This window comes from Somniosus microcephalus, unplaced genomic scaffold (genome assembly GCF_052327205.1).
Source record: "Somniosus microcephalus isolate GS21.2 unplaced genomic scaffold, FLI_Smic_1.0 unresolved_chr1, whole genome shotgun sequence".
NCBI classification, from domain to species: domain Eukaryota; kingdom Metazoa; phylum Chordata; class Chondrichthyes; order Squaliformes; family Somniosidae; genus Somniosus; species Somniosus microcephalus.
Window position 1 is genome coordinate 25,256,298 of NW_028225179.1, and position 72,089 is coordinate 25,328,386.

At 46.8% G+C, this 72,089-nt stretch overlaps 5 non-coding genes across 5 annotated transcripts; 1 reads left to right on the forward strand and 4 right to left on the reverse strand.

Annotated features, from left to right (window-relative positions):
* Nucleotides 1-1,328: 1,328 nt before the first annotated feature.
* On the reverse strand, nucleotides 1,329-1,402 carry trnat-agu (transfer RNA threonine (anticodon AGU)). Its single transcript has one exon. It is a non-coding gene; the product is annotated as a tRNA-Thr (tRNA).
* Nucleotides 1,403-20,989: 19,587 nt separating this feature from the next.
* trnas-acu (transfer RNA serine (anticodon ACU)) lies at nucleotides 20,990-21,071 on the reverse strand. Its single transcript has one exon. It is a non-coding gene; the product is annotated as a tRNA-Ser (tRNA).
* Nucleotides 21,072-21,580: 509 nt separating this feature from the next.
* Nucleotides 21,581-21,668, forward strand: trnap-ugg (transfer RNA proline (anticodon UGG)). Its single transcript is given in 2 exon segments — nucleotides 21,581-21,616; nucleotides 21,633-21,668. It is a non-coding gene; the product is annotated as a tRNA-Pro (tRNA).
* A 918-nt stretch (nucleotides 21,669-22,586) lies between these two features.
* trnas-gcu (transfer RNA serine (anticodon GCU)) lies at nucleotides 22,587-22,668 on the reverse strand. The gene has a single exon. It is a non-coding gene; the product is annotated as a tRNA-Ser (tRNA).
* Nucleotides 22,669-24,183: 1,515 nt separating this feature from the next.
* Nucleotides 24,184-24,265, reverse strand: trnas-gcu (transfer RNA serine (anticodon GCU)). The gene has a single exon. It is a non-coding gene; the product is annotated as a tRNA-Ser (tRNA).
* Between the last annotated feature and the right edge of the window lie 47,824 nt (nucleotides 24,266-72,089).

Consider the following 72,089-nt stretch of genomic DNA (forward strand, 5'->3'; position numbering starts at 1 on the left):
AATATCTTGGAGCAGACTTTGTCGCGGCTGCAATGGCCGAGTGGTTAAGGCGTTGGCCTTGAAATCCAATGGCGTTTTCCCGATAAGGTTCGAGCCCTGCTCGCAGCGGGTTCTTTCATTATTGTAATTAATTACTTCTAATAATTTATTTTCTTCAATCTGCTCCCTCTGGGAGGATTTTGGAATTTTCAGTGCCGGTTTTACGGAAACTAAAGGATTGCCGAGAGACCTGGATCACTTACTTCAAGAAGGTTTGCTGACCGAATTCCAAAAGTGTTCTGCAGACTGTCTGGAAGCTCCAGGTAAGGAGGCTTCGATAGTCACTGAGGAACCTTCACATACACTCGGTGCTGACCGGGAGCATCAGTCTGTGTAACCATGGGAGAGAGAGAATGGAGAGTCACTGGAAGGCTTGCTTCTGTCAGCAGCAATGGTACAAGAGCAGCCATTCTAAAGTGAAAAGCACAACACATTCCAGGAGACAGGCCTCGAGACAGACAAACGGAGTGGAGATCTGGAAGACTGACCAGGAAAACAACAAGGAGGAAACCTACACATAATTCATCTCTCCCTCTCCCGAAGCAGAAGAATTGACCATTCTGAGTTTTGAGTTGCACCACTGAGGTTGTACAAGTCTCTCTCTGTAAAACTTGAAATATTATGTTAATAAAACGATTTGTTTGTAAAGTTTAAAGCTTCATTTGCCTAGGAATTTTCTTGTACAATCGGGCTGCTTTGGTTCCAAAGGTCGGCCCTGCTTTCGCAGAGCTTGCCTGTTGAGAGGTCCCACAGGTCTAAATGTATCGACTGGTTTCAAAGCACCAACTCAGATTGGGGCGTATGGGACATGTGGCCCAGGAAGAGCGGTGGTAGCAGAGCACACTTAGCGGTTTAAGTGGCTGAAAGTGAATGTTGGATTAAGGTAATACCGCAGGAAAATTACAATGAAATTGAAGGGGGAAAGTAAAAGAGGGCTATTAATTGTGGAAAGAAGAAAATCTGCGTTATGTTTTGAATTCGAATCGAAGTTGCTGCGGCCAAAACGCAGAGCATTAATCACTATACGAGCATGGCGCCACACATCAACAACTGGAACCCTGCTCTGACCGCAACAAAGTAACGCACTGCACTGCATAAGGAACATGGATTTTTGGTGAAGAATCCAAAATCAGCACCACCAGAAATTCAGAAGCGGTGACATTCGACCCAGGCCTCGCAACGACTTGGACCTTCATGCAGAATGGGAACTAGTGCAGCCACAGTTACATTTAAAAGAATTTGAGCCTTTTCACATTAAAAGAACCTCACCCCTAGAGATTCATCAAGAAAGGCCGCGCTGGGAATCGAACCCAGGATTTTCTGTTTACTAGACAGACGCTTTAACCAGCTAAGCCACGGGGCCAAATGCTAATGCAATTTCTCGCCTCTACTTACTGATGTCTATCAGCTACCAGTCACTGTCTTCTGGACACTCAGGCCGTTTCTTATTTCTCCAGCTCTCTTGTCCATTCCGCCATGTGTCCCATTGCTGTCTGTATCTCCCGGTTAATTTATCTCAGTGTCAATCTGTGAGGTGATTCTGAATGATTATCCTATGTTTGTGCCTTATATGAAATAAATGAGGGCATCAGACAATTCTTCCTCAGACACTGGGGAACTATTAAGCCAACAGTTATAACAAGATATTGTTTATTGTGATGCAGCAAATACAATATTCCATCTTGAAAGATTCAGTTTCAATTCTGTGCAAAAGAAACTGTGACCCCAACGTGTTTCCGATAGGCTGCCTTTTAATCTGATGTCACAAACGCCACCATTCCACCTCAAGGTGATTCATAACTAATAAACAGAGAAGTCAAGCAGTGAAAGGGTATTTGTAGAAAGGGTTGTGAGACTGTGGAATGCACTGGCCCAGCAGAGCAACAGATTTAAAACAAGGTTAAAAAACCGGCAGCAGGGGAGAGGGAGGCAAGAGAGACACAGTTAACATCACCTTGGAATCCACTGGCCCCGAATCTGCTTTAAATCCCCTCACTGTATTGAAACACATTTAATGTCATATTCACACATTGATGCATTTGAGCAATATATGAGATTTAACGCTGTCTCTGATCTAAAATATCTGCCTTAATGTGCGAAATTATCATGGCCGAGATTAAACACGCCGTGCAGGGTTAGCAGCTCTTTGCTCTCGGAGTGTGGTTCACGTTTTGGGAATTCACATCAATTAAAATGCCAGAGGTACCGGATTCAAATCCCAGACGCGCTCTAACATTTTAATAGAATCACTTTCCTCGGCCTGGAGACATTCCACAAGTCTTCAACTAATAACCGCCAGAAAATCAGCCTGTGTTCAGTATATCATATGAAAACGGCAATTATATTCTTTAAAGCAGGAGTTCAGTCCCAGAAGTGCCGAAGCTGTGAGGTCAATATGTAAATCCGTTTGCTTCCAGAAGCCTGCTCCACATTTTCCACATTCTCAATCTGGGAGCACGGGCAGGACGTGTGGTAAAGGGACTTTATTAAAGATTGTTTATACGGTTTGGAAACAGAAATACTGAAATAAAAGGGATTTTTGGATGCCTCCTTTTGGATAATGTTAGATCGAGGTTGGTGAGTCGTTAAAGTCTCAGGACTGTTAATCCAGTTGGAAGATACGTGGCCTGAAGATGTTACTCCCCAACTTAGACAATATTTTCTCTCCCTGTTTGTTAAAATTCTCCCACTTTCTCAAAGTAATATTTCACACAGCTCTAATGGAAAGAAGATGGAATCGAGAGCTCCTTCCTCCTTTCTCACATTCATCCCGCCTTGCTTCATTCCCATCCTCCTTTTTCGCAGTTTCCTGCCTCATTGGACATGGAGCCTGTCTTTGATGTTAACTCTGTGATCAACATCTTATCAGTTCCAGTCCTAACCTCGTCTCCTTGCAGATTTATTGAAATCTATTTGATGGAAACTCTCCAAAATATAATAAAACCGCCCATTTAATGACTGTGAGTTAAGACAGGCGTTTTAATGGCGTGGGGAATCTTTAGAGGAACAGAACAACTCCTGCAGCAATAGAAACAGAGTCAGTGCCCAGCTCTGCTGTTCAAGGCAATCCTCGCCTCCTCCTGTTTCATTTTCACATCGATGGGAAACGCTGAGAGCGAACTCCAATCTACACGGGCTTTAGACTGGTTAACAGACAGAAAACAAAGAGTAGGAATAAACGGGTCTTTTTCAGGATGGCAGGCTGTGACTAGTGGGGCACCACAAGGATCGGTGCTCGGGCCCCAGCTATTCACAATCTATATCAATGATTTGGATGAGGGGACTAAATGTATCATTTCAAAATTTGCTGATGATACAAAGCTAGGTGGCAGTGTCCGCTGTGAAAAGGATGTGAAGAAGCTTCAAGGGGATCTCGACAGGCTCAGTGAGTGGGCGAGAACATGGCAGATGGAATATAATGTGGAGAAATGTGATGTTATCCACTTTGGTAGAAAAAACAGAAAGGCAGAGTATTTCCTAAATGGTGAAAAATTGGGGAATGCAGATGCTTAATAGGGACTTGGGTGTCCTTGTATATGGGTCACTGCATGTGAATGTGCAAGTGCAGCAAACCACTAGCAAGGCAAATGGTATGCTGGCCTTCATTACAAGAGGATTTGTGTAAAGGAGTAAAGAAGTCTTACTCCAATTATATAGGCCCTTGGTGAGGCCACACCTGGAGTACTGTGTACAATTTTGGTCTCCTTTCCTAAGGAAGGATATAATTGTCATAGAGGGAGTGCAACGAAGTTTTATGAGATTAATTCCTGAGATGGCAGGACTGTCGTATAAGAGTAGATTGAGTAAACTAGGCCTGTATTCTCTTGAATTCCGAAGAATGAGAGGGGATCTCATTGAAGCATACAAAATTATTACGGGGCTTGATAGGGTGGATGCTGGGAGGATGTTTCCCAAGGCTGGGGAGTCTAGAACCAGGGGCCACAGTCTCAGGATAAAGGGTAGGCCATTCAGGACTGAGATGAGAAGACATTTCTTCAGACAGTGGAAGGTAAATCTTTGGAATTCTTTACCCCAGAGGGGTGTGGAGGCTCAGTCATTGGGTATATTCAAAGCACAAGTCGATAGATTTCTGCCCAGTCAGGGCATCAAGGGATATGGCGATAGGGAGATTGTCGGGAGTGGTGAGAGCGAAGGTTCAGTGAGTATTTAAACTAACTATAGCGGTCTTTTATTCACAGGCCAGTGTCGAGAACGGTGAGACCGGAGGTTCAGTGAGTATTTAAACTCACTTTCGCGGGCTTTTCTTCACAGGCCATTGTCGGGAGATACGAAAGTGTGAGGGTTAATTACAGCATCCGGCAGCGCTGCCTCTGTTAATAGCAACAGTTCGGAGCCGCATTTCTGACGCGGCAACAAACCCATGAGTTTGTTTGCTGTTCCCCAGCTCCCGGAGTGAGTGAGGCCGCGACAGCAGCGAAGTTCAGGCCACATGTCCGGCCCCGCTCACTCCAAGCGCCCGCTGCCGGCAGACAGCAGCGATTGCAGCCTCAGAGAGCGTAAACTGCCCATCGCTGCGAAACAAGATATCAATGAAGCAGAGGAGCGCAGAGATTTGCATCGGTAGCATGTAGGTGAGAATGGTCGATGTTGATATCGATCGACTCATTGTTGTTGGAACCGCTGAAATTGAATCTTTCTCCTGTAGCAGATGTAGCAGGTTTACATATGAAATATGCCCTCGAGATGCAATCGACAAATTTGGAGATGCCGTGTAGTGGGACAAGTTAAAGGATCAGCACAGTTAATGCCGAGAACAAATTAAACAGTAGCTCAAGCTGATGCATCTTGCACTGGTGAAAATCCTGGACGGAGATTTAGAGGTAGCGACATTGGGAAGGGCTGTCCTGCGATTCTAATACTTCTCCAAGCACATTCCGGGCCCGTCATCGACAGTAAAAAGAGGGCCTGGAACGGGAATGGAACTGCGGGCACACGTGACAGAGCATTGGGAATGTAAAACTGCTGTCTCCAATACTCTGCTTACCTGAATCAGTCAAAATGCAATGGACAATACATGACAAATCCATTTCATTTTTGGGTCTGTATTCTAGACAGAGTGGCTCTTAAGTCTAGAGGTGTGAATCTCGCTTTGGGGATTGTAGATTGAAATTTGCGAACGGTCCCGCGTGAGCCCCTTTTATTGTCTACTTGTAATATTGGACTTGCGCTCAAAACTTGTGCCAATCGGCCTAACAAACAATCGATCAGGGCCCAAATCATTCTCCAACAATCTCCAGCGGCTTTGGAGGAAGGTCAATGCAAACTGCCTTGTAAATATCATGGTTTTAAAGACAATCAATTAAAGTAATTTTTTATGGCAAACAATCACCCCTGATGGTTCTAAGTATATTTGTGTTTGGCAATATTAGATACAAATGTATTTGTGAGTTGCTATTGTGTTACATGTAAATGCTTTTACACCTGTCCGTTACAAATGTATTTAGATGTATCTGTATTATTTATTAATGTATTGGTTAGGGGAATCTGTGTCAGTTTTAAATGTATTTCTGAGCACTTCAAATGTCCAGTCCGGCCCCATTCTACCTTCTCATTGCCCCCACGTGGGACACGGCAGACCATCTGTTACATTCGCATTCAACTTTTGCTTTTATTGATACTTTGAAAATATGATGTTCAGAAAGTAATAACTCTGCATCCGTCAGCCTCTCTGATAACGCCTGAGCGGCACTTACCCTGTCCGATAAGCCCTGAGAGTCCCTTACCCGCTCTAGAATTTCTTGAGCATCCCTTACCGTGTCTGGTACTGTTGGAGCGTCGCTTACCTTACCTGATACATCCCGAGCATCCCTTACACTGTCTGGTACACCGGGAGGGTAACTTACCCTGTCTGGTACATCTGGAGCGTCCCGTACCCTATCTGATACATCCGGAGCATCCCTTACACTGTCTGGTAAATCCGGAGCGTCCCTTAAACTGTCTGCTACATCCAGAGCGTCCCTTACATTGGTGCACCCGCAGCGTCCATTACTCTCCTTGATACCTCCTGAGCGTCCATTATCCTTTTTGATAACAAGTTTGCCAAAATTACATATTTCTCCCTTCATCAGCGGCTATGTAGTGCTTCCCGTCGCTCACGCTACTCAAGTGTTCAGGGAAAAGAGCCAACTACCAGGTAAATAAAACCCAGTTCTTCAGTTAGCCTCCGCAGTTCACTTGATTTCCGATTGAATTTTCTTGTATAATCGGGCTGCTTTGGTTCCAAAGGCAGGCCCTGCTTTCGCAGAGCTTGACTGTCGAGCGGTCCCGCGGATCTAAATGTATCAAGTCGTTTCAAAGCACCAACTCAGATTGGGGTGAATGGGACATGTGCCCCAGGAACAGCAGTTTTAGTGGAGCACACTTCGCGGTTTACGTAGGAGAAAGTGAACATTAGATTAAGGTAATACCGCAGGAAAGTTACAGTGAAATTAAAGGAGGGCTATTGATTGTGGAAGGAAGAAAAATCAGCGCGGTAATTCCGATTCGAACCGAGGTTGCGACTGCCACAACGCAGAGTACTAAGCACTATAGGTTCACAGTGCCACACATCAACGGCTGGAGCTTTACTCTGATCACAACAAAGTAACGCACGGCACTGCTTAGAAAAGATGGATTTCTGGTGAAGGCCAAAATGAGCACCACCAGAAATTAGGAAGCAGTGGAATTCGAGCCAGACCCGCAGCGACTGGAGCCTTCATCCAGAACGGTAACTAAAGCAGCCGCAGTTACATTTAAAAAGACTGTAGCCTTTTCACACGGGAAGAATTTCACCCCTACAGAGTCATTAAGAAAAAAAAGGCCCCGCTAGAGAGTCGAACCCAGAATCTACCTCTATCACTATACAGACGCTTTGACCAGCTATGCCAATGGGCCAAAACCCGACCCATATGCTCGCCTCCACTCACTGATGTCTATCAGCTACCGGTCACTGTCTCCTGGAGTCTCAGGCCGTTTTGTATTTCTCCAGTTCTCTTGTCTATTCCGCCATGAGTCCCATTGCTATCTGTATCTCCCGCTTTGTTTATATCTGTATCAATCTGTGAGGTGATTCTGAATGATTACCCTGTGTTTGTGTCTTACATGAAATAAATGAGGAGATCAGACCAAACTTCCTCCGATACTGGGGAGCTAATGAGCCAGCATTTATAACAAGATATGTTTTATTCTGATGCAGCAAATACAATAGTCCATCTTGAAAGATTCCGGTTCAATTCTGTGCAAAAAGAAATTGAGACGGCAAAGTGTTTCCAAAGTGCCGCCTTTTAAGTTGACGTCACAAGTGCCACCATTGCACCTCAAGGTGCTTCATCTATCATCTATCTACTATATATAATAGCGGTACTTATGTCTGTCTGTCTGTCCAGCTATACACTATCAAGTTATAGAGCGTACCTAACGTGCGTCACATCAAAAGAAAGATTACGATTCCAGAACGGCCATAAGCGTGTTTACGTTTCAGCGAGACAAAAATTGCGCCCGCGATATCCAAAAAACGTTCAAAATTCCGCTCATTATCCGCTCATTATTCAAAATTCCTCTCATTGTCCGCTCATTAGAATCGAGCGACGTGAAGGTCGACCAATCATATGGTCGAGCGACCTGACGGTCGACCAATTGCTGCATTACAGGGGCGGGTTCGTCACGCGGGCGGCCGGGCCATCATAGAGTCGAGTGACAGGGCCCTTGACCAATCCTACACTTCAGTGACCTGACGGCGGGCGGGCCTTATCATTCTGAACCGAGGTGAGTGTCAGTCATCTTGATTCGTAAGTTTATTTTTTTCCCACTTCTGTACGTGTGTAGGGGATTTTATCCACCACAAATTTGGTACTTAGGAGCCCAACTAACTCATTATATAATTTGTGTGTAATAAATGAGCCCATTATCTGTTTCATTTCTCCAGGTCTGCTGTCTGCAGGACTCAGGCCTTCAACCCTGGGCCTGTCCATCCCAACCACGCCCGAGCTGCGCACTGGCCGTCCCGCTGGGCCCAATTCCGAATGAGCGGCCAGCCATCTTGGTGAAGGCTGACCACAGGGCCCACAGAGTGCGGGCAGAGGGAAGCGAGCAGTTTACTGTGGGGCAGGGCTCAAGGGGAGCGGAGCTCAGGAGGGGAGGGGGAGGGGGTGGAGTGGAGGGGGAGTGGGTAGCGGGAAGGGGAGTGTAGAGGGTTAAACTGGCAACCGGGCTCGGCCAGCCGCAATCGGCCATCTCAACCCGCTCAGGCCCAAGCCCGGTCCCGGTCCCGGAGATCGGGAGGGTGGAGAGGGTAGAGGGTTACCCCGGCAATCGGCCATCTCAAGCCGCCTCAGGCCCGGCCTCGGGAGGGGGGGCGGGGCTCGGGGAGCTGGGGGGACGGGGCTCGCGATGGGCAGGGGGGCGGGGTTGGCAGGGGCGGGTCGCGGGAGGGGGAGGAGGGTTACCCCGGCAACCCAGCCTCTCCCACTCTCTCGCTCCCCCTCCCCCTCTCCCTCTCCCCTCCCTCCCCCCCTCATCCCCCTCCCTCCTCCCCCCAGCTCCCCCCTTCCCTCCCCCTTCCCCCCTCCCTCCTCCCCCCGCTCCCCTTTTCCTCCCCTCCCCCTTCCCTCCCCCTTACGCCCTTCCCTCCCCCTTCCCCTCTTCCCTCCCCCCCTCCCCCTCACCTCCCCTCCCCCTCCCCTCCCCTCCCTCCCTTCCCTCCCCCCCTTCCCTCCCCTCCCACCTTCCCCCCTCCCTGCCCCTCCCTCCCACACTCCCCCTTCTGCCCCTCTTTCTCCCCCTTCCTCCCCTCTTCCCCCCACTCCCCTCTTCCTCCCACTCGCTCTCCCTCTTCCCCCCAGTCGCTCCCCTCTTCCCCCCAGTCGCTCTCTCTCTTCCCCCCAGTCGCTCACTCTCATCTGCCAGTCGCTCTCTCTCTTCCCCCCAGTCGCTCTCTCTCTTCCCCCCAGTCACTCTCTCTCTTCCCCCAGTCGCTCTCTCTCTTCCCCCCAGTCGCTCTCTCTCTTCCCACCAGTCGCAGTCTCTCATCCCCCCATCGTGCTCTCTCTTCCCCCCATCACTCTCTCTCTTCCCCCAGTCGCTCTCTCTCTTCCCCCCAGCCGCTCTCTCTCTTCCCACCAGTCGCTCTCTCTCATCCCCCCATCATGCTCTCTCTTTCCCCCAGTCGCTCTCTCTCTTCCCCCAGTCGCTCTCTCTCTTCCCCCCGTCACTCGGTCTCTTCCCCCATCGCTCTCTCTCTTCCCCCCAGTCGTTCTCTCTTCCCCCCAGTTGCTCTCTCTCTTCCCCCCAGTCGCTCTCTCTCTTCCCCCCAGTCGCTCTCTCTCTTGCCCCCAGTCACGCTTTCCCTCTTCCCCCCAGTCGCGCTCTCTCTCTTCCCGCCGCCCCCCCCCCGTCGCTCTCTCTCTCTCTCTCTCTTCCAAGAACAATATGTCCTCAAAAAAGCCTCGTCACCACCGGGCACGCCAGCTGGTATATATAAAACAGTATGTCTCTGTCTGTCTGTCTCTCTGTCTGTCTGTCTTTCCGTCTATACAATCAAAAGTTATAGAGCGTACCTACACATATGTTATATGAAAAGAAAGCTCATCATTAGGGGTATCTTGTAGGAGTATTTACATTTTGGTCGGACAAAAATTGTGCCGACGGTATCCAAAAAACTTTCAAAATTCCGCTCATTATCAGCTCATTTGCATCGAGTGGGGGTGGGTTCATTTTGTGTGCAGGCGGGCCAGCCCACAGTTGAGTAATGTGATGATTGACCAATCCTACAGTTCAGCGACCTGACAGTTGACCAATCGGTGCGTGTGTGGGTGGGCCTTATCTTTCCGAACCGAGGTGAGTGGCCGCCATCTTGATTCCAAACTGTTCATTTCTCTTTCCCACTTTCTGCGTGTTTCTTTTCAAATCTAAATTTCCAGTAAAAAAAAATTGCCTTTATTATATAGTTTTTAATAAAAAGTGAATTCATTTGTAAATATTTTCTATTACCTGATTCTTTTTCCTACATTTCCCCGTTTTTGTAAGGCCTCAAAGCCTGGCCCTCTGCTGCCCAGCCACGCCCGAGCTAAGTAATTGTCCCACGGCTTGTGGCAAGCTCCTCCCCCCCTCACCCAGTAACGCCATCACATTACCCGGGGCAACGGCGTCGGCCGCGATGGACACAGGACAGGCACAGGGTGCACGCACAGCAGGCGACACACAGACGCCCGAGGCATAAAGCACGGGAAGCCAGCAGGTGAGATGCGGCGTCTCTCTCTCTCTCTTCCACGCTCGGCGGTCTTGAAGCCGGTTTACGTGGGAGAGCGGGTCTCATGAGAGCGGGCGGGACTCGGGAGAGCGGGGGGCGGGACTCAGGATAGCGGGGCTCTGCCTGACCGGGGTGCTGCGCTCGACTGGGCCATGTCAGTGCATGGGGTGGCATGGAGCTCTGCGGAGCCAACGCCGGCAGAGAGGAAAGGGTCTGCTGGTTCCCCCCTCCCTTTCTCCCCACCTCCCTTTCTCCCCCCTCCTTTTCACCCCTCCCTTCCCACCCCACATCCCCCTACCCCCAATCCCCTCCCCCCCACACCCCCCTCCCCCCACACACCCCTCCCCCCCACACCCCTCCCCCTCCTCCCACTTCCCCCCTCCTCCCCTTTCCCTTCCCCCCATTTCCCCCTTCCCTCCCCTCCCCCTTCCCCTTCCCCCCTTCCCCCCTTCCCCTTCCCCTTCCCCCTCCCCTTCCCCCTCCCCTTCCTCCCCGCTTCCCATCCCCTTCACCCTCCCCTTCCCCTTCACTTACCCCCTCCCTCCCCATCCCCCACTCCCCCTTCCCCCATCGCCCCCCTTCCCCTTCTCCCCCTCCGCCCCCCCTCCCCCCTCCCCCTCCCGTGCCCCTCCCCCTGCCCCCTCTCCCCCTCCCCCCTCCTCCGCCTCCTCTCCCCTCCCCCTCTACCCTCCCCCTGCCCCCTCCCCAGTCGATCTCTCTCTTCCCCCCAGTCGCTCTCTCTCTTCCCCCCAGTCGCTCTCTCTCTTCCACCTGTCGCTCACTCTCTTCCCCCCAGTCGCTCTCTCTATGCCCCCCAGTCGCTCTCTCTCTTCCCCCAGTCGCTCTCTCTCTTCCCCGCAGTCGCTCTCTCTCTTCCCCCAGTCACTCTCTCTCTTCCCACCAGTCGCTCTCTCTCTTACCCCCAGTCACTCTCTCTCTTCCCCCCAGTCGCTCTCTCTCTTCCCCCCAGTCGCTCTCCCTCTTCCCCCAGTCTCTCTCTCTCTTCCCCCCCAGTGGCTCTCTCTCTTCCCCCCAGTCGCTCTCTCTCTTCCCCCCAATCGCTCTCTCTCTTCCCCCCAGTCGCTCTCTCTCTTCCCCCCAGTTGCTCGCTCTCTTCCCCCCAGTCAGTCTCTCTCTTCCCCCCCAGTCGCTCTCTCTCTTCCCCCCAGTCACTCTCTCTCTTCCCCCCGTCACACTCTCTCTTCCCCCAGTCGCTCTCTCTCTTCCCCCCAGTCGCTCTCTCTCTTCCCCCCAGTCGCTCTCTCTCTTCCTCCCAGTCGCTCTCTCTCTCTCTTCCAACAAGAACATGCCCTCAAAAATCCCTTGGCACCGCCGGGCACTTCAGCTAGTATCTATATATATAAAAGGATTGATCTGTCTGTCTGTCTATCTGTCTGTCTGTCTGTCTGTCCTTCTGTGTGTCTGTCCGGCTATACACTCGAAAGTTATAGAGCGTACCTACATTAGCGTTACGTCCCAAGAAAGCTTACCATTCCAGGACGGTCGTAAGCATATTTAGTTTTCAGTCGGACAAAAATTCTTCGCGTGTTATACAAAAAACCTTCAAAATTAATCTCATTATCTGCTAATTACCATTGATTGACTGATGTCAAGGTCGACCAATCCTGCGCCATCATGATTGACCAATCCTACAGTTCAGTCACCTGATGGCTGGCCAATCAGTGTGTGTGTGGGCGGGACTAATTGTTTTCATCTCATGGATCTGGCAGCCATTGCTTCAACTACTTCCAGCTCAAAATCTGCTAATCCAGCTGCTAAAAATTAGTATCTCTTTTAATAAATAACATAAGATTTACCAAAAACGTTTGATAAGTACTTTTACTTTCATCTTTGAAGGTATTAAACGGTAGAAATGTTGCCCGGCAGCAGATTCACAGAGGGACACAGGGACAGTCCCAAAAGCCTGGGACTCGATTTAAACCGCCCAGCCCAAAACAGCCCTGGCAACACGGGGCCCCCCCAGCTAGTATATACATATAAAAGGATAGTGGTGTCTGTCTGTCTGGGCATCACTCAAAAGTTATACAGCGTACCTACACATATGTTATATCAAAAGAAAGGTTATGATTAGGAGGGTATCCTAGGTGTATTTACTTTTTGGTCAGACAGAAATTGTTCGGACAGTAGATAAAAACTTTCAAAGTTCCACTCATTAGCGGTTGGCCAATCAAACGGGGGGAAATCCGCTCATTAGCATTGACTGACGTGAAGGTTGACCAATCCTACGGGGGGAGCGCGCTGCGTCACGGGGGGCATTTCATGGCGTGTGTGTGTGTGGGCGGACCTATCCCTGCAGCCTCCCGAAACTTCGCCGCCATTTTGTTCATACCTACATCGACACCACCAACACAACAAACCCCCTCATTGCAGCTCCGGCACAGTATCCCGCTCCCTGCCCGACAGATTCGGAGGTGAGTTGGGGTCACTCGGGCCAGCCCTGACAACCGCTCAGCCCGAGACACACAGCGGGGGAGCGGCAGCGGCCCGCCGTCAGCCGCACGTCCCAAGACACAGAGCGGGGGACCGGCAGTGGCTGGCCGTAAACCGCGCAGCCCAAAAAAGCTCTGGCAACGTCGGGCCCCCCAGCTAGTAACTAATAAACAGAGAAGTCAAGCAGTGCAAGGGTATTTGTAGAAAGGCTTGTGAGACTGTGGAATGCACTGGCTCAGAGAAGCACAAATAAAACAAGGTTTAAAAACCGTCAGCGTGTGGGAGGAAGGGGAGAGGGAAATAACGAGCCACAGGTAAGATCACCTTAGAAACCATTGGCTCAGAATCTGCTTTAAATCCCCCTACTGTATTGAAACACATTTAATGTCATATTCACACATTGATGCATTAGAAAGCAATGAGATTTAATGCTGTCTCTGATCTAAAATATCTGCTTTATGTATGTGAAATTCTCATTGCTGAGATTAAACAACCAGTGCAAGCTCAGTGGTTATTTGGTCTAGGGGTGTGGTTGTCGTTTTGGGAATTCACATCAATTAAAATGCAAGAGGTTCCGGGTTCAAACCCTGGACGTGCTCCAAAATTTTAATAGAACCACTTTCCTCGGCCTGGAGATATTCCAAAAGTCTTCAAATAACAACCGCCGGAAAATCAGCCTGTGTTCAGTATATCGTAGGAAAACGGCAATTTTATTCTTTAAAGCAGCAATTCAGTCCCAGAAGTGCCGAAGCTGTGAGGTCAATATATAAATCCGTTTGCTTCCAGAAGCCTGCTGCACATTTTCCACATTCTCAATCTGGGAGCTCGGGCAGGACATGCGGTAAAGGGACTTTATTAAAGGTGGTTTCTATGGTTTGGAAACAGAAATACTGAAATAAAAAGGATTTCTGGATGACTCCTTTTGGATTATAATGTTAGATTGAGGTTGGTGAGAGTTTAAAGTCTCAGGACTGTTAATCCAGTTGGAAGATACGTAGCATGAAAATGTTATAGTCCCCAAGTTAGACCATATTTTCTCTCCCTGTTTGATAAAATTCTCCCAATTTCTCAACCTATTATTTCACCCAGCTCTAATGGAAAGTTGATCGAATCCAGAGCTCCTTCCTCCTTTCTCCCTTTCTTTCCGCCTTGCTTCATTCCCATCCTCCTTGTTCGCGGTTTCCTGCCTCATTGGATAATGAGCCTGACTTTGATGTTAACTCTGTAATCGACATCTTATCAGTTCCAGTCTTAACCTCGTCTTTTTGCAGATTTATTAAAATCTATTTGATGGAAACTCTCCATCATATAGGGCCAGAAATTCGGTGCCTCACGGATGAGTACGCGCTGGGTATTCTCGTGTAGCGCCAACGAATATGCCGGTTTCATGCATGCACTGCTCATGCACTGGAAACCGGAACTTCCGTTCCCTTGAAGGAAGGGGTTCACAGGTCGAATGCGTGCACCGGAGAGGCAACGAGCACGCCTGGAACTTCGTTTTTTTTACAGGTTTCTCCTGAAGGGTAAGCCTCCAGCAGCTGTGCGTTTAAAAAGCAGTCGCAAAGCCTGCTTTTAATATAGTAAGTGGTGAATTAAATAAAATTATAACATATTTTCCACAGGTTTATTACTTTTAAATACTTAAATGAAATGTAAATTTATTTTGACCCGCGTTAAAAACAGTAATAATTTTTTCAAAATTTAAATTTTTGTTTAAAACAGTTATTTTATGTAATTTATAGTTATTTTAAAAATGTGATTCTTTTTTTAATGTATTTGAAATTTAATGATGTTTTGGGGCTTATACTCTTTATAGGTTTGACAGCTCTTCCTGTCAAATTTATGAATGAAGCATTCCCTGCTACCATTGGCTCTCCATGGCTCACGTGATGCCAGTGGACGCATTGAAATAACTGCGCCCCTGGGATACACAAGAACAGCGTGCCAGCAGTTGGAGGAGGCCCAGGATTGGAACCCCACGCGGGCCCAAAGCACAATGGCCGGCGCGCCAGGTAAGTGCAGGTCAGGGGCTTGCAGCCGCAGGAAGCCCCCGACCCGAATTTCTGGGCCATCACCCGGTCCTGCTCCCGGTGCGCTGTGCTTGCATGTTCCAGTGGCGTAGTTAGTCCGATGCAACCCTGAGATCAAGTGAGCCATGGGCAGCCAATCGGAGGAGCGAAAAGCCCATTCATAAGATTGACAGAAAGCCCTGTCAAACTTATGAATACTCTGGCTCCCAAAACAGTCGTTAACCTTAAAATATGTTTTTATTAAATCACACTGTTTCAATAAACTATAAATTACATTAAATAACTATTTTAAACAATAATATAAATTTTTGAAAAAAATAACTTTATAAAAAAACGGGGCTAAAAATCAACTTACCTTACTTTAAAGTATTTAAAAATAATAAACCTGCAGAAAAATGTTTTAATTTTAATTAATTGACCAGTTACCTTTTAAAAAGCAGGCCTTACGCCTGCTTTTCAAATATGTAAATCCTATAGGCTTACCCTCATGTGAAAACCTGTAAAAAAAACCTAAGTTCAAAGCGCACACGCAGTCTCACCTGCGCGCGCGTTCCACCTCTGAACCCGTTCTTTCAGGGGAATGGAAGTGCCGTTTTCCCACGCATGCGCAGTGCATGCACGAAACCAACACTTTCGTTCGGTCTACGCGTGAGTACCCCGTGCTTACTCACGTGTTGGGACCCGAATTTCTGGCATGTGTGGGGGAAGGTAAGCGTGATCTCGTATGTGAGAAGAGTGCAGAAACGTTTTGCCTGGAGCTGCGCCCTTGTGGCAAGCTTTGTGTTGTTGGGTAAACTGCTGCAGTGCAAGCAGAAAATTAAAACAGAAAATGCTGCAAATATTCAATAGCTCAGGCAGCATCTGAAGAGAAATTTTCCTTTTATCAAGACGTCACTGTCCACTTTGAATTATACTTCACGTCACTCATATCTTACAATTTCAACACCTCCGTGCAAGAAACAGTTTGGGCTGAAATGAGGACTTTGCTGATTTGTGCAAATAGAGTGAGGCAGCAAAACAAAACTTCCCACTGCCGATTGGGCAAGGAAAGGACTCAGATACAGGAGTCTTGGATGTGTTGAAAAAGATCTAGTTTTAAATGCAATAACGGTAGAATTCGAAACAATGCGTGTAGAGCACAGATGATTAGTGACCCGCCGCCTTAAACTCTCAACCACCTCGCTCCATAAACACAGCTCAGAAAGCTCTTTTATTTCCTTCTTTCTCAATGCAAAGCCCTTGACTCAATGCAAAAGCAACAGGAGAGATGGCTTTCAATTATCAGTCGCCAGTATCAGAAAGGTGCACATGTTGGCGTGGTAGCGTGGCCGAGCGGTCTAAGGTGCTGAAATTAGACTTCAGTCACTTCACGGCCGAGGGTTCAAATCCCATTGCTGCCATAAAATTATGTTGATTTTGTTGTTGTGCGAAGAAATGCTCGCTGCAAAGTTCAAAATAAAAAATATATGATGGATGGAGCGTTGATCAGGTCAAGCAGCATCTAGTGAGACAGGCACTTCATCAACAATCCCTTTATTACGCAACATCATGCGCAAAAAAACTATTCTTTTTATTCCTTCATGGATTGTGGGCCTCGCTGGCAATCCCTAATTGTCCTTGAGAAGGAGATGGTGAGCGGCCTCCTTGAACCACTGCAGTCCGTTTCATGAAGGTACTCCCACAATGCTGTTAGAGAGGGAGTTCCAGGATTTTGACCCAGCAACGATGAAGGAACGTTGATATATTTCCAACTCAGGCTGGTGTGTGACTTGGAGGGGAACTTGGAGCTGTTGGTGTTCCCATGCGCCTGCTGCCCTTGTTCTTCTAGGTGGTAGAGTTCGTGGGTTTGGCAGGTGCTGTTGAAGAAGCCTTGGCGAGTTGCTGCAGTGCATCTTGTAGATGGTATACACTGCAGCCAAGGTACGCCACTTGTGAAGGGAGTGAATTTTTAAGGTGATGAATGGGATGCCAATCAAGCGGGCTGGTTTGTCCTGTATGGTGTCGAGCTTCTTGAGTGTTGTTGGAGTTGCACTCATCCAAGCAATTGGAGAGTATTCCATCACACACTTGACTTGTGCCTTGTAGATGGTGGAAATGCCTTGGGGAGTCAGGAGATGAGACAATCGCCGCAGAATACCCAGCATCTGACTTGCTCTCGTATCTACTGTTTTCAGCGGCTCCCAGGCATGCCTCAAGCCGGGACTGGCAGCTCTCCACCGGTAGTGGCTGGATTAGAGAGCGGGGATCCTGGCTGCTGCTGCTTCTGCCTCTTGCACTCCGAGAGCCCAGGTGGCGGTCTGCACCGATCTACCTTCTCTGGATTTGGCATCACTTGCTAACTGTGGACCAATGGTGGAACGCCAGTGTATCTGCATTCGCAGTAAAATGATGTGTGTTTGAATCACTGCGGGATCACTGAGCTTTCACAGTGTGCAGTTCTGAGTTTATATCACGGCAGTGTTTGAAGGATTGAATATCCAGTTTTGGGGCAATAATTATTTTCAGAGTTAAGTGCGCTTTTTCTGTTACTTCTGATTACACTCTCAGTTTATCTATTAGAGAGTATTTTTAAATTTTATATCTGAACAATGTTGAAGGGATGTCCTGCACTCACTGATTGTAGAATAACTCTCTCACCCACTTGATAGAGATTTCTGATGCTGTAACAGAGAGGGTTGATGAGCGCAATGCAATTGACGTGGACTTCCAAAAGGCGTTCGACAATGTGACACATAATAGGCTTGCCAGCAATGTTAAAGCCCATGGAATAAAAGGGAGAGTTGTAGCATGGATACGAAATTGGCTAAGTACAGGAAACAGAGAGTTGTGGTGAACTGTTGCTTTTCGGACTTGAGGATGTTTTACAGTGTTGATCCCGGGCTCGGTTCTGGGATCACTGCTTTTGTTGATATATATTAATGACTTGGGCCTGGGAGTTCAGGGCACAATTTCAAAACTTGCAGCTGATGCAAAACTTGGAAGTATATTGAACAGTGAGGAGGATAGTGACAGATTTCATGTGGTCATAGACAGCCTGGAGGAATGGGCAGACACATGGCAGATGAAATTTAATGCAGAAAAGTGCGAAGTGATACATATTGGGGGAAAGAATGAGGAGAGGAAATGTAAACTAAAGGGTACAATCATAAAGGGGGTGCATGAAGAGAGAGACCTGGGGGTATATGTGCACAAATCTTTGAAGGTGGCAGAGCAGATTGAGAAAGCAGTTAACAAATAAGCTGACGGGATCCTGGGCTTCATGAATAGATCTATAGAGTACAAAAGCGTGGTAATTATGATGATGCTGTGTAAAACACTGGCTCGGCTCCAACTGGAGTATTGTGTCCAATCCTGGGCACCGCACTTTATGAAGGATGTGAAGGCCTTAGAGACGGTGTGGAAAAAGATTTACGAGAATGATTCCAGGGATGAGGGACTTAAGTTACGTGGATACACCGGAGAAGCTCAGGTTGTTTTCCTTAGAGCAGAGAAGATTGAGAGGAGATTTAATAGAGGTTTTCAAATTCGTGAGGGGTCTGGATAGAGTAGAGATAAACTGTTCCCATTGGCAGAAGTGTCGAGAACCAGAGGACACAGATTGAATATGATTGGCAACAAACCAAAGGTGACTGAAGCACAACCTATTGTTACACAGCGAGTGGTGAGGATCTGGAATGCACTGCCTGAAAAGGTGGTGGAGGCAGATTCAATCATGGCTTTCAAAAGGGAGTTGGATAAGTATCTGAAGGAAACAAAATGCAGGGCTACGGGAATGGGCGGGTGCCAGGGACTAGCTCAAGTGCTCTTGCCGACAGCCGGCACGGCCTCGATGGGCTGAATGGCCTTCATCCGTGCTGTAACCATTCCATTCTATGATTCTATGAAAAGCGCTATATATATTCAAGTTGTTGTTGTTTTACAGTTTGTTATAATATTCGTAACATGGAAAATCTAAACTTTACAAAACTAATTCCACACAAAATGTCTGGGGCAATTATTTTGAAGGACATCCATTGCACTTTGCTCCGGGCCGAGTAACACATCTTTCTGTTTATTTGTCTTTCTTCGGTTTGCTGATAAACGTTTAACTGGCGGCCAGTTCCCGTTAATGGTCACAAGCAGTAACAGACAGACAGAGCGTGTCTGGCCTCCCCGAGATGTGCAAAAGGCATCAGTTTAGGACAAATGCATTTAATGACGCTAATTTCTTATTTCTCTTTAAATTCCACTGAATTAACTGACTGAAGAAATTGCTTCAACTCCACGTAATCGGCTCGGCTCATCCTTGGGCCGACTGGCGAGTGGTGTAAACAAATTCTGCAACTGAATCATTAATGTTCTTCAAGGAAGGGAAACTGCCCCCTACACTTCCTGTTATACAAGTGGCCCCGGTCCATTCCGACTTTCATGATGCTTAATCCCCTCTGAGTTGGACTGACGAACCATTTTCAAGAAGGAGGTTCATCGTCTGCTCGGCTGAAATGTCAATCTGCTGGATGTCCAGCTCTGCCGGACTGAATGTTGTTTCAATCTTTCTTTCCCCTTTTCTGCCCCTTTTGCGGGTTAGATCAGCCCTGGCGATCGATGTAAATGTAGCCCGGCAGCTCCAGCTCTTATTTATTCGAGCATTGTACGGAACTTTAAACAGTATCGCAGCAAGCAGGAAAACCCGAGTGGAATTCAATCCCAACGCATTAACCCTTCCGACCATTGCAGCTGCAAGCGGCAGGTGCTGCAAAGCCGGAGAGCATCGCTGCATGTATTGCTGTGTTATAATTGTATTTGCATTTATTTACGATTTATTTACAAGGAACATAAGTACAAATATATACACAAAATTTACATTAATAACGAATACAGATGCGCCGCAGCCCTGTCTCTGCAATTGTATTTGTTGTAGATCACTGGCAGCTGGCGGCAAAAGCTAGCGGGATATGGGCGCTCACAGGGAATGCTGCTTCTCATGGCTGCCTCACCCCCCGCGGGAGCTGGCGGGGGTTTGAAAGCATTCATGTGTCACACAGTTAGGATTTAAGAAGTGTTGTCTCAAAGTACCACCATAAGAAGGAAGCGCCTCTTTATGGGGGTTTTGGAGACACAACATGATTTGGGGAACTCGCCTGACTCCAGATCATAAGACGACGTGTCTGGGTTGCGGCTAAATTTTTTTACCAGATTGTGTGTGAATAACTCGAAACCCCTCACAATAAACACTGTCACTTTTCACTGTTTAGCGGACGAGTTTCTCGGAGTGATGTGCCTGATCCTCTCATTCATTCGTTTGTACAAACCTCGAGAAAGGACGGAGGTGGAAATGATTTACAGGGAAATTATCAAAACATATCTTCAAGTCTCGCGTTCACCCATAAAGAAGCTCAAACTTACGGATTCAGAATCTTCGAGTGTAATCGGCTCTGTGGGTGAATGGATAGCGCGTTGGCCTTCTAATTAATGGTGGGAAGGTTGTGGGTTGGAGTCCCGCCAGGGTCGCTGTACAGTCAGGTTTTAGTGATGAACTTTTGCAGCAAAACCACAACTCGTTCATTGATGTCCTTCAAGGAATGGAAATCGCCAATGAGTCCGTTTGAATTGTGATTAATTAACATGTCAGCTTCAATCTGCGCACCTCATGTCAGCTTCAATCTGCGCACCTCATGTCAGCTTCAATCTGCGCACCTCATGTAAGCTTCAATCTGCGCACCTGCTGGAAAATTTTTCTTTACTCCACGAGTGTTGTTTCGACAAACCCTGTGCCTTCTGTCCTCTGGAGCTCAAACATTCTCTGGAGAAAAGAGAATCCGACCTTCTGGAACGGTAAAATGCCATCATTTGAACCTGGGAACCTCCCCCATTCATACTTCAGATGAGGGACTGTCAAAATTGGCCGGTTTCACGCCAGATTCAGAATATAAAAAGTGTCGCCCAGATAATTAAAAGACCTTTGTAGAATTTAAACCTTCAATCTTCTGATAACTGTTTCGGTGCCAATCTCAAAGGAAGGAAGAAGGAAGAGAGGGTTCTCAGTCTCCGAATCGCGATCTCATCTCCACTTTCATTCAAGGTGGGTTGAGAAATTTCTTGGAATATTTTAATTTTAACAAGATATGAGCAATGCAGGGGCACAGACCAGCAACACCAGTGCAATTTCCACGAAAATGCATTGCAAGTAAGATTCAGTGAAATGCTTGCAAAGTGCATCAGCATCAAACGTGTAATACAGTAACGACGAGGATGGGATTCGTACCCACGCGTGCAGAGTACAATAGATTAGTAGTCCATCGCCTTAACCACTCGGCCTCCTCGTCTCACCAATGTACGGTTTTCAGACATTCCATTTCTTGCTTTTTACATCCAATTAGAACGACCCTGAAAGAAATTCAACTTCACCGCTTATCCTGCCCGTGCACACAGATCTACAATGTTGAAAATGTACAATCAGCTTAATGAAAGCAACAGGCCTTCCGTTACTTCAGATGAGGGACTGTCAAAAATGGCCGGTTTCACGCCAGATTCAGAATATAAAAAGTGTCGCCCAGATAATTAAAAGACCTTTGTAGGACTTGAACCTTCAATCTTCTGATAACTGAAGAATTTGCAACAGAAGTCAGATGCCTAATCCATTAGTCTATGCGGCCGCTGATGCCGCTGAATCTCTTTTTATGGGGCGAATTGTGAGCAGGTTCAAGGAAACTGCTCGAAAAAAGAAGTGGATTGAGGAAAAGATAAAAATATTTCAACTGTATTAACAGGTCCTCTGTGAGCTGGATTCGCACCAGCGCAGTGAAACTCAATGCAAATAGGAAATAACATCGGCGGCTCGTTGGTCTAGGGGTATGATTCTCGCTTTGGGCATTTCACGATTAAAATGCGAGAGGTCCCGGGTTCAAATCCCGGACGAGCCCTGGCACATTTTCTTAAACTCAACAACTCGGTCATCAAAGCTGAAATCGCTCTGCTTCTAAAAAAAACGGCATGATCCGAGATTGTGAGCTCTGCCATTTCAAACAGACACAGAATGATCCGGGGCTGTGAGCACTCGCGGTTTAAACAGACCCAGAATGATTCGCAACTGACCGCGACCCCGCCCATTATAGACAGGCCTGATTTTCAACGCTTATGAAATCTATGGCAACATAAATCGGGCTGTTTCTAAAACGATGCCCGGTTTAATCTTGGACACCAAGTTGAAAATTTACTCCATTATCATTTTTCCCATTATCTCCGTCATTTTACTCCAGCCAAATGAACTGAGTTTAAGTGTCAGCCGTAGCTCAGCGGCAGCATACTCAAGCCTCACTCCAGAGACTTGAGTGCATAATCCAGGCTGACACTCCAGGGCAGTACTGAGGTAGTGCTGCACTGTCGGCAGTGCCGTCCTTCTAGTAAGATGTTAAACTGGGGCTTCAGATCCCATGAGAGAATGCTGAAAAGAACGAGGATTTCTCGCGCATTATTTATCTCTCAACCAAAGACCCAAAAACAGAAAATCTCGTCTTTAAGTTTGATAAATATTTTTGAAATTCCAAAGGAGAAATTTATGTTCCTGTTCCCTAATCATTTGCCTCTGTTGCCGCTAGTCTTTTCATTCGGTTCCAATCTCAAAGGAAGGAAGAAGGAAGAGAGGGTTCTCAATCTCCGATTCACGATCTCATCTCCACTTTCATTCAAGGTGGGTTGAGAAATTTCTTGGAATATTTTAATTTTAACAAGATATGAGCAATGCAGGGGCACAGACCAGCAACACCAGTGCAATTTTCACAAAATTGTATTTCAAGTAAGATTCAGTAAAATGCATCAGCATCAAACGTGTAATACAGTAACGACGAGGATGGGATTCGAACCCACGCGTGCAGAGCACAATGGATTAGCAGTCCATCGCCTTAACCTCTCGGCCACCTCATCTCACCAATATACTGCTTTCAGACATTCCATTTCTTGCTTTTTACATCTAATTAGAACTACCCTGAAAGAAATTCAACTTCACCGCTTATCCTGCCCGTGCACACAGATCTACAATGTTGAAAATGTACAATCAGCTTAATGTAAGCAACAGGCCTTCCGTTACTTCAGACGAGGGACTGTCAAAAATGGCCGGTTTCACGCCAGATTCAGAATATAAAAAGTGTCGCCCAGATAATTAAAAGACCTTTGTAGGACTTGAACCTTCAATCTTCTGATAACTGAAGAATTTGCAACAGAAGTCAGATGCCTAATCCATTAGTCTATGCGGCCGCTGATGCCGCTGAATATCTTTTTATGGGGCGAATTGTGAGCAGGTTCAAGGAAACTGCTCGAAAAAAGAAGTGGATTGAGGAAAAGATAAAAATATTTCAACTGTATTAACAGGTCCTCTGTGAGCTGGATTCGCACCAGCGCAGTGAAACTCAATACAAATGGGAAATGACATCGGCGGCTCGTTGGTCTAGGGGTATGATTCTCGCTTTGGGCATTTCACGATTAAAATGCGAGACGTCGCGGGTTCAAATCCCGGACGAGCCCTGGCACATTTTCTTAAACTCAACAACTCGGTCATCAAAGCTGAAATCGCTCTGCTTCTAAAAAAAACGGCATGATCCGAGATTGTGAGCTCTGCCATTTCAAACAGACACAGAATGATCCGGGGCTGTGAGCACTCGCGGTTTAAACAGACCCAGAATGATTCGCAACTGACCGCGACCCCGCCCATTATAGACAGGCCTGATTTTCAACGCTTATGAAATCTATGGCAACATAAATCGGGCTGTTTCTAAAACGATGCCCGGTTTAATCTTGGACACCAAGTTGAAAATTTACTCCATTATCATTTTTCCCATTATCTCCGTCATTTTACTCCAGCCAAATGAACTGAGTTTAAGTGTCAGCCGTAGCTCAGCGGCAGCATACTCAAGCCTCACTCCAGAGACTTGAGTGCATAATCCAGGCTGACACTCCAGGGCAGTACTGAGGTAGTGCTGCACTGTCGGCAGTGCCGTCCTTCTAGTAAGATGTTAAACTGGGGCTTCAGATCCCATGAGAGAATGCTGAAAAGAACGAGGATTTCTCGCGCATTATTTATCTCTCAACCAAAGACCCAAAAACAGAAAATCTCGTCTTTAAGTTTGATAAATATTTTTGAAATTCCAAAGGAGAAATTTATGTTCCTGTTCCCTAATCATTTGCCTCTGTTGCCGCTAGTCTTTTCATTCGGTTCCAATCTCAAAGGAAGGAAGAAGGAAGAGAGGGTTCTCAATCTCCGATTCACGATCTCATCTCCACTTTCATTCAAGGTGGGTTGAGAAATTTCTTGGAATATTTTAATTTTAACAAGATATGAGCAATGCAGGGGCACAGACCAGCAACACCAGTGCAATTTTCACAAAATTGTATTTCAAGTAAGATTCAGTAAAATGCATCAGCATCAAACGTGTAATACAGTAACGACGAAGATGGGATTCGAACCCACGCGTGCAGAGCACAATGGATTAGCAGTCCATCGCCTTAACCTCTCGGCCACCTCATCTCACCAATATACTGCTTTCAGACATTCCATTTCTTGCTTTTTACATCTAATTAGAACTACCCTGAAAGAAATTCAACTTCACCGCTTATCCTGCCCGTGCACACAGATCTACAATGTTGAAAATGTACAATCAGCTTAATGTAAGCAACAGGCCTTCCGTTACTTCAGATGAGGGACTGTCAAAAATGGCCGGTTTCACGCCAGATTCAGAATATAAAAAGTGTCGCCCAGATAATTAAAAGACCTTTGTAGGACTTGAACCTTCAATCTTCTGATAACTGAAGAATTTGCAACAGAAGTCAGATGCCTAATCCATTAGTCTATGCGGCCGCTGATGCCGCTGAATATCTTTTTATGGGGCGAATTGTGAGCAGGTTCAAGGAAACTGCTCGAAAAAAGAAGTGGATTGAGGAAAAGATAAAAATATTTCAACTGTATTAACAGGTCCTCTGTGAGCTGGATTCGCACCAGCGCAGTGAAACTCAATACAAATGGGAAATGACATCGGCGGCTCGTTGGTCTAGGGGTATGATTCTCGCTTTGGGCATTTCACGATTAAAATGCGAGACGTCGCGGGTTCAAATCCCGGACGGAGCCCTGGCACATTTTCTTAAACTCAACAACTCGGTCATCAAAGCTGAAATCGCTCTGCTTCTAAAAAAACGGCATGATCCGAGATTGTGAGCTCTGCCATTTCAAACAGACACAGAATGATCCGGGGCTGTGAGCACTCGCGGTTTAAACAGACCCAGAATGATTCGCAACTGACCGCGACCCCGCCCATTATAGACAGGCCTGATTTTCAACGCTTATGAAATCTATGGCAACATAAATCGGGCTGTTTCTAAAACGATGCCCGGTTTAATCTTGGACACCAAGTTGAAAATTTACTCCATTATCATTTTTCCCATTATCTCCGTCATTTTACTCCAGCCAAATGAACTGAGTTTAGGTGTCAGCCGTGGCTCAGCGGCAGCATACTCAAGCCTCACTCCAGAGACTTGAGTGCATAATCCAGGCTGACACTCCAGGGCAGTACTGAGGTAGTGCTGCACTGTCGGCAGTGCCGTCCTTCTAGTAAGATGTTAAACTGGGGCTTCAGATCCCATGAGAGAATGCTGAAAAGAACGAGCATTTCTCGCGCATTATTTATCTCTCAACCAAAGACCCAAAAACAGAAAATCTCGTCTTTAAGTTTGATAAATATTTTTGAAATTCCAAAGGAGAAATTTATGTTCCTGTTCCCTAATCATTTGCCTCTGTTGCCGCTAGTCTTTCATTCGGTGCCAATCTCAAAGGAAGGAAGAAGGAAGAGAGGGTTCTCAATCTCCGATTCGCGATCATCATACTCCACTTTCATTCAAGGTGGGTTGAGAAATTTCTTGCAATATTTTAATTTTACCAAGATATGAGCAATGCAGGGGCACAGACCAGCAACACCAGTGCAATTTCCACGAAATTGTATTTCAAGTTAGGTTCAGTGAAATGCTTGGAAAGTGCATCAGCATCAAACGTGTAATACAGTAACGACGTAGGATGGGATTTGAACCCACGCGTGCAGAGCACAATGGATTAGCAGTCCATCGCCTTAACCTCTCGGCCACCTCGTCGCACCAATATACTGCTTGCAGACATTCCATTTCTTGCTTTTTACATCTAATTAGAACTACCCTGAAAGAAATTCAACTTCACCGCTTATCCTGCCCGTGCACACAGATCTCCAATGTTGAAAATGTGCAATCAGCTTAATGTAAGCAACAGGCCTTCCGTTACATCAGATGAGGGACTGTAAAAAATGGCCGGTTTCACGCCAGATTCAGAATATAAAAAGTGTCGCCCAGATAATTAAAAGACCTTTGTAGGACTTGAACCTTCAATCGTCTGATAACTGAAGAATTTGCAACAGAAGTCAGATGCCTAATCCATTAGTCTATGCGGCCGCTGATGCCGTTGAATCTCTTTTTATGGGGCGAATTGTGAGCAGGTTCAAGGAAACTGCTCGAAAAAAGAAGTGGATTGAGGAAAAGATAAAAATATTTCAACTGAATTAACAGGTCCCCTGTGAGCTGGATTCGCACCAGCGCAGTGAAACTCAATGCAAAATGGGAAATGACATCGGCGGCTCGTTGGTCTCGGGTTATGATTTTCGCTTTCGGCAGTTCAGCATTAAAATGCGAGAAGTCCCGTGTTCAAATCCCGGACGAGCCCTGACATATTTTGTTAAACTCAACAACTCGGTCATCAAAGCTGAAATCGCTCTGCTTCTAAAAAACGGCATGATCCGAGATTGTGAGCTCTGCCATTTCAAACAGACACGGAATGATCCGGGACTGTGAGCATTTCCGGTTTAAACAGACCCAGAATGATTCGCAACTGACCGCGACCCCGCCCATTATAGACAGGCCTGATTTTCAAAGCTTATAAAATCTATGGCAACATAAATCGGGCTGTTTGTAAAACGATGCCCGGTTTAATCTTGGACGCAAAGTTGAAAGTTTACTCCGTTATCATTTTTCCCTTTATCTCCGTCATTTTACTCCAGCCAAATGAACTGAGTTTAGGTGTCAGCCGTGGCTCAGCGGTAGCATACTCAAGCCTCACTCCAGAGACTTGAGTGCATAATCCAGGCTGACACTCAAGGGCAGTACTGAGGTAGTGCTGCACTGTCGGCAGTGCCGCCTTTCTCGTAAGATGTTAAACTGGGGCTTCAGATCCCATGAGAGAATGCTGAAATGAACGAGGATTTCTCGCGCATTATTTATCTCTCAACCAAAGACCCAAAAACAGAAAATCTCGTCTTTAAGTATGATAAACATTTTTGAAAATCCAAAGGAGAAATATATGTTCCTGCTTCCTAATCATTTGCCTCTGTTGCCGCTAGTCTTTCATTCGGTGCCAATCTCAGAGGAAGGAAGAAGAAGAGAAGGTGCTCAGTCTTCGATTCGCGATCTCATCTCCACTTTCATTCAAGGTGGGTTGAGAAATTTCTTGGAATATTTTAATTTTAACAAGATATGAGCAATGCAGGGGCACAGACCAGCAACACCAGTGCAATTTTCACGAAAATGTACTTCAAGTAAGGTTCAGTGAAATGCTTGGAAAGTGCATCAGCATCAAACGTGTAATACAGTAACGACGAGAATGGGATACAAACCCACGCGTGCAGAGCACAATGAATTAGCAGTCCATCGCCTTCACCTCTCGGCCACCTCGTCTCACCGATGCAATGTTCTCAGACATTCCATTTCTTGCTCTTTGCATCTAATTAGAACTACCCTGAAAGAAATTCAAGTTCACCGCTTATCCTGCCCGTGCACACAGATCTACAATGTTGATAATGTACAATCAGCTTAATGAAAGCAACAGGCCTTCCGTTACTTCAGATGAGGGACTGTCAAAAATGGCCGGTTTCACGCCAGATTCAGAATATAAAAAATGTCGCCCAGATAATTAAAAGACCGTTGTAGGATTTGAACCTTCAATCTTCTGATAACAGAAGAATTTGTAACCGAAGTCAGACGCCTTATCCATTAGTCTATGCGGCCGCTGATGCCGCTGAATCTCTTTTTATTGGGCGAATTGTGAGCAGGTTCAAGGAAACAGCTCGAAAAAAGAAGTGGATTGAGGAAAAGATAAAAAATTTTCCACTGAATAAACAGGTCCTCTGTGAGCTGGATGCGCACCAGTGCAGTGAAACTCAATGCCAATTAGAGGATGACATCGGCGGTTTGTTGTTATATGGTTATGATTCTCGCTTTGGGCAGTTCAACATTAATATGCGAGAGGTCCCGTGTTCAAATCCCGGACGAGCCCTGCCACATTTTGTTAAACTCAACAACTCTGTCATCAAAGCTGAAATCGCTCTGCTTCTAAAAAAACGGCATGATCCGAGATTGTGAGCTCTGCCATTTCAAACAGACACAGAATGACCGGGGCTGTGAGCTTTCCCGGTTTAAACAGACCCAGAATGATTCGCAACTGACCGCGACCCCGCCCATTATAGACAGGCCTGATTTTCAAAGCTTATGAAATCTATGGCAACATAAATCGGGCTGTTTCTAAAACGATGCCCGGTTTAATCTTGGACGCCAAGTTGAAAGTTTACTCCATTATCATTTTTCCCTTTATCTCCGTCATTTTACTCCAGCCAAATGAACTGAGTTTAGGTGTCAGCCGTGGCTCAGCGGTAGCAAACTCAAGCCTCACTCCAGAGACTTGAGCACATAATCCAGGCTGCCACTCCAGGGCAGTGCTGAGGTAGTGCTGCACTGTCAAGAGTGCCCTCTTTCTAGTAAGATGTTAAACTGGGGCTTCAGATCCCACGAGAGAATGCTGAAAAGCACGAGGATTTCTCGCGCATTATTTATCTCTCAACCAAAGTCCCAAAAACAGAAAATCTCGTCATTAAGTTTGATAAATATTTTTGAAATTAAATTGCCCGCAAAGGAGAAATTTATGTTTCTGCTCCCTAATCATTTGCCTGTGTTGCCGCTAGTCTTTCATTCGGTGCCAATCGCAGAGGACGGAAGAAGGAAGAGAGGGTTCTCAGTCTCCGATTCGCGATCTCATCTCCACTTTCATTCAAGGTGGGTTGAGAAATTTTTTGGAATATTTTAATTTTAACAAGATATGAGCAATGCAGAGGCACAGACCAGCAACACCAGTGCAATTTTCAGGAAATTGTATTTCAAGTAAGATTCAGTAAAATGCTTAGAAAGTGCATCAGCATCAAACGTGTAATATAACAGCGACGAGGATTGGATTCTAACCCACGCTTGTAAAGCACAATGGATTAGCAGTCCATCGCCTTAACCTCTCGGCCACCTTTTCTCACCGATACACTGCTCTCAGACATTCCATTTCTTGCTTTTTGCATCTAAGTAGAACTACCCTGAAAGAAATTCAACTTCAGGTGAGGGCCTGTCAAAAATGGTCGGTTTAACGCCAGATTCAGAATATAAAAAGTGTCACCCAGATAACTAAACGACCGTGGTAGGACTCGAACCTTCAATCTTCTGATAACTAAAGCATTTGGAACGGAAGTCAAACGTCTTATCCATTAATCTGTGCGTCCGCTGATGCCGGTGAAACTCTTTTTACGGGGCGAATTGTGAGCAGGTTCAAGGAAACTGCTCGAAAAAAGAAGTGGGTTGAGTAAAAGATAAAAATATTTCAACTGAATAAACAGGTCCTCTGTGAGCTGGATTCGCACATTTTGTTAAACTCAACAACTCGGTCATCAAAGCTGAAATCGCTCTTCTTTAAAAAAAACCGGAATGATCCGGGACTGGGAGCTCTGCCGTTTTTAACAGACACAGAATGATCCGGGACTGTGAGTACTCCCGGTTCGAACAGACCCAGAATGATTCGCAACTGACCACGACCCCGCCCATTATAGACAGGCCTGATTTTCAATGCTTATGAAATCGATGGCAACATAAGTCGGGCTGTTACTTTACCGAGCGGCCGATTACGATGCCCGGTTTTTCCTGGACGCCAAGTTGAAGGTTTACTCCATTATAATTATTCCCTTTATCTCCGACATTTCACTCCAGCCAAATGAACTGAGTGTAGGTGTCAGCCCTCGCTCAGCGGTAGCAAACTCAAGCCCCTCTCCAGAGAATTGAGCACATAATCCAGGCTGACACTCCAGTGCAGTACTGAGGTAGTGCCGTCTTTCTAGTAGGATGTTAAACCGGGGTCTCAGATCCCATGAGAGTATGCCGAAAAGAACGAGGATTTCTCGCCCATAATTTACCTCTCAACCAAAGAAACTAAAGGAGAAAATCTCGTCATTAAGGTTGATAAATATTTTTGAAATTGCATTGCCTCCTAAAGGAGAAATTTATGTTTCTGCTCCCTAATCTCTTGCCCCTGTTCCCGCTTTCGGTTCCAATCTCAGAAGGAGGAAGTGAGAGTCCATTTTGGTGGTGGGGCAGAAATTGAGCCCTCGGCTGAGAGCTTCAATTTCGTCTGGTTGAAGGGTGAGGTCGGATAGGTTGACGATGGACTTCCCTGTGGTTTCAACCGTGGTACCGTGGGTGGCTTGGTTGCTGCTGCTGGTGATCACCTTGTGATAAATGGCAGTTAGAAAGATTACCTGTAAACATCTGACATTATTCTCTGACTATATAAGCTGTGTCTTTATGCATCTCTCCACTTCACCTGACGAAGGAGCAGCGCTTTGAAAGCTTGTGACTTCAAATAAAGCTGTTGGACTATAACCTGGTGTTGTGTGACTTCTTACGTTTGTCCACCCCAGTCCAACTCCGGCATCTCCACACCATGATAAGATATAGATCACAGAGTTAACATCAAAGTCAGGCTCATTTTCCAATGAGGCAGGAAACCGCGAACAAGGGGGAAGGGAATGAAGGACAGAGGGAAGGGAGGGAGGAAGGAGGAATTAGCTCTCGATTCGATCTTTGTTCCATTAGAGCTGGGTGATATATTAGTTTGAGAAAGTGGGGGAATTTTAACTAACAGGGAGAGAAAAGATTTTTATTTGGGGAAAGTAATATTTTCAGGCCACGTATCTTCCAAACAGATTAACAGTCCTGCGAATATAACCACTCACCAACCTCGATCTAACATTATTATCCAAAAGGAGTCATCCAAAAATCCCTTTTATTTCAGTATTTCTGTTTGCAAACGGCAGAACCAATCTTGAATAAAGTCCCCTTTACCGCACGTCCTGCCGAGCTCCCAGATTGACAATGTGGAAAATGCGGATTAGGCTTCTGTAAATAAACGGATTTACATATTTACCTCACAGTTTCGGCACTTCTGGGACTGAATTCCTGCTTTAAAGAATAACATTGCCGTTTTCTTGTGATGTACTGAACACAGGCTGATTTTCTGGCCAGTATTATTTGAAGACTTGTGGAATGTCTCCAGGCCGAGGGAACTGGTTCTATTAAAATGTTAGGGCGCTGCCCGGGATTGGAACCCGGGATCTTTTGCATTTAAAATTTTTGTAAATTCCCAAAACAAGAATCTCACCCCAGAACAAAGAGCCGCTAACCCTGCACTGAGTGTTTAATCTCGGCAATGATAATTTCACATGCATAAAGCAGTTATTTTACATCAGAGACAGTGTTAAATCTCATATATTGTTCAAATGCATCAATTTGTGAATATGACATTAAATGTGTTTAAATCCAGAGGGGGGATTTAAAGCAGATTCGGGGCCAATGGTTTCCAAGGTGATCACACTTGTGGCTCTCTTGCCTCTCTCTCCCCTTCCGCCCACACGCTGCCGGTTTTTAAACCTTGTTTTAAAACTGCTGCTCTGAGCCAGTGCTTTCCACAGTCTCACAACCCTGTTTACAAATACCGTTTCACTGCTTGACTTCTCTGTTTATTAGTTATGAATCACCTTGAGGTGCAATGGTGACATTTGTGACGTCAAATTAAAAGGCGGCCTTTTGCAAACACGTTGCACAGAATTGAACCTGAATCTTTCACGTTGGAATATTCTATTTGCTGCATCACAATAAGCAATATCATGTTATAAATGTTGGCTCATTAGTTCCCCAGTGTAAGAGGAGGAATTGACTGATGCCCTCATTTATTTCATGTAAGACGGAAATACAGGTATTCATTCAGAATCAATTCACACATTGACACTGAGATAAACAAAGCGGGAGATACAGACAGCATCGGGAGACATGGCAAATAGACAAGAGAGCTGGTGAAATACAAAAACGGCCTGAGACTCCAGAAGACAGTGACCGGTAGCTGATTAACATCAGTGAGTGGAGGCGAGACATGGTCTCGGGATTCGGTCACGTGGCTTAGCTGGTCAAAGCGTCTGTCTAATAAACAGGAAATCCTGGGTTCGACTCACAACGGGGCCTTTGTTTTATTTAAGACGCTCGTGTGAAAAAGCTAAAATCCTTTTAAATGCCACTGCGTCTGCACTAGTTCCCATCTGGATGAAGGCTCCAGTCGCTGCGGGGCCTGGGTCGAATTTCACCGCTGTCCTAATTTCTGGTGGTGCTGATTTTGGCCTTCACCAACAATCCATCTTTTTTCAGCAGTGCCGTGCATTACATTGTTGTGGTCAGAGTTGCAGTAGTTGATGTGTGGCGCCATGATCGTTTAGTGGGTTAGTACTCTGCGTTGTGGCCGCAGCAACTTCAGCTCGATTGCTAGACACGGCACAGATTTTTCTTCCTTCCTCAATCAATAGCCTCTCCTTTACTTTCCTCCTTCAATTTCATTGAAAGTTTCCTGCGGTATTACCTGCATCTAACATTCACTTTCACCAACTTACACTGCCAAGTGTGCTCTGCTGCCACCGCTGTTCCAGGGAGCACATGTTCCATTCGCCCCAACCTGAGTTGGTGCCTTGAAGCCAGTCGATACATTTAGACCCGCGGGACCGCTCGACAGTCAAGCTCTGCGAAAGCAGGGCCTGCCTTTGGAATCAACGCAGCCCGATTATACAAGAAAATTCCTAAGGAAATGAAGTGCACTGGGGAGGCTATCTGAAGAACTCGGGTTGTTTACCTGGTAGTCGGCGCTTTTCCCTAAACAGTTGAGGAGCATGAGCGACGGGAAGCATTACATAGCTGCGGATGAAGGGTGAAAGAAGGGTGAAATATGCAATATTTTCAAACTAGTTATCAAAAAGGATAATGGAAACTCAGGAGTTATGAAGGAGAGTAAGGGACGCTCCGGATGTAACAGACAGGGTAAGGGGGACTCTGAATGTAACAGACAGTTTAAGGGACGCTCCGGAATCACCAGACAGGGTAAGGGACGCTGCAGTTGTACCAGACAGGCTAAGGGACGCTCCGGGTGTATCAGATATCTAAGCGACGCTCCGGATGTACCAGACAGTTTAAGGGACACTCCGGATTTACCAGAGAGAGTAACGGACTCTCCTGTTGTACCAGACAGGGTAAGGGACACTCCGGAAGTAACAGACAGTGTAAGGGATGCTTAGGAGTTTCTAGAGCGGTTTAGGGATGCTCAGGGCCTATCAGACAGAATAAAGGACGCTCCAGAGGTATCCGAGAGGCTGATGGATGCAGAGTTATTAATTTCAAAACCTCAAATTTTCTAAGTATCAATAAAATGTAAAGTTTAATCCGAATCTAACAGATGTTCTGCCGTGTCCCACTTGGGGCAATGAGAAGGTAGAATGGGGCCGGACGGGACATTTGCAGCGCTCAAAAATAAATTCATAACTGACACAGATTCCCCCACCCAATACATTAATAAATAATACAGATACATCTAAATATATTTATAACGAACAGAGGTGCAAAAGCATTTACATCTAACACAATATAAACTCACAAGTACATTGGTATCTAATATCATCACACACCAATATACCTATAACCATCACAGGTGATTGTTTGCTAAAAAATACTTTAATTGATTGTCTTTAAAGCCAGGATATTTCCATGGCAGCTTGCATTGTACTTCCACCAAAGACGCTGGAGATTGTTGGAGAATGATTTGTGTCCTGACCGATTATTTCTTAGGCGGATTAGAACAAGTTTTGGGCACAAGTCAAATTTTAGAAGGCGACGTTAAAAAGGGGCTCACGCGGGACCTTGCGCAAATTTCCATCTACAATCCCCAAAGCGAGATTCATACCCGTAGACTTAAGTGTCACTCTGTCTAGAATACAGATCCAATCAACTGGTTATCAAACATAAATTCAAATGGATTTGTCATGTATTGTCCATTACATTTTGTCTGATTCAGGTAAACAGACGATTGGAGACAGCAGTTTTACATTCCCAATGCTCTGTCACGTGTGGCCGCAGTTCCATTCCCGTTCCAAGCCCTCTTTTGACTGTCGATGACTTGCCGGAATGTGCTTGGAGAAGTGTTAGAATCGCAGTACAGCCCTTCATACTGTCGCTTCCTCTAAATCTCCGTCCAGGATTTTCGTCAGTGCAAGGCTCATCAGCTTGAGCCACTGTTTAATTTGTTCTCGGCATTTACTGTGCTGATGCTTCAACTTGTTGCCCTACACGGCATCTTCAAACTTGTCGATTGCACCTCGAGGACACCTTGCATACGTAAACCTGCAACAACTGCCGGAGAAAGAGATTCAATTTCATCGGTTCCAACAACAGTGGCCCAGAAGTTCGGGTCTCCACGGGTGAGTATGCACGGGGCACTCACCTGCATGCCCGGGAAACCGGCACTTCCGCTCCCCTGAACGAAGAGGTTCAGTGGTCGATCGCGTGCGCAGGAGCGGCTGCGCGTGCGCAGCGAAGTTACGTTTTTTTGCAGGTTTTCCCGGGAGGGGAAGCCTGCAGAAGTTAGACATTTAAAAAGCAGTCACAAGGCCTGCTTTTTACAAGGTAAGTGGTGAACTAATTAAAATTGAAACATATTTTCCACAGGTTTATTATTTTTTAAATACTTTAAAGCAAGGTAAGTTTATTTTTAGCCCCGTTAGAAAATGAAATTATTTTTTCAAAAATTTAAATTAGTGTATAAATTAGTTATTTCATGTAAATTATAGTTTATTTTAAAAATGTGAAGATTTTTCAAATTTATTTGACGATTAGTGCTGTTTTGGGGCCGTAGTATTTATAACTTTTGACAGGTCTTCCTGTCAATCTTATGAATGGAGCATTCCCTGCTCCCATTTGCTCCCCATGGCCCACGTGATCCCAGGGGATGCTTCGAACTAACTGCGCCCATGGGATACACAAGCACTGCGCGCCGGCAGCTGGAGCAGGCCCCGGATCGGAATTCCACGGGGGCCCACAGCTTCACGGCCGGCGTGCAAGGTAAGTGCAGGTCGGGGGCTTACACCCGCGGGAAGCCCCTGACCCGAATTTCTGGGCCAATGAGTCGATCGATATCAACCTCGACCATCCTCACCTACACGCTACAGATGCAAATCTCTGCTCTCCTCTGCTTCAGTGATATCTTGTTTCGCAGCGATGGGCAGTTTATGCTCTCTGAGGCTGCAATCGCTGCTTTTCGCTGGCAGCGGGCGCTGGGTGAGAGCGGGGCCGGACAGGCGGCCTGAACTTCGCTGCTGTCGCGGCCTCAGTCACTCCGGCAGTTGGGGAACAGCAAACAAAATCATGGGATTGTGGCCGCGTCTGAAATGAGGCTCCAAACTGTTGCTATTAACAGAGGTAGCGCTGCAGGATCCTGCAATGATCTCTCACACTCTCGGTGTCTCTGTAAGGTTTGAGTGTGGACAGAACTGTATAGAGAAAAGGAGAATACCGCGCGGCTGTTAATATATTTTATTGATCTCTGCCTGCAAGAAATGATTGAACCGGGGACCTGATGTACTTTAGACGGAAGTGATAACCGCTTCACTTCGGAAACCGTTGCTCTCTAAATAAGGAGAGAAACAGCTCAGAAGAGAACTGTCACCTATAAATGTTCTTATTCGTGCGACATTGGTTCCATTAACTTTTAGAACACTGTTTATTCTATTAAATACGCAAAGCTCATTAAACCGTGCAATAGTTTGTTGTGATCGCCATTAATGAAGCGATAACTTTCTGTTTCGGACTGACCGAAATACTCCGAGTCACAGGCAAATCTTTAAAAAGCTTTTTGTGTTTTGCATGTGATAAATTTTCATCGGTTCTCATTTTACCGACTGTATTTCAGAAGTTGGGTAAAAATATTCTGTGCTTATGGCGCCAGAAATCTGGTGCAGCCTTTGGTAAGTTCACAAGCTCGCGAATGCATGAGAGTAACTTCTGCTGCACGCTATCATATAACCCCAGCCAATGCTCCTCCAATAAACAACATTAACCAGGGCTCCTGCCCCCCGCACTATTAAACAACTGGAGATGTGCAAGTAAATGAGCACTTGTGCGACTCCAGTGGCGCAATCGGTCAGTATGAGGTGCTTATATGACAGTGCAGGCTTGAGAAATGCCGAGGTTGTGAGTTCCAACCTCCCCTAAAACTGCCAATGCCTTTGCAGTGTGATATTTCGACCGAAGCAGAAGGTATAATTGGTGTTTTCTTCTAAATAGCTGTTACCTGTGGGCACTCAGGGCCATCGTGTTGCAAGAACAGGTGAGAGTTTTAAAAGAGCCTTTACAGTATTACTTATTGAGAGGAGGGATGTTGGGTCCAGTTTTAACTGTTAAACCAGCAACTATCAGGCAAAGAATAATGTGCAGGAAATAGATTCGATTTCAAGGCAGTGACTAAGCCTTTGGCACAAACGAGAAGATGTGTAATCTCACATGCTTCCTACATTATTGAACACAAACAAGGAAGCACCTGAACACGTTGTTGGGAATTACGTACAGACAATCATATCCACAATTATAGAAACAGGTCCACTGACCACAAACTGACTGAACACACTGAAACTGACCCACTGACCACAACCTGACCGAACACAACGAAACTGATCCATTGACCAAACCTTACTGATCGCACAGAAATTGGCACACTGACCAAATCCTGACCGAGCACACAAAGATATAGAATAATATAACCGCCGAACTTCAACACTGCAGGAGTGAGATCTTCCATAAAGGATGTTCAATTACTATTGCCCTGATGGACAGTATCACACATATTCTTGTCGTCAAACTTCCAACAAAATATCAGCTAAATTTCGGAGCAGGACCGAGGGGCTTCGTTATCTGGAGAGTACATCCGGGTCTCGGTGGCTCTCAACAACAATAACAACAACAACTTGTATTTATACAGCGCCTTTGACGTAGTTAAATGTCCCAAGGCGCTGCACAGGAGTATTTTAAGTCAAAACATTTGACACCGATCCACATAAGGGTAAATTAGTTCACATGCCCCAAAGAATGCACAAAGCGATAGGTTTTAAGGATCGTCTTCAATTGGGAAAGAGAGGTACCGAGGTGAACAGGTTCAGACAGGGAATTCCATCACTTAGGGCCTAGGCAACAGAAGGCACGGCCACTAAAGGCAGAGCGATTATGATCAGGGATACTCAAGAGGGCAGAATTAGAGGAACGCAGATATTGGGGGATTTATGGGGTTGGAGGTGATTACAGAGATAGGAAGAGGCGATGTCATGGTGGGATTTGAAAACGAGGATGAGACTTTTGAAATCGAGGCGCTGTTTAACCGGGAGCCAATGTAGGTCAGCGAGCAAAGGGTTGATGGGCGAACGGGACTTGGTGCGAATTAGAACACGGACAGCCTAGTTTTGGATGTCCTCAAGTGTCATAGGGTGGAATGTGGGAGGCCGGCCAGGAGTGCATTGACATAGACATGTCTAGAGGTAACAAAGTCATGGATGAGGGTTTCATGCAGTAGATGAGCCAAGGCAAGGGTGGAGACGGGCAATGTTATGGAGGTGGAAGTAGGCAGTCGCTGTTATGCAGCGGATATGTGGTCGGCAGCTCATTTCAGGGTCAAGTATGACACAAAGGTTGCGAAAAGTGTGGTTCAGCCTCAAAAAATGTTAGGGAGAGGGATGGAATTAGTGTTAAGGAACAGAGTTCGTGGTGGGGATGAAATCAAATGCTTCATTCTTCGCTGCTGGAAATTCATCGAGAGCAAGTCCCAGATAATGTTTCACGCCCGGGATTGAACGAGGGACATTTCTCGTGTGTGGTGAACGTGATAACCACTACACCACGGAAAGCCCTGCCCGGTTTAATAACTGCAAGTCAGAGGACGTGTTCAGGGAAAAGGTGAATCGCTGAGTCGCCTCTCTCTGCACTGACAGAGATTGTGTTACTTCTCCATTAAACACCATCACTTGTGTCCCACACTGAAAATCTCAATCCTTCTCCTCCGACACCTTTCACAAACATTTCACTGATCAAAACTACACAAGTCACACAGGGAAAAAGTCCTCATTAAACTGCCGAGGGAGTTGCGAGTACAAACTGACCAAACCTGCGTCCGACCATCAAAGGCGGTGTGTCGAGGGTGTGGGTGTATTGACATCCTGAGAGACAGCGACAGCCCCGTGACACAGAGCGATGGCAACAACTCACAAATGTGGCCATTCAGGCCCATAAATAGGTTGACCCTGATTCACAGTAGTTAGTCAGTCAGACGGGTCGGAAGGCCTGCACTCAGCAAATGAAGGGCTGGGGAATAAGACAGACTCTCAATCAGACGGATAAAGCGGGAGACAAAGTGAGAGACAGAGACTGGAGCTGGCTGTGAGTCAACCCCGCAGAGAAGCAGGTTGTATCCTTTCCCTTTTTACCCTGATTTGTCAGTAATAATTTAAAATCATTTCTGGTCCGGTCCCTTCCTTTAATCCAGTGCAGCGGCAGTGACAATAACTTTGTGGATTTATCGGGTACAGCCGAATCCAAGTCGGATCCCCAGCACCGAGGAGAAATTCCCTATTTCCGGGTCAGTTTGTATCAAGCAGCAGTTAACAGCAAAAAGTGTTATTAATAGGAGTAGTGGGACTGAGAATGACTTAAACAGTCGGCACCCTGTGAAGCAGAGCTCCGAGTATCTGTTTAAATAAAGTACTGAACAGATCGAGTGGGAGAGTTACCTGGACTCTGTGTATCACGAGGTAGTCACACCAATTAGATTAATTAATTCAGATGTAGTCCGTGGCCAGGGTCAGGATGGTGTGACTAGAATTGAGGCAGGTACGGGGATCCAGGAGGTAGTGTTGGAGGAGCCGCAGCCCTTGCACTTGTCCAACAGGTTCGAGGCTCTTACTCCCTGTGGGAACAGGAGCAGGGACTGCAGGGAGGATGAGCAACCTGGCCACAGTACCGTGGAGCAGGGGGCCATTCAAGTTGGGGTAGTTAAAAGAAATGTTGTAGTGGTAGGGGATAGTATCATTAGGGGGATAGATAGAGTACTTTGCAGCCGAGAGCAAGAGTCCCGAAGGCTGTGTTGCATGCCCGGTGCCAGGGTTAAGGACATCTCCTCTGGACTGGAGAGAAACTTGGAGAGGGAGGGGGAGGATCCAGTTGTCGTGGTCCATGTTGGTACCAACGACATTGATAGGACAAGGAAGGAGTTTCTGCTGCGGGAGTTTGAGCAGCTAGGGGCCAAATTTAAAAGCAGAACCACAAGGGTAATAATCTCTGGATTATTACCTGAGCCACGAGCGAATTTGGCTCGGACAAATAAAATTAGTGAGTTAAATGCATGGCTCAAAGACTGGTGTGGGAGAAATGGGTTTTGCTTCCTGGGACAATGGCACCAGTACTGGGGCAGGAGGGAGCTGTTCCGTTGGGACGGGCTACACTCGGCCAGTGCTGGGACTAGAGTCCTGGCGGATCATATAACTAGGGCTGTAGAGAGGGCTTTAAACTAACTAGTGGCGGGGGGGGGGAGGTTCCTAGAGGGCAAATAATAAAAATGACAACAGAGAAGGTCATATACTTAGGTAGCAGTGGGGAAATTAAAAACCAGAGCGTGTCAGGAAGGGTCAGAAGGTATGGAGTAAAAGGTAAAGTAATAAAAAGGGCAAAAGCAGGAACTAAGTGTCACAAAACATCTTTGAAAGTTCTCTATCTGAATGCACGTAGCATTCGTAACAAAATAGATGAGTTAGTGGCACAAATAACTACATATGGGTATGATCTTGTGGCCATTACAGAAACATGGCTGCAGGGTGACAATGCCTGAGAATTAAACATACCAGGTTATTTAACGATCAGGAAGGACAGGCAGGAAGGAAGGGGAGGTGGGGTGGCTATGATAATAAAGGAAGGAATCACTGTAATACAGAGAAATGATATTGGGTCAAAAGATCAGTATAATGAAACAGTTTGGGTGGAGGTAAGGAATAATAAGGGGAAAAAAACACTAGTGGGCGTAGTCTATAGGCCTCCGAACAGTGGCAACTCTGTTGGACGGAGTATCAATCAGGAAATAGTTGAGGCTTGTAACAAGGGAACATCTATAATTATGGGGGATTTTAACTATCATATTAATTGGACAAATCAAATTGGGCAGGGCAGCCTTGAGGATGAGTTCATTGAGTTTATTAGGGATGGGTTTCTTGAGCAGTATGTAACTGAACGGACCAGGGGGCAAGCAACCTCAGATCTGGTCCTGCGTAACGAGATGGGATTAATTAAAAATGTCCTAGTAAAGGATCCCCTTGGAATGAGTGACCATAACATGGTTGAATTCCATATTCAATTAGAGGGTGAGAAGGTTGGATCTCAAACAAGCGTGCTAAGCTTGAATAAAGGAGACTATGAAGGTATGAGAGCGGAATTGAGTAGAGTGCATTGGGAAAATAGATTAAAGGGTAAGACGATGCATGATCAGTGGTGTACATTTAAGGAGTTATTTTACAACTTCCAAAAAATATATATTCCACTGAGAAGAAAAGGGTGTAAAAGAAAAGACAGCCATCCGTGGCTAAGTAAAGAAATTAAGGATATTATTCGACTAAAAACAAGGGCATATAAGGTAGCAAAATCTAGTGGGAGGATAGAGGGTTGGGAAAACTTTAAAAGACAGCAAAAAATAACAAAAAGATTGATTAAGAAAGGGAAGATGGATTATGAAAGTAAATTAGCAAAAAATATAAAAACAGATAGTAAGAGTTTTTATAGTTATATAAAAAGAAAAAGGGTGGCTAAAGTAAATTTTGGTCCCTTAGAGGATGAGACCGGGAAATTAATGGTGGGAAATATGGAGATGGCAAAAACACTGAATGAATATTTTACATCAGTCTTTACAGTAAAAGACACTAAGAATATCCCAACACTGGACAAACAGGGGGCTAAAGGGGGGGAGGAGCTAACACGATCAAAATCACTAAGGAAGTGGTACTCGGTAAAATAATGGGAATCAAGGTGGATAAATCATCTGGACCTGATGGCTTACATCCTAGGGTCTTGAGGGAAGTGGCGGTAGGGATTGTGGATGCATTGGTAATAATTCTCCAAAACTCCCTGGACTCAGCAAAGATCCCGGCAGACTGGAAAACTGCTAATGTAACACCCTTATTTAAAAAGGGCAGTAAACAGAAGGCTGGAAACTATAGACCGGTTAGCCAAACATCTGTGGTAGGTAAAAGTTTGGAGTCCATTATTAAGGAGACAGTAACAGGACATTTGGATAATCATAATTTAATAGGACAAAGTCAGCATGGTTTTATGAAGGGGAAGTCATGTTTGACAAATTTGCTGGAGTTCTTTGAGGAAGTAACGTATAGGGTGGATAACGGGGAACCAGTGGACGTAGTATATTTAGACTTCCAAAAGGCATTTGACAAGGGGCCACATAAAAGATTATTGCTTAAGATAAAATATCACCGGATTGAGGGTAATATTCTGGCATGGATAGAGGGTTGGCTATCTAACAGAAGGCAGAGAGTTGGGATAAATGGTTCATTCTCAGACTGGCAATCAGTAACTAGTGGTGTTCCACAGGGGTCAGTGCTGGGTCCCCAACTCTTTACAATCTATATTAACGATTTGGGCGAGGGGACCGAGTGTAACATATCAAAGTTTGCAGATGATACTAAGATGGGAGGGAAAGTAGTGAGTGAGGAGGACATAAAAAACTTGCAAGGGGACATCGACAGGCTAAGTAATTGGGCAGAGATTTGGCAGATGGAATACAATACTGGAAAGTGTCAGGTTATGCACTTTGGCAGGAAAACTCGCAGAGCAAGTTATTATCTTAATGGCAAGAAACTTGAAAGTACTGAAGTACAAAGGGATCTGGGGGTCCTGGTGCACGAAACTCAAAAGGTTAGTATGCAGGTGCAGCAAGTGATTAAGAAGGCCAATGGAATGTTGGATTTCATTGCTAGGGGGATAGAATATAAAAATAGGGATGTATTGCTTCAGTTGTACAACGTATTGGGGAGACCGCACCTGGAATATTGCGTACAGTTTTGGTGCCCATACTTAAGAAAGGACATACTTGCTCTCGAGTCAGTACAATGAAGGTTCACTCGGTTAATCCCGGGGATGAGGGGATGGACATATGAGGAGAGGTTGAGTAGATTGGGACTCTACTCATTGGAATTCAGAAGAATGAGAGGCGATCTTATTGAAACATTATAGATTGTGAAGGGGTTGGATTGGGTGGATGTGGGGAAGATGTTCCCGATGCTGGGTGCAACTAGAACTAGGGGCATAGTCTTAGAATAAGGGACTGGTCTTTCAAAACTGAGATGAGGAGGAACTTCTTCACTCAGATGGTGGTAGGTCCATGAAATATGCTGCCCCAAAAAGCTGTAGAAGCTACATCATTACATAAATTTAAAACAGAAATAGACAGTTTCCTAGAAGTAAAGGGAATTAAGGGTTACGGGGAGCGGGCAGGAATTTGGACATGAGTCTAGGTTCGGATCGGCCATGGCCCTGTGGGTAGCGGAGCGGGCCCAGGGCCGTGTAGCCTGATCCTGCTCCTATTTCGTGTGTCTAATTCTGTTAGATTCAGGAGATGGTTCTGTGATAGTGGATTGGCGGTTAGGATCAGATCAGCCATGATCTTGTTGAATGGCGGAGCAGGCTCGAGGGGCCGATTGGCCTACTCCTGCTCCTATTTCTTATGTTCTTATGTTCTTAGTACTTACCTTCTGTAAAAGGTGATCTCCACTCCAGCCAGGATAAGGCCCAATTTACTCTTGAAGGACTCCTAGCTGGCAGCCTGTTCCCGAGGTCTCCACTAATCCCTGTGAATCGAACCACCTCCTGAAGTCTAACACAGAATTAGAACACAAGAAGTAGGAGCAGGACCAGGCTACACGGCCCCTGGGCCCGCTCCACTACCCACAATGCCATGACCGATCTGAACCTAGACTCATGTCCAATTCACTGCCCGCTCCCCGTAACCCCTAATTCCCTTTACTTCTAGGAAACTGTCTATTTCTGTTTTAAATACACCAGCTTGTGCCTAAATGGTGTTTTATGAAGTTTGAGCGTAGATCCCTTGCTTGTGTACTCTATTTCCCTATTAATAAAATCAAAGATCCCGAAGCTGAATACTGTCCTGCTCAATATTTACGACGTTGCCAAACCATCAGCACACTTTGGAATTTAATCCCAATCCCCAAGTCCAGGTCAGTTATATAAAATGATGACAAGCGATGGTGACAATACCCACCCCTGGGGGACCCCAGTGCAGTGAATGCAGCGCATTACTTTCCATCCTTAGGAAGCAAGATACAATATGGCCCGGCGAATCCTCCTCATACACCGAGCACAGCGACAGTAAAATCCGTGGAGATTGAATCCAGGTCATTCGTCCTTCCAGCAACTGTTGGCGAGGACCGAATGAAATGAAACGTTTTACTTGCCTCAGTGAGGAAATCACTGGATAATGTTGCAGGAATAAAAACAGAAAATGCTGGAAATACTCAACAGGTCAGGCAGCATCTGTGAACAGAGAAACAGAGTTAAAATTTCAGGTCACTGATCTTTTGTGAGAACTGGAAAAAAGCAGGAAATGGAACAGATTTTTACATCGAAACATAGAAGATAGGAGTAGGCCATTCGGCCCGTCGAGTCTGCTCCGCCATTCAATGCGATCATGGCTGATCATCCAAATTCAGTAGCCTATCACTGCTTTCTCACCATATTACTTGATGCCTTTAGGCTTAAGAAATATATCCAACTCCTTCTTGAATATATTTAATTAATTGGCATCCGCTGCCTTCTGTGGAAGAGAATTTCACAGGTTCACCACTCTCTGGGTGAAGAAATTCCTCTGCATTTCTGTCCTAAATGGCTTACCCCTTATCCTTAGACTGTGACTCCAGGTTATGGACTCCCCGACCATCGGGAACATCCTTCCTGCATCTAGTCTGTCCAGTCCTGTCAGAATTTTATAAGTTTCAATGAGATCCCCTCTAATTCTTCTAAACTCCAGCGAGTATAAGCCCAATCGACCCAATCTCTCCTCTTACGTCATTCCTGCCATCCCAGGTATCAGCCTGTTGAATCTTCGCTGAACTCCCTCCATGGCAATGACATCCTTCCTCAGATAAGGCGACAAAAACTGCACACAATACACAAGATGAGGTCTCACCAAGGCCCTGTACAACTGCAGCAACAAATTCTTTTTCCTCTACTCAAACCCTCTCGCTACGAAGGCCAACATATCATTTGCCTTCTTAACCACCTGCTGCACCTGCTTGCATACCTTCAGCGACTGGTGCACACTGAAACCCAGGTCTCGCTGCACTTCCCCTTCTCCCAGTCTATTGCCATTCAGATAATAATCTGCCTTCCTGTTTTTGACACCAAAGTGGATAACCTCGCATTTATCCACGTTAATGTGCATCTGCCATGCTACTGACCAATCACCCAACCTGTCCAAATCAACCTGGAGTTGCTCTGCATCCTCCTCACAGCACACCCACCCACCCAGCTTTGTGTCGTCTGCAAACTTGGAGATATTACATCAAATTCCCTTGTCTAGATCATTAATATATATTGTGATTAGCTGGGGTCCTAGGACTGATCCCTGCGGTAGCCCACTTGTCACTGCCTGCCACACAGAAAAAGACACGTTCAATCCAACACTTTGCTTCCTATCTGTCAGCCTGTTATCTATCCAATTCAGTACCTTACCCCCAATCCCATGTGCTTTAACTTTACACAATAATCTCTTATGCGGGACCTTATCGAAAGCCTTCTGAAGGGCCAAATACACCACACCCACTGTTTCTCCCTTATGTATTCTACCAGTTACATCCTCAAAATATTCCAGTGGATTAGTCATGCACGATTCACCTTTTGTAAATCCATGATGAGTTTGTCCGATCCTGTCACTGTTTTCCACGTGCTCTGCTATTACATCTTTTATAATGGACTCCAGCATTTTCCCCATTACCGATGTCAGGCTCATTGGTCTAAAGTTCCCCGTTTTCTCTCTACCACCGTTTTTAAATAGTGGGTCTATATTAGATACACTCCAATCCATGGAAATTGTTCCAGCGTCTATAAATAATTTTGCAAGATGATCAGCAATGCATCTACTATTTCTAGGGCCACTTCCTTAAGTACCCTCGGATGTAGATTATCAGGCCTTGGGGATTTATCGGCCTTCAATCACGTCATTTTTCCTAACACCATCTCCCTACAAATACTGATTTCATTCAGTTCCTCCCTCTCATTAGAGCCTATATTCCCCGACATCTCTGGGAGGTTATCTGTGGCCTCCTTTGTGAAGACAGAATCAAAGTATGTATTTAAATGGTCTGCAATTTCTTTGCTCCTCATTTTAAATTCCGCTGATTCTGACTGCAAGGGACCTACGCTTGACTTCAGCAATCTTATTCTCTTCACATATCTATAGAAGCTTTTAAAGTCAGTTATAATGTTCCCTGAAGCTTACTCTCATACTCTATTTCCCCCCTCTTAATTAATCCCTTTGTCCTCCTTTGCTGAATCCTAAAGAGATCCCAATCCTCAGGTTTGCTGCCTTTTCTGGCCAGTTTATATGTCCCCTGCTTGGATATTATGCTATCCCTAATTTCCCTAGTTAGCCATGGTTGAGTCACCTTTTTTGTTTTATTTGTTTGCCAAACAGGATTAACAAATTCTGTAGTTCATCCATGCGATGTTTAAATGTTTGACAAGCCTTTCCACCGTCGACCCTTTAAGTAACATTCCCCAATCCATCCTAGCCAACTCGCACTTCATACCATCGTAGTTTCATTTATTTAAATTCAGGACCCTCGTCTCTGAGTCAAATACTTCACTCTCCATCTTACTGAAGAAATCTATCATATTATGATCACTCCGCCCCAAGGGACCTCGCACAACAAGATTGCTAATTAATCCTTTCTCATTACATAATACTGTTGTAGCTAATTTGGGGCAAAGCGGGCCAGGTGATATTCGAGGTCGACGCGATACCCAACAGAAGCTTTTTAGAGTCAATTAAACTCCGACTACGAGTTGGATGGCAAAGTAAAAGAATGCTTTATTGCAGAGCTCTGGGAGGAACCGTTACACACGCCTTGTGTGATCACCAAGTCTCTCGTTTTACACACACAAGGCTCCTACATTTATACAGGAGTCAAAACAACTTAGACGGTTGATTACATAATCACAGCGATCCCCCGTGACATCTAAAACGGTTATCTATTCTTGAGCAAACGGTTATCTATTCTTAAGCAAGCGATGGCCATAGGTTAGAACCTTTTGGGACCTCTGGCCGCAGACGAGATAAGCAGAAGTAAACAATGGTTCCAGACTGTTCATCGTTGCAAGGTGAGCACAAATGTTCAGTAATAAAACTGCAGCTGACAATTACCTCACCCCTGCCCACGTGCGAGCTCGGGGGCCCCTTGTTAGCCAGTTTTAATGTCAAGTATCCCGACAGTCTTTGCAAAGTCCTTAATACTGAAATTCTCCTTAACAATCCCTCCTTTTGGTCCTGGATCACGATCTTCTTGTTCCAGCTGACCATCAATCTTCTTTCTTCACAGTGTTGTTCTTACAACCACTGCCTCATCCCGGGGACGTCAGGCGGCTCAGGTTCATGCGCCTTGTCCTCTTCCATAAGCGATAGTTCAGTCATTGCCATTTTGCAACAAGCGTTTACAATGGTTAACAGGCAGCATATAGCAACGCATATCGCGACTATAATTACCATTGTATGCATTATCCATGGACCCCATCCTGTTAGTCCTAGCCATTCCAACCATCCTGTTCCAGGATCAATATTGAGTTTCTTCACTTCCTCCCTCATATGGTTTACCAAGTTTGTGATATTCTCTGAACTATCTGGGATGTAAGTACAACACTCCTGCCCTATCAGGGCACATGTACCACCCCTCTCTGCTAGCAGGTAATCCACTGCCATTCGGTTCTGTAAGGCAACGGTTCGTATCGCTGTCATCTCATCACTTATAAATGTGAATGCCTCCTCGGTGTCATTAGTTACTGACTCTAATAATGACGCCACAAGCTGGATTTCCTTTATGACTCTGCCTACCCCATAACCAGGGAATAAAATGGCGAAATACCTCTCGGTCTCTGTTATGTCATGCTTGGCTCGGTATTGATGGTGGTCCATTTAGGGAGGACAGATGGTAGACATATGTGAGCACGCGTACCCCAAATAGCAAGACCCGGTCCAAGACCGGGGCAGCCACGGGTAGGCTTTGTGGCCACATATAAAGTATGTGCCGTTGTATGCCTTTAAATTATCTCACCCAGGGCTTGGGTTACCAGGATCCTGCTCCCAATTGTATGTGCCTGGTCCCGTTACGATAACGGATTCCTGGTACCCTGGTCGGGGGGGGGGAATCAGAATCCTGTTCGCTTGGTTCGTCCCATTGGGCCCGGTGCTACAGTTAATGATCTTCTAGCAGCTACTGTTTCCTACCGGGACACCACCTTTCTTTATGTTACGCATAATACATATTCCCGTCTTTGAGTTTCCCATTCCACTGGTATTGGTTAGTACCAGATAAGGGGGGTTTACACTGTTATTATAGGATGGAAAGTACCATCCCTCAAACTCGGTCATTTCATAACCCGCCGTCCTGAGGGCGGAACAATTCATTCCAGTAAAAGGGTTCTGACGGATCGCACCCCTGGTGGCAGTACTGTTCCCAACTGCCTCCTCACACGGTACGTTAGTCTGGTTCTGGTGGTGCATCCATGTTAGCATTTGAGTCACATTAAAGGCCACCGGACGAATGGGTATTCCACCTCTACTATGTATCGGGATGTGGCTACAGACCCAACAGCTGGACTGCCCCCTTTACTTAGCATACTCTATAAACAAAGGTATTTACGTGTAAATCACGCTTACATCGCTGCCTGCCCTGGGTTACCGTAACAATGCACATTATCGCAACTAATCATATTACGGTCTTCATCTTCAATTTTAAGTAGGTACTGCCTGTCTGAAGCTGGCTTATTCTTTCTCTGGCCCTTCTGATACCACTCTTGTACTAACGTGTTAAGATAAAAGCATATAAGCACAACCGATGCAATAAGCCACAAAACAAAAGCCCACAGGCAAACAGATCAAAGTATCAGGCATTAATCAGCTGATGTTGACCTGGAAAATAATACAAGGGGTATATCATTAGTAACTTCTATGCACACCCTTTTTGAGGTTTATTTGTTTGTTTTTCCTCACACTAGATTAAACTTAAAACTTAAAAATTTAACAGAATCAAGGCCAGCACAGGCTGAGAGTACAATGGGTGTAGGATTTCAGCAGGCCAGAACAATCCAAACACCATACCAGACTTCGTAAAACTGCAGTCACCTTTCCAAGGCCGAGCACGAGTTCTGTGACCTCGAGACGTAATACTTATGCTTTAACTAAACATTATCAATTGTCAATCTGCGTTTTACGCCCCTACAGATTGAGTCCTTAACACAATAACTTAACAACTTTAATCTTAATTTTATGCTGGTTGCATTCATTTAGTCAGTCTTTTCTTTCGTGGTTACACTCTCCCCGGTAGTCTCCTTCTCAGGGGGCTTCAGGGATGACTTGGGCTCATATATCTTTAGCTGTGTCCAATGTTTCCACACTCCCTTTCCCCGTATGTCTAGACAGGCGCAAGTATCTCCACTAATAATAGCTTCATAAGGCCCGGTCCATCTGGGAGCAAAGCCTGATTTGATTGGTAATACCTTTAGCATTACCCTAGTTCCCGCTGTAGGGACTTCTTGTAACGGGAAGGGGAGTTCCTTCTCGTCCTGCTCCTTCTGGTGGTACCTTACTTGCTTCCGCATTTCTTTTAACTGTTTACTCATTTCTTGGACATATCACCGTAGCTTGTCCTTTAAGGGGCCTACATCCACCCCTCCCGTAATTATGCCTTCTGGCAATTGCATTGCTCGTCCTGTCATAAGTTCATACGGGGCAAGGCCTGTAGTGCGATTACAGGTGGCTCGTAATTTCATCAGAATGATAGGTAACACTTCCACCCATGTTTTTCCCGATTCCTGCATGGCCTTAGCCAACGCATTTTTTAATGTTCGGTTCATTCTTTCTACCATTCCCGAGCTCTGGGGATGGTAGGGTATATGAAACTTTTGCTTAATTCCCATTAACTGGCACATATGTTTGACCACACCTCCTGAAAAGTGGGTCCATTGATCGGAATCTATCTGAAGTGGCATTCCCAAATGGGGGAATACCTCTTCTGCCAAGATTCTAGCGACAGTAGTAGCAGTACAATTACTGGTGGGAAATGCCTCCACCCATCTTGCAAACTGGTCAATAATTACCAAGCAATACGTCTTACCCTTTGACATGGGTAGGGGCCCCGTAAAATCAATTTGCAAGTGCTCCCATGGCCCTCGAGGACTGGGCTGGTGCCCTAGTCTAATTTTAACTGGTCTTCCTGGATTATGCTGAGCGCACACGATGCATCGTTGACAATGCTTAGTGTAGTGTCCGTGTGTAGATAAAGACACTGAAGACAGGAGTTGGTTCATTGGTATTTACTAAGCAAGTCTGGGGGGGTTCGAAAGGATATACACAATACACAGGCTTATATAGCCCAAGTGGCAATTACCGGCATTGCGCACACCTGGGGCTCTTAAAGGCACATACACCACAATTGTTTTTAAAGGCACATACACCACAATTCCTCCCCTTCTAGCTAACTAGTACATCATATTTTAAGTAATTATTAATTACATGTTATATGCAAAATAATATACATTGCTGTATTAATTAATTATAAGTTAGTCTCTCAGGAGGCTTCCTGACTCGGTCCGGATAACGCCTCTGGGGTGTAGTAGTTTCTGGTGGTGTTGTAGGTTCTTCTGCTAAGGCTGATTCGGCTTGAAGGGCAGTGTCGGGTTCATCGGGTTCCAGTATCACCGGATCGGAGGTAGATATGGGTATCTCTACTTCATCGTTAGATGTATAGCGTGGTGGTGTAGGTTGTCCCTTTTCGGATGACTTGATGATTTGGTCAGCATGGCGCCTTATTATGCTTTCTCTGATGTCCACGGTATACATCAGTGGTCCTAGTCGTATGCAGATAGTTCCAGGCTGCCATTTCTCGGTACGGTAGTCCCGGGCCAAAACCGGTTGGCCTATCTGGAAGGCCCTAGTTGGCCTTTCATTCATGCCCTGAAACTGCCGGTTCTCCACGTCCCTTCGGATGTTGGGCTTGACCAAATCCAGCCGGCATCTTAGGTTTCTATTGTAGAACATCATGGCGGGAGTTTGGTTTGTAACCATATGTGTTGCATTCCTATATGCAAATAAGAAGTTATCCACCTTGTGCTGAAGTTTTATGTTTTCATTACCCATGGCCTTTATGGCCTTCTTAAAGGTCTGGACAAACCTTTCAGCCAATCCATTGGTGGCGGGATGTTATGGGGCGGACGTGTAGTGCTTTACCTAATTGTTCTTTAAGAACTTTCTGAATTCTTCGGACACAAATTGCGGTCCATTATTAGAACATATCTGTTCCGGCAGCCCATTCCTGGCAAATATGGTCCTTAATACTGTGATGCTTTTTTCCGTGGTGGTGGAGGACATCTTTATTACCTCCGGCCACTTGGAGTGTGCATCAACTGCGATAAAGAACATTGAGTCCATAAATGGACCAGCAAAGTCGATGTGCACCCTTTGCCAGGGAGATGAGGGCCACTCCCATGGATGTAGAGGGGCCTGTGGCGGAGCATTTTGGAACTTCTGGCATCCTAGGCAGCTCTTGGTCATGTCTTCGATGTCTCCATCGATACCTGGCCACCATACAAACGCCCTAGCTAGGTTCTTCATTTTCACTCCACCCAGATGCCCCTCGTGAAGCTCCTTTAGCACTTTACCCTGGAGCTTGGGTGGAATCACCACTCTGGATCCACACATCAAGGTTCCTCGGCACACTGACAGCTGTTCTCTTCTTTGCGAGAATGCTGGCAACAGTGGTTCGCCATGTGCTGGCCATCCCTTCACTGTTAAATCGTAGGCTCGTGAGAGAGTCGGGTCATTTCTCGTTTCCCTTTCGATGGCAGAATTTGTTACTGGTGGACGTTCGACTATGGTAGAGTGGAATATCTCTACTGGGTCTACTGTAGGTGCCTCTTCTATCGTTGGCAACGGCAGGCGCGATAAACCGTCAGCATTCCCATGCTGTTTTGACCCTTTGTATTCAATGTTGTATTGGTGTGCCCCTAGAAAAAGGGACCACCTCTGTAGTCTTTGTGCCGTCATAATGGGGACACCTTTCTTAGGGTTGAATATGGAGATGAGGGGTTGATGATCAGTCAGCAAGGTAAATTTTTGTCCGTGGAGGTAATGGTTGAATTTCTTCACTCCCCATACCAGGCTGAGTGCTTCCCTGTCTATCTGGGAATAGTTACGCTCAGCTGAGGTCAATGAGCATGACGCAAAAGCTATCGGCCGTTCCGAGCCATCAGGGAATCTATGGGACAATACCGCTCCTATGCCATAAGGGGATGCATCGCACGCCAGTCTGATTGGTAGTGATGGGTTGTAATGAGCCAAAACTTCCTCGGATGTGATTAAGTCTTTACATTTATGGAAGGCACGTTTACAGCCTTCGTTCCATTTCCAAATCACTCCTGTGTGTAGAAGATCATTAAGAGGGTGTAGAATAGTTGATAGGTTCTGTAAAAATTTATGATAGTAATTTATTAATCCCAGGAATGACCTCAATTGTGAAACATTTTCAGGTGCTGGGGCTTTTATAACTGCTTCAATTTTTTCAGGTGACTTATGCAACCCTTCCTTATTAATTATGTGGCCACAATATGATATCTGATTTTGGAAAAATTCGCACTTGGGGCGATTTGCTCGTAGGCCCCGTTCTTTCAGCCTAGTGAGCACCTGCTCCAAATTGGCAAGATGCTCGTTGTCGTTTTCTCCTGTTATAAGAATGTCGTCTAGGTAACACTGAGTCCCCGGAATCCCTTGCAGGACTTGCTCCATAGCTCTTTGCCAGATAGCTGGAGCTGATGCTACTCCAAAAATCAGTCGATTGTACTGGCACAGGCCTTTGTGTGTGTTTATTGTGAGATTCTTTTTAGAGGTCTCCTCCACCTCCATCTGTAGATATGCCTGTGCCAAGTCAATTTTTGTGAAACGTTTTCCTCCGGATAGTGGGGCGAAAATATCTTCTATCCTCGGAAGAGGATACTGTACCGTGTGAAGGACCGGGTTTACAGTCAGCTTAAAGTCCCCACAGATGCGAATTTTTCTCTGTTCCTCAGAGTTATTTTTCAATGCTTTTTTCATGACTGGAACGATGGGTGTTGCCCATTCGCTCCAATCTATTTTGGATAATACGCCTGCCTTTTCCAAATTCTCCAGCTCTGCCTCGACTGCCGGACGTATTGCGTATGGCACCGGTCTTGCCTTAAAACATTTTGGAATTGCTGCATCTTCCACTTTTATTGAGGCGGTGATGCCTTTCAAGGTTCCTAGCTTCTCTTGAAACACTTCTTTGGCGTTGGCCAAGATGTCTTTTAATCGTTCAGGTATGATGTCATCATTGTTTTTTTCCTTACTGGTCACCGTCAGTGCCTGAAGGGAGTGCCAGTCTAAACGTATCTTCCTTATCCATTCACGTCCCAACAACGGTGGACCACCATCTTGTAGAATGTATAAATACAACTTTTGTATTTCTTTGCCGTTGTATACCACAGGCACCTTTATTTTTCCTTTGGGGTATACTTTCTGCCCCGTATATGTTTTTAAGATAATGGATGTGTCTTTTAGAGGTATATGCGAAAATAGCCTCTCGTAATCTCGTCGATTTATTACGGTTAGAGCTGATCCTGTAGCTAGCTCCATTTTAACTGGGGACCCTGCTATTATGAGGGTAACCCAAATGGTCTGGTAATCTTCATTGGCAAATACATAATGTAATTTGAGAGAGCTTAGTCTCTTGTTCCCGGAGTCGCTATCGCTCTTCTGGTCTTTGGAGCTACTGTCCGTCATCATTTGTACCTTTCTGTGCTTTTCCTTATTGATTCTTTTCCCATTAGTGGATTTTTTATTTTCAGATCGGCATACACGTGGAATGTGTCCCATCTTTCCGCATCGCCTGCATGCTTTTTCTTTGAACCAGCAATCCCTCTGGTCATGGTTGGATCTGCCGCAGCGATAACATCTTTCGAAACCCCGTGTCATTTCATGGGTGCCGAAGTCCTGTGGCCTTTGCTGTATCTTTGCCGCTCCTATTGCACTGAAAGCCTTGTCCAGTGTTAAATCTTTTCCAGAAGATACCTTTTTTTGTGTTTCTACACTTAGGGGATCGCAGATGAATTTGTCTTGCAGAGAATCTGCCAGTCCTGCCTCGAATTGGCAGTGTAGGGTATCAACAATCTCCTCAAAATTCTTGTCCATCGGTTCGGCTGGAGTGATTAAGTTGTGTAACAGCTTGTATGTTTCTGCGCCCATTAGATCCAGAAGCACTGAAGCTTTTTTTTCATCTTCTATTCCATTTGCGGTGCAAAACACCTCCACTCTTTCTACATATGTGGTCCAATCCTCTATCTTGTGATCAAAAACATCAATATTGCCAAAGTTAGGCTCTGTTTCGTTATCAAAAGCATCAATATTGCCAGACTTAGGCATTTCAAAAAAAGATTTGGCGCTTTTTTCTCTCTCTCTGTAGCAACGATATGGCGCTTCCTGCGCTTTCCCGCTGCTGCTACCGATAACAATGCTGTTTTACTGTGGTTTCCGTTTATTCACTGTTGGAGACTCGTTCCCGACGGAGGTCTAAACGCTGACCTACTTGCCGCGCCGGCCGTCTCCCGAGTGCACCCTCCCAGTCCGTTATTGCTTGCCTCCGATTTCGCTGCCTGTCTCACCTGTAGAGCCCGCCGCTGGAGCCCCAGCCTGACGCCCAGGAAGGATTAGCGCAGTACCTGCCACCAGCTTGGCCAGCTGGTGAAACCACAGTTTCTATTACTTCCTTGAGTCTTCTGGACGCTGGAGGAATCGATGTCCTTGAGGTGCTGCCGAATTGCAGGTAAGTCCGTTTCCACTTCGTCGCCACTGTAGTGTCCGTGTGTAGATAAAGACACTGAAGACAGGAGTTGGTTCATAGGTATTTACTAAGCAAGTCTCGGGGGGGTTCTAAAGGATATACACAATATGCAGGCTTATATAGCCCAAGTGGCAATTACCGGCATTGCGCACACCTGGGGCTCTTAAAGGCACATACACCACAATTGCTTTTAAAGGCACATACACCACACTTAGCAATATCCCGTCCCATACCCTTCCACCACCGCTCCTTACCTAAAGTCTGTTGCATCGCCTCCTTTCCAGAGTGGCTTAATCCATGGTGTAATTCGAGTAGGGTGTTCTGTATACACTCGGGGGCCATTACCTTGTTATTTACTCGCCATACTCCGTCGGCTTTTGGTCTGGCTCCTTGTGCTTTCCATCTCTGCCTTTCACTAGGTAATATATCCTCATGTAGCTCGGCAATACTAATTTCATTTCCTGGCCTATCTACACTGGCTACAGGTTCCTCGGGTTCCCATTCTAAGGCTAACTACACTGGCTACAGGTTCCTCGGGTTCCCATTCTAAGGCTAACTCCGCGGATTGTTTCGCTATCTGCTTTCCCTCCTTCCGTTCCAGGTTTTCTTCTTTCCGTTCCAAGACCAGGGCTGCCTGACCTGCCCTGTCAGCTGCCTGGTTGCCCATATAACCCTTCCATTCCGGGCTGTCTCTGGCTGGTTCTTTTTGGTGCGCTTTAATCTTTATTACTGCGACCTGTTTAGGCTTATTACTAGCTTCCAGGAGGGCTTCGATTCTTTCCTGATGTCTTATGGGGGTTCCCCCAGTAGTTACAAATCCCCATCTGCCCCATGCAGTCATGTAGTCATGGACTACTCCGAACGCATATCGGCTGTCCGTATATATATTTACCATTTTATTCTCGGACTCTTCTAGTGCTGCTGCCAGTGCCACTAGTTCTGCCACTTGGGCTGACAAGCCTCCTTCAAGCCTCCCTGATCGCACAGTCCTCATCTGATAATTTACCACAGCCCAGCCCATACGAGGCTGTCCGTCGATATATTTTCGGGACCCATCCACGTACAGTGTCTCTTCAGCCCCTGGTAACGGAGTGTCTTTTATTTTGTCTCCCTCTAAGCCAGCATCTACATCTCCACAATCATGGGACACTCCCGAGCCCAATACTCCTTCAGCTGGGTTTTCCCCTGCGTCTCTGACTATTGTTACTGCTTTACTGGGAGGGAGGAGAACAGCCTCCCATTTCGCTCGTCTCAAGTGTGAGACTGATCACAATTATCCAGTGTTCAACATTTCTACTAGAGTATGCTTTGTGTGGAGAACGATATCTCCTGTCATTACAACGGGCTCGCTAATTTTTACGGCCCAAGCTGCACAATCTAGAGTGGCTATGCAGCGTGAGAGTCCCGAAACTACTGGCCCTTCTGCAGTGGAATAGTATGCTTTGGGTCTACATTTATCTCCATTCTCCTGGGTGACTACGGCTGAATAAAATCCTTCCTCATTATCACAGTGTATGTGGAAGGGTATATTCATATCCGGGAGTCCTGGTCCTGGGGCTGAAATCAGATCTCATTTAAGTTGGGTATAAGCTTGTTCCTGCTCAGGACCCCATCCGATGGGTTCCAGGGCGGGCTTACCCCTTTTCCCAATCGCTGTATGGGTTCCGCTGTTTTAGCGAACCCCGGGATGAAGTTTTGGCTGTAATTAAAAAGCCCCAGTACTTTCCGTACTCCTCTTACTGTTACAGGTCTTGGCATAGTTTGTATCGCCCCTTTTCTATCTGCGGGCATCTATTTTACCCCTTGTGAGATAAGGTGCCCTAAATAAATATAAGACCTGGGTTTTTCCCATCTGTGCCTTTTTGGGGCTGACCTTCATTGTTCTTACATACATAAAATCTCATGGGAATATATCGTCCTGTGGCGACACGCCACCACTGGACATAATCCGCTCACAGCGGCACAGACAGTCTAAGCAGAAGCCCCCAGCCGGGGGCCCTTTCCTCCAGCAACTTGTTTCCTGCAGGGACAGGCTGCCAGGAGCACTTCCTGTCTGGGAAGTATTTAAGTGGATGCGCAGGCTTTTCTAGTTCCTGTTTGCCATGTGGTCAAAATAAAGCAGTTGTGTTTTCAATAGCTCTGTCTCGACTCCCACGTTTGCCGCGGTATCTCAACACTGGTGACCCCGACGCTCAGGACGAATCCTAAGCTAGCATGGCGGATACAAACGTAGTCACGGTTAAATTACCTGACTTTTGGGAGAACCTCGCCGAAGCCTGGTTCGTTCAAGCTGAGTCCAGATTCCGGCTGAAAGGCATTACAGTCGACGCCACGAAGTACGACTACCTCGTCGCCTCGCTCACCTACGCTACAGTCCCCAAGGTTTGGGCAGCGCTGCAGAATCCACCAACGGAGGGCAAGTACGAGCATCTGAAGGCTGCGCTACTTTAAAAATGTCAAACGTCCTCTTACCAGCGCCACTGCCAACTCCTGGACCTCCCCGGCCTTGGTGACGCTTCACCATCAGACCTGCTTTCCCACATGCTGTCCCTCTCAGACGACAAATATCCCGGCGCCCTTTTTCGCACGCTTTTCATTCGGCAGCTCCCCGCCAGCATCCGCCCGCTCCTTGTGGAGTCTGACTCCAGGGACCTGAATGAGATAGCCGAAAAGGCCGACCGGCTGCTCTCTGCACAGGCCGCTCGCGACGTCGCGCCCGACCTCACGGCAATGACCACGCGGTCTTCCCGGGCCGCTAGGCCCGACCGCCCTACCACTCTGGGTCACTGCTACTTCCACACCCGTTTTGGCGCTAGGGCTCAACGCTGCACGCCACCGTGTTCCTTCAAACCCCCCCCCCGCACCGGCCCCCGCGATGGCCGCGGGGCAGAAGGAGCCCCTAATGTACGTCACTGATGACAGAACCAACCGCCGATTTCTGTGCGACACAGGGGCCCAGCACAGCATCACCCCCGCCTCCGCCCTCGAGATCCAACGTGGCACACGGGGTATCACACTGGCTGCAGCCAACGGCTCTGAAATCCGCACATATGGCACCCGCATGGTCACGCTCAAACTCGCGGGCCGCCGCTACCGCTGGGAGTTCCTGACAGCCAAGGTCCTCTGCCCACTCATCGGCGCCGACTTCCTACGCGCCCACGGCCTCCTTGTCAACATTCCGAGGCACCGCCTCGTCGACATCAACACTATGGCCCCCATCCCCGGCGCCTTAACCCCGGCCCGTTCGGCCGGCCCGACGACCTACTGCCTCGCCAGAGCCACGGATGACTACTCGGCACTCCTAGCTGAGTTTCCCGCCCTCACTAACCCGACCTTTTCGGCCAAAGCCGCCAAGCACGGTGTGGAACACTATATCCCCACCACCGGCCCCCCAGTTTCTACCCACGCCCGCAGACTCAACCCGGCCAAGCTGGAAATCGCGCGGGCCGAGTTTACCAACATGGAACAACTCGGCATCATCCGCCGCTCCAGCAGCCCTTGGGCCTCGCCCCTCCACATCGCCCCCAAGCCCGGCGGAGGCTGGCGCCCTTGCGGGGACTACCGCCGCCTCAACGACGCCACCACCCCCGATCGGTACCCGGTGCCACACATCCAGGACTTCTCGGCCCGACTGGCCGGATGAACCATCTTTTCCAAAGTCGACCTGGTGCGCGGTTACCACCAAGTCCTCGTACACCCCGCGGACATCTCCAAAACGGCCGTCATCACCCCATTCGGCCTGTTCGAATTCCTGAGGATGCCCTTCGGCCTCAAGAATGCAGCACAGGCTTTCCAGCGCCTTATGGACTCAGTCCTCCGGGACCTGAACTTCCTATTCGTCTATCTAGACGACATTCTCGTGGCCAGCTCCTCCAAACAGGAACACCTCGAACACCTTCGCATCCTGTTCGGGTGCCTAGCCCAACACGGGCTCATCCTCAGCCCGGCGAAGTGCCAATTTGGCCTAACCGAGATCGATTTTCTCGGTCACCACATCACCCCTGCTGGGGCCGTCCCCCTGCCCAACAAGGTGCAGGCCGTCCAGCAATTCCCCCACCCCACAACTATCAAGGGCCTCCAGGAGTTCCTCGGGATGGTGAACTTCTACAACAGGTTCATCCCCAGAGCCGCAGCCCTTATGAAGCCCCTATATGACTCCCTCCGAGGAAAATCCGGCAAGATGGACGTAGCCTGGACCACTGACACGGCAGCCGCCTTCGACGCCACCAAAAACGCGCTCACCGACGCCACTCTGCTCGCGCACCCGAGGGCCGATGCCCGGGTCGCGCTCACCACCGACGCCTCCGACCACGCGGTTGGGGCCGTGTTCGAGCAGTGGGTCAATGGCGTGTGGCAGCCACTTGCCTTCTACAGCCGCCAACTGCGCCCCCCGGAGGTCAAATACTCCACTTTCGACCGCGAGCTTCTCGCACTCCACCTGTCGGTCCGCCATTTCAGGTTCCTCCTGGAAGGCCGCCCCTTCACCGCGTATGTGGACCACAAGCCATTCACATACGTGATGGCCAAGCATACTGAACCCTGGTCCGCTAGGCAGACATGCCAGCTCGCGGCCGTCTCTGAGTTTACTACGGACATTCAGCACGTCTCCGGTAGAGACAACATGGTCGCTGACTGCCTTTCCCATCCCGCCGTCTGTGCGAATCACCTCGCGGTCGACTATGCACAACTAGCAGCAGCCCAGCTCACGGACCCAGACCTCCTCTCGGCGGCTACCAGCCTGCCAGGGCTACGCCTAGCCAAGGTCGCGCACGGGCCCGAAGCCACGGCAGTCACGTGCGACGTCTCACTCGGCCAACCCAGGCCGGTCATCCCTGAGACCTGGCGCCGCCGCGTCTTCGACGCGCTCCACGGGCTCTCTCACCCGGGTTCCCGCGCATCCGTCAAACTCCTCTCCAAGCGCTTCATCTGGTGTGGCCTTAGCAGAGATGTTCGGACTTGGGCCACCTCCTGCCTCGCCTGCCAACGGGCTCAGGTACAGCTGCACACCAAAGCACCCCTGGGAGACTTCGAGGTACCCAGACGCCGCTTCGACCACGTACACGTCGACATCGTCGGTCCCCTGCCGCCATCGCAAGGCCAAACTTATCTCCTCACGATGGTCGACCGCTACACACGCTGGCCTGAGGCAGTGCCGCTGACCTCCACCACCATAGCCGACATCGCCAGGGCGTTCGTTAACACCTGGGTTGCGAGTTTCGGCGTACCGGCCGACATAACCTCCGACAGAGGCGCCCAGTTCACCTCCGAACTCTGGACAGCCACAGCACGCAACCTCGGGGTGACGCTCCACCGCAACATGGCGTACCACCCGCAGGCCAACGGACTTTGTGAACGCTTCCACAGGTCACTCAAGGCCTCACTCCACACCGGCCTGCAGGACAGCACCTGGACTGACCGCCTACCGTGGGCGCTACTCGGCCTACGCACCGCGGTCAAGGAAGACCTCCAGTCCTTGGCAGCGGAGTTAGTCTACGGACAACCGCTGCGCGTCCCAGGTGAATTCCTTCCAGAGCCTACCAAGCCTTGGTCGGCCGAACAGCAGCGGCTCGACTCTTTCTCTTCTGCTCAGCAGTTCGCCCCACTTCCGGTCAACCGATACGGCGAACTCGCACCTCACGTCCCGCCAAATTTACAGCAGGTGTGCTTCGTCTTCGTGCGACGGTCCGTACGAGGTACTACAAACCGGGGACAAGGTATTCAAGCTGCGACTCGGCGACAGGGTCGAGACAGTCTCCATCGACCGGCTCAAACTAGCACACACAGAACCAGGGGAACAGGTCCCCGTGGCCCAGCCTCCAGCCAGAGGCCGTCCCCCCGGCAAGCCAGCACAGCCGGCGGCGAACCGCCCGACCCAACCAACCAGACCGGCGACCACTCAGAGCCACTGCGGCAGAACCATTAGACCACCGTCACGACTCGTCCACTCCTCCTAAGCGGATTCTGAGGGGAGCTCTGTGGCGACACGCCACCACTGGACATAATCCGCTCACGGCGGCACAGACAGTCTAAGCAGAAGCCCCCAGCCGGGGGCCCTTTCCTCCAGCAACTTGTTTCCCGCAGGGACAGGCTGCCGGGAGCACTTCCTGTCTGGGAAGTATTTAAGTGGATGCGCGGGCTTTTCTAGTTCCTGTTTTCCATGTGGTCAGAATAAAGCAGTTGTGTTTTCAATAGCTCTCTCTCGACTCCCACGTTTGCCGCGGTATCTCAACAGTCCATTTATTTCTTCAATTTGTGGAATACTACGGAAGGCGGTGAAGTTTTCACCACCTACCCCTATTATTACTGCACTTTTCTTTGTGGTGGGAAGGGGGAGGTCGGTTATAGATATTGCTGCTCCAGTGTCCACTAACATCTCACACTGTCGGCCCCCTATTAGTGCAGACACATATATTCGTCCCCCTTGGGTTTTCCCACTTACATCCCTCACATTCCGTCCGGAGGTTATCTATCTGGAATTGTTTTCCCTTAAGGCTTACCACCACCTTTTCTGCCTGTTCTATCAATCCTGCCAATTGATGAACCAACAGTACACCTGCTTTCTTAGTCCTTTCCTTTTTCTGTGTGCCCCACCATGACCGCTGTTTGTCCAAACTTTTTGATACATCCCACCCGTCTTTCTGCATTTTCTCAATTAGGGAACATCTATCTGTCACATAAGTATCGATAAGGGAGCTCGGGGGCCCCCGCTTCAGATCCTTACTCGACATTATGTCCCTTGGTCACTATCTCCGGTCCCCGTAAATCTGAGAACACAAATACCTTTCTCTCGGGGTCCCGTCACGTGTAATGTAAAGGTTGGTCCGGCTCCTTTACTTCTCCTCCAGTTCTCCTCCTAGGCTATACCTAGGTTCCCTGGAATCACATAAATTAATGCAGTCTCACAGTTGTTAGTATCCTAGCACAATTTTACATATGCCATCTCACCTCTCTCTTGTTCTTTTTGAATCACTCGAGCGTGTGTCCGCTTGATTAGGGCGGCCAGTCACGCGGTGACCCTGCTCGCAGCGCCAATTTGTTGCAGCTAATTTGGGGCTAAGCGGGCCAGGTGATATTCGAGGTCGACGCGATACCCAACAGAAGCTTTTTAGAGTCAATAAAACTCCGACTACGAGTTGGATAGCAAAATAAAAGAATGCTTTATTGCAGAGCTCTGGGAGAAACCGTTACACACGCCTTGTGTGATCACCAAGTCTCTCGTTTTACACACACAAGGCTCCTACCTTTATACAGGAGTCAAAACAAATTCGACGGTTGATTACATAATCACAGCGATCCCCCGTGACATCTAAAACGGTTATCTATTCTTGAGCAAACGGTTATCTATTCTTAAGCAAGCGATGGCCATAGGTTAAAACCTTTTGGGACCTCTGGCCACAGACGAGACAAGCAGAAGTAAACAATGGTTCCAGACTGTTCATCGTTGCAAGGTGACCACAAATGTTCAGTAATAAAACTGCAGCTGACAATTACCTCACCCCTGCCTACGTGCAAGCTCGGGGGCCCCTTGTTAGCCAGTTATAATGTCAAGTATCTCGACAGTCTTTGCAAAGTCCTTAATACTGAAATTCTCCTTAACAATACCCAGTCTAAAATTGCCTGATCTCCAGTTGGTTCCTCGACTTACTGGTCCAGTAAACCATCCCATATACACTCCAGGAATTCCTCCTCCACAGTATTGTTACTAATTTGATTAGCCCAATCTATATGTAGATTATAGTCACCCATGATTCCTGCTGTGCCCTTATTGCACGCATCTCTAATTTCCCGTTTAATGCCATCCCCAATGTCAGCATTACTGATTTGAAGGTCTGTATACAACTCCCACTAATGGTTTCTGCCCCTTGGCATTTCTCAGCTCTACCCATACAGATTCCACATCATCAGAGCTAATATCCTTCCTTACTATTGCGTTCATCTCCACTTTAACCAGCAATGCTACCCCACCTCCATTTCCTTTTTGCCTGTCTTTCCTGAATATTGAATACCCCTGGATGTTGAATTCCTAGGCTTGGTCACCCTGGAGCCATATCTCTGTAATCCCAATTATATCATATCCGTTTGCATCTATTTGCACAGCTTAATCATTCAGCTTACTACGAATGCTCCTCGCATTAAGACACAAAGCTTTCAGGCTTATTTTTTTAACACTCTTAGACCTTTTAGAATTATTACTTACTGTGGCCATGATTGATTTAAACCCTTGATTTCTCTGCCTGCCACTTTTGCTTTTCTCCTTCCTGTCTTTTGCTTCTATCCTTGCTTCCCTTTCCTCTGCCTCCCTGCACAGGTTCCCAACCCTCTACATTTTTAAGTTAAACCCTCCCCAACAGCACTAGGAAACACTTCCCCTAGGACATCGGCACAGCAGGAGGCCATTCGGCCCATCGAGTTGATGCCGGCTCTCTGTGTAGAGCAATCCAGTCAGTCCCATTCCCCCTCTCTATCTACGTAGCCCTGCAAGTTTATTTCCCTTCAAGTGCCTATCCAGTCTCACCTTGAAAACATTGAGTGTCTCCGCTTCCACCACTTGCATCGGAAGCGAATTCCAGGCCATCACCACTCGCTGTGTAAAAAAGTTTTCCGCTTCTACCGACATGTTGTCAGCATCCACCTCCTTAGTAAACACCGATACAAAGTGCTCACTGAGTATTCTAGCCTTGCCCTGCACCTCTAAGCATATATCACCTTCTTTTCCCCTAACAGGCCCCACCCCGCCTCTTACAACCCGCTTACTGTTTACATGCCGGTGGAAGATTTTTGAGTTCCCTTTTATGTTAACCACAATTCTACTCTTATATTCTCTGTGCCAATCTTATTTTCAACTTCACTTCCCCTCTCAACTTATTGTATTTGTTCTGGTTCTCCCTTGAAGTATTCACCTGTCATTCATCATTAACCTTTTTGTTTCATCATCTTCTCTATCTGCCTCATCATCCCTGGAGCCCTTGCTTTGGTTCCATTAATTTTCCCACTTGTTAGAATGTATCTAGCCTGTACTTGGAACATCTCCTCCTTAAAGATCACCCATTGTTCTGTTACTGTTTCTCCTGTATGTGTTTGGTACCATTATATCCTGGCTGGATCCTTTCATATCCCCTTGAATTTAGCCCTATTCCACTTTAGATGCTCCACTCTAGATTGTTCCTTGCTCCTCTCCATTGCTAATCTAAATCTTATGATACGATGATCACTCACACCCAAGTGTTCTCCCACAGACACCTGGTCGAACTGCCCCAACTCATTCCCCAGCACCAGATTCAGAAACACTTCCTTCCTAGTTGAGCCAAGAACATATTGGTCATGAAAATCCTCCTGATCACATTTCAGAAATTCCTCCCCCTCGTTTCCCTTTGCCCTAGCATTATCCCAATCGATATTTGGGTAATTAAATCCCCCCAATATCACCACTTTATAGCTCTATAGCATCAGTTTAGGACAAATGCATCAAATCAAATGTTCACCCGAGAGACAGAAAGGAAAAACAGAGAAAAGTGTAGAAGGAGAGAAGGAAACAAATCTAAATACAGGAAATGTAAATATTTCCTATCCTTGATTTCTCTCGATTCCAACCCAATAATTCAGTGACGGATAAATAACTTCAGTGTACATCGTTCTGTTCGAGAATCGGACCAAAGAAAGAGACACAAAATAACTTAAAACGGCCGAAACCAGGGACCTTCTGATCTTCAGTCGAGCGCTCTCCCAACTGAGCTATTCTGGCCTCCCGTTAATGATGCTTCGTGTCTCTCTTTTGGAGGAAAATCTAACCCCGGGTGGACTCCGCTCATTCCTTACTCCGTGGGAATGGGACCCGACCAGATCTCGGAGCTCAGGTTATGTTAATGATCTGTTGAAGTGTTTATAAACACAGAAAGCTGACACACCAGGGGAGACCTCATTGGTTTGGACACGGAGCGAAATATACTGAAGGTTTTTGTTGTAACATTTACAGAGCACACTAACCCCGAGCTGCAGGGGAAATTATATGAAGTTCAATGTTCAGCAGCGAGATGCTGGAGAGATAAGAGTCCCGAATCAGGGAGAGATTTCCTGAAACCGCTGTTGAATTACATTTATATCAAACACTCACTGAAGCACTGCAGGAATTCAGAGCTGGGGACCGCCTGTGAAATAAGACTTAAAATAAAATAATACAACTGCTTAAGGTGGGGCTCGAACCTACGACGCTGAAATTAAGAGTTTTATGATCTACCAACTGAGCTAACGGGACCCGCCGCACCGCGCACTCTCTGTCTGTTATTGCAGAGCAACAGCTGTTGGCTCCACCCCAGGGGCCCGTCTTGTTCTGCAAACCAAACTTCTTCTTCTTCTCAATTACAGGCTTTGTCAGTAAACCGACACACACAAGCACAAGAGAGCGATGGATTCCTCTCACTGATCGATAGTATAACTCAGATGTTCTGCTCTTTTCACCTTCTGAACTTTCACATCCATTTTGCTCAGTATTTATTTCGCTTTCCTTTTTATTATGTTCGTGCTTTTCTTTGTAAACATTTCATTGTGATTATTTATGAGAGGGAAGACATGAACAGAGGAGATGTACTGGAATGGTACCAGGGATGAGGGACTTCCGTTAAGTGGAGAGACTGGAGAAGATGGGGTTGTTTACAGCAGAGACGGCTAAGAGGAGATTTGACTGAGGTGTTCAAAATCATGAACGGTTTTGATATCGTAAATAAGGAGAAACTCTTTCCAGCGGCAGAAGGGCAGGTAACCAGAAACCACTAATTGAATCTGATTGGCAATAGAACCAGAGGCGACATAAGGGACCATTGTTTCATACGGGGAGTTGTTGTGATCTGGAATGCACTGCCTGAAATGATGGTGGGAGCAGATTCAATAATAACTTTCAAAAGGGAATTGGATTAATACTGGAAGGGAAATCTTTACATGGCAATAGAAAAACATCAGGGTATTGGAACTAATGGAGAGTATTAACAAAGAGGCAGCACAGGCGCGATGGAAAGTCCCAGGCTTCATTTCTGCCTGCACTGAGATCGATTATCTCACCCAGTGTGCTGCCGGGCTCCACAGAAAGTAGGAAGGGCCGAGGTTCCTACACTGGCCTGGGCTTCATCAGCTGATCTCACCCGGCATGATATTGAGCTGCACAAAGCACGATGGGCCCAGGCTTCATCACCGGCCTGTGGTGTGTTAGATCATCGCATGATGTGTGCTACTGAGCCATACAAATCAGTAAACTCTCTGTATTCATCCCCGGTTTGTGCTGAGTTAGCAGATATCACCCGGTGTGGTACTGAGCCCCATACAGAGCAGGTTGGGCCCAGGATCATTCCGCGGCTTGTGGTGTGTTCGCTGATCTTATTTGGTGAGTTACTGAGCCTATAGAACAGGAAAGGTCCAGGCTTCATCTCTGGGCTAAGCTGAATTCTCTGACCTCACCTGCTGTCTGGGCCTTTGTTCGGCATATCTGGGTCCTTGTAGCAACTGTCCGAGTAGTAGGTCATGGTCTGTGCAGGAGTTGTTCAGGTCTTTGTAGAAGATTCCTGGGTCTGTGTAAGAACTTATTGGGTCTGTGTTGGAGCTACTGGGTCTGTGTAAGTGCTGTATGTGTCAGTGTAGGAGCTGTCTGAGCCTGTATGTTATATCTGGGTCAGTGTACGAGCTGTCTGTTTCAGTGTTGGAGCTGTCTGGCTCTGTATGTTATATCTGGGACTGTGGAAGTGCTGTCTGTGTCAGCGTAGGAGCTATCTGGCTCTGTATGTTATATCTGAGTGTGTGTGTGTAAAAGCTCTCTGTGTCAGGTTAGGAGCGGTCTGGGTCTGTATGTTATAGCTGGGTCAGTGTAAAAGCTGTCTGTGTCAGCGTAGGAGCTGTCTGGTTCTGTATGTTATATCTGGGTCAGTGTAAAAGCTGCCTGTGTCAGCGTAGGAGCTGTCTGGTTCCGTATGTTATATCTGGGTCTGTGTAAGAGCGGTCTGCGTCAGGGTAGGAGCTGTCTGGGTCTGTATGTTATATCTGGGTCAGTGTAAAAGCTGTCTGTGTCAGCGTAGGAGCTGTCTGGTTCCGTATGTTATATCTGTGTCTGTGTAAGATCTGGCTGTGTCAGGGTAGGAGCTGTCTGGTTCTGTATGTATATCTGGGTCTGTGTAAGAGCTGTCTGTGTCAGGGTACGAGCTGTCTGGTCTGTATATTATATATGGGTCTATGTAAGGGCTGTCTGTGTCAGGATAGGAGCTGTCTGAGTCTGTATGTTATATCTGAATCTGTGTACGAGCTGTCTGTGTCAGGGTAGGAATGGTTTGGCTCTGTATGTTATATCTGAGTCAGTGTAGGTTCTTTCTAGGTTTTTGTAGGAGTAACCAGGGTATATGAAGAAGCTGACGAAAGGCAATCAACCAGCAATATCTACTGTTTCTCTCTCCACAGGTGCTGACAGACCTGCTCAGTATATCCAGCATTTCCTGCTTATATTTCAGAGTTCCAGCAACAGCAGCATTTTGCTTTGGTTTCTATTAAGAAGATGTCTGGGTCTGTGTAGGAATGTCTGGTTCTGTGCAGGAGCTGTCTGGATTTGTGTATGAATGTCTGGGTCTGTGTAGGACTGTCTGGGTCTGTGCAGGAGCTGTCTGGATTTGTGTATGAATGTGTGGGTCTGTGTAGGAGCTGTCTGGGTCTGTGTAGGAATGCCTGGGTCTGTGTAGGAGCTGTCTGGGTCTGTGTAGGAATGCCTGGGTCTGTGTAGGAGCTGTCTGAGTCTGTGTAGGAATGTCTGGGTCTGTGTAGGAGCAGTCTGGGTCTGCATATGAATGTCTGGGTCCGTGTAGGAACATTCTGTGCCTTTCTTGGAACTGACCGTGCCCGTGCAGGAAGTGTCCATATCATTGTAGGGACTCATGTACAGGTGCTGGCTGTGTCATTGTAGGAATTGTTTTTTCTATGTAGGAGCGAATGGGTCAGTGCAGCAGTTATTTGGTCTGTACAGGTGCTCCCCGGATCAGGGTAGGAGCTATCTGGTTCTGTGTGGGGAAGTCTATGCCTGTGTCGGTGCTCCCTGTGTCAGTGTAGGAACTCCCTGGGTCAGTGTAGTTAAGTCGGTTCCTGTGATGGTGCTTCCTGGATCAGAGTAGGTGCTGAGTGGGTCTGTGTATGAAAGTCTGTGCCTGTGGTGGTGCTCCCTGGATCAGGGTAGGTGCTGAGTGGGTCTGTGTAGGACAGTCTGTGTCTGTAGTGGTGCTCCCTGTGTCAGGGTAGGAGCTCCGTGGGTCTGTGTAGGAAAGTCTGTGCCTGTGATGGTGCCCCCGTAGTCAAGGAAGGAGCTCCCTGGGACTGTGTATGAATGTCTGTGCTTGTGATGGTGCCCCCTGTATCAGGGTAGGAGCTGCCTGGGTCCGCCTAGGAAAATCTCTGCCTGTGATGCTGCTCCCTGTGTCAGGGTAGGAGCTGTCTGGTCCCGTCCAGGAAAGTATGCGCCTGCGATGATGCTCGCTATGTCAGGGTAGGTACAGTCTAGGTCTGAGTAAGCTTATTGGTCTGAATCGAAGCTGTCTGGGACACATAGGAACTGCTTTCATCTTTATAGACAAAAAAATCTGTCTGATGGGGCTGAGATTTTGTCAGAAGACCACAGCGTCTCCGTCCGCACCTGTGCTTTGTAAAGCAGTTTTTTAGGTTTTAATTTACAGATGGGTTAATTGATAATCAGGGGCGGTAGGAGCCTCAGCGCCCCGGGGTGAGACATGGATGAATCTGCCCGGGCCCGGTCCTGAATGTGCAAATGTGGCAGAAATCACGATGGGTGGGGGAGGAGATGGGTGGGGCTATGAACTGAACCCCCTGCCCAAACAAAACTTGCCACAGTCACAGAAACGAATGGTCACTTCCGGGGCGATTGTTGCATCACTCGCTGCCTGCATGTCTTCTCACTGCCTTTGCTGAAACATTGCCCAAATCTGAGGCCTCGCGCCAAACTAATGCAGAAACCTGCTGCTGCTCTCGTGATGGGCAGCTGCTGCCTGGATACATTACCGTCCTAACAGCTCATTAACTGACTGAGTGGAGCAGTGTGGCACTTTAGAAGACAGGTAGAGAAGGCAATGTCAGAGCTGTCTCGGTCTCAAGTGCTCTGCTTAACAAGAACGGCCAACACATGGCTTGATTATGGATGCATACGCGTACCAGCAGCTCATTGGTCTTGTGGTATGATTCTTGTTTTAGCTGTGACTGAGTATAAAGTTTGCGGGAGGGCCCGCGTTCAAATCCGGGACGAGGCCTCACTTTGCTTGCGACTTTTGAACTTGAATTCCCTTTGTAACATTTGGAAAGATAAAAGAGAAGTTTCCAAATCAATCCACGTGAATCGCAAGTGTTTTGGGAAGAGGTCAGGGCAAATATTTCAGATCAAAGGCAATCTCTACGGTCTACACTTTCTATCAACGAGTTTTTTCTGGAAGTTGAATGCGATACTCAACCAGTTCTGGATTTTCATCTCACTGAAGTAGATAAATGAACGAAAGACTTGCATTTATTGGGCGCCTTTTACCACATCCGGACGTCGCAAAGAACTTTACAGCCAATGAAGTACTGTTGTACATCGCTGTTGTAATGTAGAAAATGCGGCAGCCTATTTGCGCACAGCAAGCTCCCACAAACAGCAATGTGATAATGACCAGATCATCTGGTATTTTTTGTTATGTTGACTGAGGTATAAAAATTGGCCAGAATGATTGATGTCCCAGCTTTATTCAGTATACAGACAGTCATTAAGATAAATAATGATTGACACTGGGAAGGACACAGTTTTCACACCTACCCACAATGATCACAAGATCCTTACCCGTGAGAAAGGCCATTCAGCCCATTCTAATACAGCCCTCCAGAGCATTCGTAGTCTTCACCTCATTGTTTAATCCAGTTTTTTCCTAAATCATTCCGGGGTTTTCACCGCCACCGCTCTTCCTGGAGTCCATTCTAAGTGTTGATCATTGTCCTAATGAGTTTAGTTTTACTTTTGAGGCTGTTTCTTCTTGTTATTTCTCCCACAATCTAATCTGGTATTCTACACGAGTTACTTTCTTGTAGGTCTCTGCATTACCATGTCGCACATGCCTCCGTTCTAGGCTAAAAATTTCGATCCAGCGGGTAGGGGTAAAATCCCTCCCCCCGTGTATGTTTGTTCTAATGGATCGAGGTGTGTTTGGTACCGCTGCTCCCTCCTCTGGCCGCTGTGCAGTACTGCACCACCTGGTACTGTTGCTCCCTCCTCTGGCTGCTGTGCAGTATTGCACCACCTGGTACTGCTGCTCCCTCCTATGGCCGCTGTGCAGTATTACACCACCTGATACTGCTGCTCCCTCCACTGGCCGCTGTTCAGTATTGCAGTACCTGCTCCCTCTGCTGGCTGCTGCGCAGTACTGCTGTGTACGGTTGAACCTCGTGCAACTTCGACCTCGTCTGCTTCCAGCTCTGCCAGAACTGGAAGAGGAGAACAAAGGGTGGGGATGCGACCTTAAAGAGTAGAAGGAGTGAAAAGACGATTTCTTGATCCAGTCTGCTGACAGCTAATGTAGGCTAAAGTTATCTGAGAAGGAAGAGAACAGAATTCACAAACTTAGAACGTGAGTAGTCTTTTCAACCTTGTACCTGCTCCGACATTACATTAGACCAAGGCTGGTCTTCAACTCATCCACATTTTTCTGCCGTTTCTCCATATAACTTGATCCCCTTACCTAACAACAACGTGTCAATCTCAGTCTTGGAAGCAACAATTGACCCCCATGGACTTATCGGGAAGAGAGTTTCAAATTCCTACAATCCTTTATGTGTGAAGGTGCTTTCTGATTTGACTTTTGAATGGAGCGGCTGTAGTTTAAATTTTTTCCCCCTTGTACTTGATTCCCTAGTCAGAGGAACTAGTTTAACTCTATTTACACTATTAAACCTTTTAACACTTTAAACACCATGATCAGCTCACCAATCAATCTACTAAATTAAAGACAACAGAAGCCAAGTTTATACAATTAATCCTTTAAACATAACCCTGTAAACCTCGGTATTAACCTGGTAAATCTGCACTGCACCACTCCAAGGGCAATATATCCTTCCTGCGTGCGGTGCTTAGAACAGAACACAACAGACTTGACTGTTCCAATGCACGCCTGGCCGGCCTCCTATGTTCTATCCTTCGGAGAACTGAGGTAATCCTGCCTGCCCGAGTCCTTACTCGCACTAGTCCCGTCCAGCCATTAACCCTGTGCTTACTGACCTGGATTGGCAGGGCAACAATTTCTGTGTGAATAACTGGGCGACTCTGATATTATAGGCACGTGGCAGGCTATTGAAACCCGGAGCCAACGAGGACTTTTTCATTATCAGTCTAACTTTAGACAAACCAGAATCGCTGAATGGCAGCGTATGATCAATTATCATTATGGAACCTGGCATTCCATCGCCTTAACCGCTCGTCTCCCGTCTACGACAACTCAGCCATTCCATTTCCTGCTTTTTGCATCCAAACAGAAATACTCCACAAGAAAGTCCCCTTTACCGCTTGTCCTGCCCGTGCACCCAGATCGACAAGGCTGAAAATGTAGAATCAGCTTCTGTAAGCAAAAGGCATTCCATTAATTCAGGAAGGCAGTAATGTGCCTGATCGAAAGATGAGGTGCACACCCCTTTTAATCAGGCCAGGCAGGCTGGACACACCGGTTTGATTCCCAGCCAGTACAGAACCCTGTACGGTTTGAATTTGGCACCCATAGGACCAATTCACAAGCAAGCTTCTCACACCCTTTCAGCGCTAGAGGAAGCAGGACTGACTAATATTCAGGGCAGAGGGTGTTTCAAGTAGATTGACGCTGAATGTAAGTTTATCCCAATTCAGTCGAGCTCATGGGTGCAGAAAGCAAAATGTAAAGGTCCTGCATTGGCCGGAATCGAACACGGATGCAATAACTCCAATGAGACACCGAGCAGAATACACCTGGGAGCCTTTAACTTTTCTCAGTTGGTTGGTTTTCAGTTGCTTAAATGAAGCTCTGTGATTTCGAAATATATGGGAAAAATGACACGAAATCTCATGTTTTTAATGGAAAGTATTTATGTTTTCTGAAATGTCGATCAGCTGTAAGAAGCTGAGTTTTGACTAAAAGCGAGCGGGGCTGTTCCGGGATTTCAACCCGGGACTTCTCGCAGCTATGAAACACCAAAGCAAGAATGTGAGCAAACCCGTTTTAAACAGACATAGAATGATCCGCTACTGACAGCAATCCCAATTACAGTTAGCAATTACCGTCAGATGCTTTTTCCATTAGGCCAAGAACATTTCTTGTGTAATCCGGTTGTTTTGCTTCCAAAAGCCAGCCCTGCTTTCTAAATGCATGTCTGTCATGCGTTCCCGCAGTTCTAAATGTATCGACTGGTTTCAAAGCATCAATTCAGATTGCTGTGAATGGGACATGTGCCGCCAGGAACAGCGGTGGTAGCAGAGCAAACTTAACGGTTTAAGTAGTGAAAGTGAATGTTAGATTAAGGTAATGCCGCAGGAAAGTGACAAAGAAACGGAAGGAGGAAAGTAAAGGAGGGCTATAGATTGTGGACGGAAGAAAAAGCTCGGAGAAGAGGCGGGTTTGAATTATGGAGCATCAAGCTCAGGCATGTGAGCGCGCAGGGTTTGAAGGAGTAAATAAGTTTTCACCATCAATAAAAAAACTGCTGTTTGATGTAGAGAAGATTGATTTCTTGCTGTCTTCTTTCAGCAGGTGCCGCAGCGAACAGAGGATATAAAGCGAGCTATACATTGATTTAGATTCGAAGTAAGGTTGCTGTGGCCACAACGCAGAGCACTGAGCACTGAACGATCCTGGCATCACACATCAGCTGCGCCAGCTCTGCTCTAACCACAGCCAACTCACGCACGGCACTGCTTAGAAAAGATCGATTTTT